This window comes from Lacerta agilis, chromosome 10, assembly GCF_009819535.1.
Source record: "Lacerta agilis isolate rLacAgi1 chromosome 10, rLacAgi1.pri, whole genome shotgun sequence".
In the NCBI taxonomy this organism is placed as follows: Eukaryota; Metazoa; Chordata; class Lepidosauria; order Squamata; family Lacertidae; genus Lacerta; species Lacerta agilis.
The window spans coordinates 42972179-43024226 of NC_046321.1; the positions used below are offsets into that span (position 1 = coordinate 42972179).

Genomic DNA, 52048 nt, shown 5'->3' on the forward strand with positions numbered 1-52048 from the left:
AGCAAACGCTTGTAAAGACAATTTCCCCTGTGCTGATGCTTTCTCCACTTATCTGCATTAGGCGTGGCAATTTTTTGCCTTTAGTATAAATAAAGCATTTTACTGAAAAACCGGAAGACTTAAAAAGGTGGTTGGCAATATTATTCTCTTAAATCACATTTTACTAGACTGCTATTCAACTTGGGCTCATCAACTGATCAATTCAGCAGAGTATCCTGTCCAGGTGATAGGTGGTTAAGGCTGAGTATGTGTTCAGTATCTCTGCATGATTGCTGCATGAGCACAAAAGGTACAATTGGACACAGAAATCTGGCACCCTGGGAATCAGTACCAGCTTTTTTTATTCTTTTCAAAGAATCTGGTAGCTGGAAAAAAGCTTGGAAATATGTGATTGAACTCTGGTGAAATCTATGTTATCTAAGGATAGTCGACTTCCTGTGCCCTAGGAACATCATTTTAGTGCCTGCCACAGCTTTTTGCTCCTATTTCTTGACACCTGTGTCTACAAACCTAAATAGCCTCCATGCAATTAGCCCTCCCATTCTATTCTGGTAAAGGTAAAGGGACCCCTGACCATTAGGTCCAGTCGCAGACGACTCTGGGGTTGCACGCTCATCTCGCTCTATAGGCCGAGGGAGCTGGCGTTTGTCCGCAGACAGCTTCCGGGTCGTGTGGCCAGCATGACTAAGCCGCTTCTAGTGAAACCAGAGCAGCGCACGGAAACACCGTTTACCTTCCCGCCGGAGCAGTACCTATTTATCTACTTGCACTTGACGTGCTTTCGAACTGCTAGGTGGGCAGGAGCTGGGACCGAACACTGGGAGCTCACCCCGTTGATACAGTTCTCTTAGGAAAGCATGCAAAATCAGCAAATCTGACTGGTGTAACAACAGAATTTGGATTTTACTGACACACACATAAAACCCTGGAGATGGAAAATTCAGAGAGTGAGATCTATGACTTTAAAGGTATTAACTGAGGAGTTTCCAGAATATGCACATGTTCATTAGCACCTTTGGTAAAACCTTGTTTCTGCAAGTATGTCAACCTATATTGTGTCTTGTACTTTTCACAACTAAAATTATTACACTGTAAAGACTTCAAAATGAAGCAGCAATTGCACCTACGCTGTGCCCTTCTGTGATATCGAAATGACGGGATAATTTACAGCTAATGTGATAACATAAAGACACCGGAGAAATGGTGTCTTGTGTACTTTTCAGGCAAAAAAAAAATGTGGATAGATAGTATTACTGAAAGGTTATTGCCACTTTTTGCAGGATATTGTGGAGGAAATGTCAACATCATGCTAGTTATTTCTCCAAAAAGTATGTGTTCAGTGCTCTCCTACGAAGCACACTGCAGATCCAATGCAAACATTAATACTGATGACAAACAGAGACTCAAATCTGCTAATGATGACTGCATCCCAACTCTGATGAGTCTCCAATAAAGTGCATATCTTGTCATTTGATAGCAGCTAATTAGACACACTGTCTCCCTGAAGAGACAGAGATAAAACCATGAAAGCTATTTCGGATGTCAAAAAAGGATAAAGAGCTACCCTGGTTTCTTTCAAACATACTGTACATGCAAGGAGATAGTGTTCAGGTACATAAGACACAAAATATGATTAAGGGGAAACAATGCAAAGACAATTGATCAAATCTAAGCTTTTCTCAAAAAATAAATTATGATCGTATCCTCTTTCCTTTTACATTCTACTGTATATTTCATAATACCTATTTTCCTCAAGCAAAATTATAGAGCTTAACACCATGCAGTACTGCCAATCAGGATCCAGTTAGCTGAAATGTATTTAACAGGATTTCAGATTATCCTGACACATTCAATGTACAGTTGCTTTCGGAGCGTATCAATAGTCCCCTAACTTCTCAAGTACCAGGCTATTTACTTCCAAGCACCATTCACTGATGGACAGATAAAAAGAAATAATTTGTTTCTAAAACAATTCACAACACCCCATTCCTTCTATTATTTCCATATGAAGGCTTCTACCTGTATATCTGACTACATTCTCATATAAATATGAGCAGGAAGGTATTTTTAGGCAGCTGAGTTCTTAAAATGTTATTGAAATGAAGGCAACATTATAACTGAACAGGAAAGCAGCTTTGCCAGAGTCTTTTTTATGTCCGAAGCCCAAACAAGAATGTAAGTGATTTTTTTGGAGGGTTTGTGTATGGAACTCAACTTTTTTGGAAGACACTTAGATATTTTTTTAAAAAATTGATCCGTTAACATAGTTTTGTTCAATACTGAAGGGCCTGTATATAGAGACGTGAAGGCCCAAAAGAAAAGAAAAAACCTGAATTATATGTGTTTTTCCTGTACTGAGATATGTTAGTTTCCCATCTACAAAAAACAAGTTTTGGGAAACATAGGAAAAAAATAATGCATTTTCTTTCAGAATGAAGAAAATACTTTTTAAAAACCAGTTTTAAAGTAAAATCACTATGCAGTCAGTTCACAGTGTTGAAAATCTCTCAGACCAAGGTAGTAAATGTTAGTGATAACAGCGTTGCTGCTATGATCAGAAAAGCAACACTCTAAGACTTAATTCAAAATTCACAGGAAATTGGTCCTTGTTTGAAGTCCATGAAGTTCCAATTGAAAGTTTATAGATTCAGAACCTATGGATCTTTCAGAGCAAAAACCACAAGTTATGCTACTATCTGCAATTATATTTACTGAGATCATGTGGGATATAAATAAAACAAGTAACTGTTCAGGAGAGATAATTTTCTCTGCAGTTCCAGTGAATGCTTCAGCTGTTCCTATGCATGTTTACTCAAAAGCAAATTCCACTGAATTCAGTGGCGCTCAAGCAAATTAACAGAGAAATCTTAACCCTGGCCAGGTAGGAACAGGGCAGAGCACAGAATTGACCAGAGTGGAAGACAGGATTTTAATTTTTAAGCTACTTTGATAGTTCCGCCTCCCCCTTCCCGCTAGCAGTGTCCTGGTTTGGGGGTGCTACCCTTGGTATCACCAGCAGAAACACCACTAGCATTAACTACTCAACCATCACCATTTCAGCAGCTAGGGCCATCCACTGGTGGAGCCTGGCAGATGGGATACCTCCACCATATCATAATCCCTCTTACAGCACAGATCAGGGGGTTAGAGCTGGTCTGTAACTTTGCATGGGTCTGGATTCCAAGTATGGTAACTGTTTAAGTATAATAAACCTATAATGTATTATTAACAGGCTATCCAAATGTAAAACCGCTATTTTATTATAGGAACGTGTACTTCCAGAGCTTCTCTCTTAAAATATAGCATATTCTGTTTCCGCATGAAAATATTTAGGTTTACAATACTATTTTAAGCCCATGCCTTCCTTTGTTTACTACAATATTGATAGCTTCAATACTGTATTTCATTTCATTTTTTCCTTATTTTTCCAAGTGAACATTGGCAAGGTACCTTCGACATGGAATTTTAAACTGCTGCACCCTAACCCTGGATAGATTTGCAATTATTGTTTAAATAAAATAAAGATGTTTATAACTTTAAATTTCATAAATAAACTAAACAGTACCAATATGTTCTAAAACATACTACATTTTGTGTTTTTAAAGAAGGAAAGTTTATGTTTGATATGATAGTATGCTTATAAATATATATATATTTCCATTTTTACATAATTTCTGGAATTCTTTTTCTGGTGAGGAAAACACACCAGGATTCCATCCCTGCTCCCAGGATCCTTTAAAATGTCTTGAAATTGTTAGATCTCTCCATGGTATCCCACCAGTTTTTAACAGCTATTTTTTCCTTTGCAATTGCAGACTCAGCTACTCTGTGCTGCTGTGATTTTGCTTTGCAAGCTTCTTTTACTGTGAGACTGAGGGACAACTGGATAAATTTACCAGGGAAGATCAGCAGATGCCAGATATACCGGGAATATTCAGTGATAGTTAAACTAGCAAATAAAAGGGGTTACATTTATATATCCAGAGATATTACTTCCAGATATTCTCTACATATTCAGTAGCTCCTCCATTCAAAGACTTGCTCTGCTGGCAAACAAAACTTATGATGGAACACACTGATGTCAATACAGAACCATATCACAAAAGCACATTATGGCAGCACTGAAAGGATTTCATGCATAGAATCCTAGACAGATATCCCATTGCAGATGTTTAGGACTGGGATCCCTGTTTCATAGAACCCAGATGCAGACAGGAACATAGGAAGCTGCCTTATTCCAAAAGTCACATTACTGGACCATCTAGCTCAGCACTGACAGCATGAACTGGAGCGGCTATGCAGGGTTTCAGACAAGACCTATCTGGAAATGTTAGGGATTGAACCTGGCACCTTCTGCAAGCAAAGCATGTGTTCTACCACTGAGCTGTGGCCCTTATCCAACTCAAGCAGACTATTACTTGTACAACCACTTTACCGGCTTGTATTGGTAAAGCATAGGATATATTCAAGCCCAGAATTCTGACTGCTACATTGACCTGCAAATGTTATCTGGAAGAAGCCAATACATGCTCACATCTCTATACACCCCTCTCTAAGGTGCCAGGGAACTGTTTGTACTCAAACATCTATAATGCACCATTCCATTTGTGCAAGTAAATAAGGCCTTTCTGATAAGGGACAATATTACACGTGGGCCTCCCAAAAGCTTTCCCATAACATGGAAACTGAACATAAGGCAACATATAAAATACAATGAACAAGAGCTATTTACAGAATTAACAGTATGCAACTTAAAGGCTGTACAGGAGAGATGGTGATGCAAAATGAAAAGCAAGAAAGAGCAAAGACATTTTACAGAATGGAATGATCTGACCATACATTAAATGTAATTGCGAATTACTTCACAACTATCTGTACAACTGTACAGGAAAAACCTGAAGCTGCCACTTGGAAGTCTGCAGTGGAACTAAGCCAAGGCCAATTTCAGATTGTGATGAAAAGGAACATTGACGTAAAGAGAACCCTGGTGTGACCTCTTGCATGTGACAGTGGCAAGTCAATCCTGAAGCTCTTTTCTCAGGATGGTCTGAAGAAACAAATCTAACATGTAAGTTGGAATCCAAAGAGCTCTGTGCAACCGCAGCAGATAGTGCTTCTACATCTGCATGGAACGGCTGCTGGTTTTTTTCTTTCAGCTGCATCCCTTTACACTGCATGGGATGTTGCTCCAATAGGTTTCTGGGAGCAGCCCTTTGTGGGGTGGGGGGCATAATGGGACAAAGAGGGCTCCAGCAGTAAGCAAAGTCAGGAATGCCATCCACTGCATCCTGGCCAAAAACAATTTATAGCTCTTTATCAATACAGTACCGTACCATATTCTTTATGCCACCTTTACACACACAAAAGTATAAGTTTATCTCACTTCCCCGCTAAATGGTACACTTTCTTCAGATTAGTCACTGCTACTTTTGATTGGACAAAGCAAAAAGCAAAAAAATAAAATCCTTGAACTGCAACACAGTGTCTTTCTGAAGTGCAAATGAATCTGTGACAAAACAGCATTTTTAAAAATTACTACCTGCTGGATTTATGGTCAGTGGTTTTAAAGTGCATCTGGTCATTATTTCAAGGACTGAAACCAAGTGCTATACTTTAATATATTTATGAAACTGCTGATTTCATCCCTCCCAAGTCAGCCACTCGTAAGTAATGGCACTCTACTCAGTATTAAAATTTCAAATTTAATAATTGGCTTTATTAAAAGACTTACACAGTGCAGGACAGTCACAAGCTGCTCCTACTGGAAGGGCTTTAGAGGATGACAGCTGCCTGTCATCCTCTCCCATCAACTAAGCACTGATTTATGTGCCAGACCATCATTAAGCCCACACATGCTAGATAAAAGGAATTTGCACCCTGTTATGGCTCAACCCAAACTGACCAGAATCTCTCTCGTCGATGCCACATGATGCCATAAATTCAACTGGAATATGTGAATCTATGGGCCTATGCTATGAGAGAAAATACTGACCTGCTTGTTAATACAAAGTTTCAGGAGGCATTTTAAAAAGTGTCATAATGCCTTCAGTGACTTTAGGCACATGGCCAAGTTTGCCAGAACTGGCATGTTATCCAACTTTCAGCCAATGCAATAGGCACTATAAGAAGATGGCAACACTGTCTGAAAGCTGTTAACTACCATTGTAAAATGAAACAGTGTTATTCAATACTCTTTCTATCTCAATTCCCTTAAATAAGCACATGACATGAAGCATTCAGAAAAAAATCTATCAATCTATAACATGTGGTGTAGCATTTAAAAATCAAAACAGAGCATTCATTTTTAAAAAAAACTTCAAAAAGGTGCAAATGATTTAACTAATGCTTTCCAGGCTCACATAGGCAGGTCAGTACTATTATGTCTAGTTTTCCTAGAAGTACCGTCATCACGTGGCAGTGCTTTCTGCAAGCTTGACATAGCAGCTGTTCTTTCAATGTCTATCACAGCATACAGCTCTGTGCGCCTGGTTGGAGTCTGTGGAAGTGGCGTGGTAGGAGTTTTTGGAGTCTGAGGGTTGTCAGAGTCACTGCCACCTTCCAAATCAACCTGTATATAATTGAGCTGCCTGTGTTCTGAACTTGGTCGCCTAATATCAAAGTTAAAGACCGTTGGGGTACAGTCCCGGCGTCTTGCATATTCCACTTTGTGAGCACTTGATGGCACCGTCACATTCTCTGTATTGACATAATTATGCATGGGGTCTAAATTATTGTGATAGCCATTCAGAGACGGCGTCTTTGGTCCTAAACTGTAATCCTCCTCTTTACTTAGCTTGTGGGCTTCCCAAACTGGAGGCAAAGATGGCAGGTTTTCGTAATTTAGCAACGCAGTTCTCCTCTGAGCTGAATTGTTGATATTCTGGGTGTCAGAGGTACTGGATGATATCAGACGACCTCTCCTGAGTCCTGGGGCACCAGGGATAGGCAACCTATTTACATTTTCATATGCTATTTTGTTACCAGAGGAAACTTCTTTGCGTTCGTCACTGTCATACCCAGTGTCCCATTCATTGTTACTACTCCCGCTAGCTTGAGTACTGTTGCCACTGGTTTCAGTACTGTTTCCACCACCTTGAGTACTGTTCCCAGTGGATTCAGTTTTTTCTTTTTCCATTAACTGCCTCTGGACAGGTGTTGGACCCAAAACAAATTTGACTCCTTCAGGTTCCAGTACAACCTGGGCATCTCTATCATCTGGACAAGTTTCATCTTCCCTTGCCTTGCTTGTTTCTGCATTAGAAACCCTTCGCTCCAGAGGTGTACGCACACTTGGCCTGTTTTTTCTTTCCTCCTGTACACCTGTTGTATTCACATATGTATGGACCTGCAAAGGACAGAATAGCGTGTCAGCTGTGGGGTCACATGGCTACTCCACACATTGTCTTACTCCATTTTTCCTTATGACCATATTTTTTGGTGATATCCCAAAGGGGTAGGTACAAGGCAACATGAACTCAGTCCAGAAACTTGCTTCAGAGCACGTCTACCATAGAGAACAAGACTGGCAATGATTTCAATAGAAATTTATACAATCACAGCAATCATGAGAAAGTGGAAGAGAATTAGACTGGAATATGACAACTGTGAAGTCAAACCCCAAATCACTTACTTGCTCCTCTGCTACAAGCAAGGGATGTGTTGACTCTTCGCCTACTGAAGGAAGACGGGCACTTCCTACGGAAGGGTGTCTGCTGGAGGGATGTGATGAAGCATCTCCATAGGAAGGATACCTTGGATACCCATTGGGTAGACTCTGCCCACTCAACCCAGGTGCTGATTAAAAAGAAAATTCAGTTACCCCATTGTATTGAATGGCATCCTTTTATTATTTGGTGTAACAACTAATTAGCATGCATGGATGCTTGGGAAATAACAGCATTTGTGGGTGAATTCACCTGCAATATTCATCATCTGAAATCGATGCGGTCTAAATCTTATGATGAATTTTAACACACTTCAAATGAGAACATGGCAAGTGAGCTCAAGTGTCATATTCAACACTCAGAAAAAATAAACTTACTGGTAGGTGTGCGAGGAGTTCTTGGAACTTCCATCTCTGTTTGATGTGGATTCCTTTCTACTACAGGCTCCTCTACCACATTTATACTATTATTCTGCATGATCTCTTGCAACATATTAAATAATTCTTCAGCACGAGCACACTTGAAGGCAAATATTCCTACAACAACATAGAATCTGTTAGATACCTTTAATGAATAAAATAAGCTTCCAATAACAGATGTTGTACAGTCCATTTAAGCACATACCTGTTAATAAAAAGACCTATCAAACTAAATTATGTTAAACCCCTTTTATATATGTATTGAAAAGTTTTAAATTCCTCATGATCACAGATTTAAACAAAAGGTAAAGTGGATAAAGCAACAATAACCAGAGAGAGAAAATTTAGGAAACAAAACTTTATTGGTAAGCCTGAAAGAACACGGTTTTGCTCCAGCAAAATTGTATTTCAGATTTTCTGCTCAGTATTTGTAACAAAATCAATATAAAATTCCTATACAAAGAGGTAAGAAGGATCTGACAAAGGGTAAAGTTCATGTGAAGGTTAAGGGATGAAGGAATATAAAACAGATTTGGGTGATACAGACAAAGCCAATTTGGTCTCAAGGATAGACACAGAAACAAAGTAGACAATACCATGGATTTTCCTCTAGTATTGTTCCACTTTGTCTTTTGACAGCAGAGGGAGCCCAACTTACCATCATCAGCAAAGAGAACCAGTGCAGTTGGCAGCTTTGGATTATTCTTCCATTGAAAGCATTAAGTTAAAGTTGACATTCTTGTTAACAAGTATGTGTTTTTGCTACTGCTGAGCTTTAGCTTATCTAACATATCAAAACTATTATCCACTACTCCGTTTCAGCCAACACAATTAGGTGTGGTAGCAGATTGTAAAACCTGAAAATTTTAGTAAATTGGTTATGTATTAAGAGCAGGACTACCCTGAGCAAATTTCAAATATAATAACGAAAAAGTTCTAAACAGTATCTAATTGTGTTATGCACACTCTCAAATATTCATGTTTTTAGTCGTCAACTAAATTTGTCACCATTTCCACAGTTGTCCACCACTTGCGCTCATTTATGCTATAAAACCTATTCAGATAATGCTTCAGACTAAATGGACTGTGATCCACAGTGCTACAAAAAAGTCCATATTTTTCCAAGGTAGCTGCTAAATAAAATAATGAATGCATCAAAATTTGTTCACAACAGAAATGGAATCCTATTCTTAATGGGCTTTGAGTACAATTAGTGGTTCGTGGTCAATGTTAGCCATACTTAGAATAGACCAGTGTTTCCCAAACTTGGGTCTCCATCCGTTTTTGGAATACAACTCCCATCATCCCTAGCTAGCAGGACCTAGGTCGGGGGTGTAGTCAGAAAACAGCTGGAGACCAAAGTTTGGGAAACACTGGAGTAGATCTACCAATATCAATAAAATTACTCCAGTCCAATTCAATGGTTCTACTCTGACTATGAAACACTGGAAGCTCTTGTATTTTATTGCAACATCTTTTGAACTTTCTGTCTTCAAACAACTGACAATTCTTTCCCAACTGAACATCTACTGATGAACCCTAAGCACTTGCCCTGAACATCTGCAGAGGCACGAACTAAACACAAGCCCTATAACTCATCCAACATTCTTCTGTGGTATAACTGGTACATAGTACACTCATCTAATTATATCCTTTAACATCTGAAACTGTGGGTTATATCCAACCCAGCTGTCCCACTGACATAAGGACTTCCACCTGGCAATGCAACTTTCTTTCCTTTTCCTCTCCCCATGCACCCTCTCTCCCAAATCTGCTCCTGGGGGTTGGTGCAACCCCCAAACAGATTTGGGGCACACATGGGAAAAGGAGCTCCACTGCAAAATGCAGAAGTCCTGGCACTAAAAGGTAAACTTCACTGGATTCAAAGCATTATTTTGAATATTGACTTTTGCACTTAGAAACAATTTTTTTAATCCAATTCCTCTTTGTCTCTGCATTTTAGGAAATGACTGGCAAGTTATTTTATAGGAAAGCCTACCCACCATTACTGATGCTCTCACTGAAGGACACCCAAAACACAGGTTTTACAGCAATGCTTTTGGTTAACTTACATGTTATATAGAAACAAGTTCCATTAATGCAACTTACATCACAATCCTAAATAAGCTTTATGGAACACAAAACTACTTTGTATATTTGGTGGGGGGGGGAGAGAATGTGACTTTTCCCAGTAGCAACCAGTAGTGTCATCTGAACCTCATTAGGAATCAGGGAGCACATAAGAAAACAGCCATAACTGAACTGATTGAGAAGATGCTCATTCCCCACAGCAATTCTTTATGCCTGCTTCAAGAGAAACTGATCTAAAATGGCAAAATGCAATGAATCTATGTACTTGTGACTATTTTCAGAACAGAATATAATTGTAAGATTTGTGGCATTCCACTGTTATTTGGTAGATATCCTCTTTTTTATGGAGGTGTGCTTTGCATTTTAAGAATTATGGTTCAACTGATATGACCTTTGAAAATGCTTTCATGGTCCACCAACTGGAGATGACATTGTGAAGCTGTAGCTCATAATGTTTGGGTTACCTTAAATATACTGGTACACTGTTGGGGAATTAAATTGTTCTCCTTATGATTGTTATTAAATTGAGCAACACTTAACACCACAAATAAACACAGTCCCCCACACAAGTTGGAACACTGATGCTTACACAACAGGCTGGGGAGAAAAAGGATAATTTTTGGTAGTTACAGAAGGCAAACCATATAAACATACTTCATTCTGCCACATTTAGTAATATTTAATGAGGATTAAGTGGGGATCTAAAGCACTGTTAAACAGCTGTCTCCAAATACATGTACTTGCTTTCAAACATTAACTGAGATATACCGTATATACGCGAGTATAAGCCGACGCAAATATAAGCCGAGGCACCTAATTTGACCATAAAAAACTGGGAAAACTTATTGACTTAAGTATAAGCCGAGGGTGGGAAATGCAGCAGCTACTGGTAAATTTCAAAAATAAAAATAAATACCAATAAAAGGCTTGGAAAGAAAGGGTCTCTTACAGGGAGGGCTCAGGGGTAAGGGGGCATATTGTGGGTACATTTCAGGGGGCAAGGGGAATATTCTGGAATGGATTAAGGGGGAAGGGGGCAGATTCTGGGAAGGTTTCAGGGTGGGTGGGGCATATTTAGGGAGGGCATGAGAGGCAAGGGGGCATATTCTGGGAAAGTTTCAGGGTGGGCAGTTTCTAGGGTGGGCAGAGCTGGGATGGGGGCAGTTTCTAGGGTGGGCAGAGCTGGGATGGGCAGGGGTTAAGAGGGAAGGCTTGGAAAGAAAGGGTCTCTTTACAGGGAGGGCTCAGGGGGAGGGGGCATATTCAGGGAGGAATTAAGGGGGGAGATTCTGGAATGGATTAAGGGGGAAGGGGGTTGATTCTGGGAAGGTTTCAGGGGTGGTTGGGGCATATTTAGGGAGGGCATCAAGGGCAAGGGGGCATATTCTGGGAAAGTTTCAGGGTGGGTAGTTTCTAGGGTGGGCAGAGCTGGGATGGGGGAAGGGGTTAAGAGGGAAGGCTTGGAAAGAAAGGGTCTCTTTACAGGGAGGGCTCAGGGGGAGGGGGAATATTCAGGGAGGAATTAAGGGAGCAGATTCTGGGAAGGTTTCAGGGGTTGATAGTTTCAGGGTGGGCAGTTTCTATGGCGGACTGAGCTGGGATGGGATGGGGGCAAAAGCAACAGGCTCTCTGGGGCCAGAGGAAAAGCATCGAGGAGCACTTTCTCCCCACTTTTCCCTCCCCGATGCGTTGCGCAGAGCAGGCACAGGATCATAGAGTCTCAGCGCAGTTTCTACAGTGGGCAGAGCTGGGATGGGCAGGGGTAGAGCAGGCACAGGATCATAGAGTCTCAGCGCAGTTTCTACAGTGGGCAGAGCTGGGATGGGCAGGGGTAGAGCAGGCACAGGATCATAGAGTCTCAGCGCAGTTTCTACAGTGGGCAGAGCTGGGATGGGCAGGGGTAGAGCAGGCACAGGATCATAGAGTCTCAGCGCAGTTTCTACAGTGGGCAGAGCTGGGATGGCAGGGTAGAGCAGGCACAGGATCATAGAGTCTCAGCGCAGTTTCTACAGTGGGCAGAGCTGGGATGGGCAGGGTAGAGCAGGCACAGGATCATAGAGTCTCAGCGCAGTTTCTACAGTGGGCAGAGCTGGGATGGGCAGGGGTAGAGCAGGCACAGGATCATAGAGTCTCAGCGCAGTTTCTACAGTGGGCAGAGCTGGGATGGGCAGGGGTAGAGCAGGCACAGGATCATAGAGTCTCAGCGCAGTTTCTACAGTGGGCAGAGCTGGGATGGGCAGGGGTTAAGAGGGAAGGCTTGGAAAGAAAGGTCTCTTTACAGGGAGGGCTCAGGGGGAGGGGGCATATTCAGGGAGGAATTAAGGGAGCAGATTCTGGGAAGGTTTCAGGGGTGGGTAGTTTCAGGGTGGGCAGTTTCTATGGCGGACTGAGCTGGGATGGGATGGGGGCAAAAGCAACAGGCTCTCTGGGGCTGAGCCGGCTCGCGCGCCTGCTCGATACTTGTGAACTTGTCCTGCTCCCACTGCCCCAGTCGCTACCTCTGTTCCCCTTCGGGGAGAAGGGACGGGAGGAGGAGGAGGCGGCGATCCTCGCACAGAGCAGGCACAGGACGAGGGATCAGAGAGCAGGCACAGATGGGGGATCGGCAGGGCAGGGGAGACAAGCAGCAAGAAAGGATCCCTTTCTTGCCGCTTGTCCCTTTGCAGCCGCCCGCTTCACCTGAGTATAAGCCGAGGGCGGCTTTTTCAGCCCAAAAAATGGGCTGAAAAAGTCGGCTTATACTCACGTATATACGGTAACTGGGAGCTAATAGAATGGTTGAAGATTCTTCTGCTATGATAAATTTTAGTAAAAACAAACAACCCCATCATGATCAATAAAAATGGCACTGCACTTTTGAGGATTTACAAATGTTTCCAATTTATATCACTTATCCATACCCAAGTTTTAGGGGATAGGTTAGAGCAGAAATACGATTTACAAAAGGCAATTTATGTGAGTTCCAAAAATCAATCAAACCCACAAACAAGGCATGAAAGCAGCAACCCTTTCCTATTTCTCCCCAACAACTGAGCGTCTTTCAGTATAGAGAAGAATAGCCAATGACACAATTAGCATCCATGAAGTGGTTCTTAAAAGCAATGTAAAACAATAGCCATCACCAAATATTATAGTACATGATTGTTGCTAGGATAAATGGGGAGGAAGAGAATCATGAGCATCTTGAAGGAAAGGTGCGGTATAGATGTAAGATATAAAAAGTTAAGCACCTTCGAAGAGGGATATTGTAAAGAGCCTTTTGGAATTCCCAAGTATACCACGTCAATTGGATTATCAACATATTTGCCAAAGCACATCAAAGCTTTGAGAGTACTTCCTTTTTCAGAAGCCATACTGATTCTTCCTCAAATATGTTATTCTATGGATTGTATCCAATGGTGCCCATGCATGGAATTCTGCTCACAAAACGAGCTTCCACCTTCCACTCCTCCCACCAGCATACTCCCATTTGCTTCAGAGACTTCCCCAACCCTCTGGAGCAGATTTGGGGGGCATGCAGGAGAGAGGAAATAAAAGTGAGGTCCTTTTCTGCAAAAATAAGTCTGCTTGTGCAATGCTGGCTTCCACCCAGCATGTTTAATAAGTCTAGGTTTAACTATGCCTTCAACCAATTTACTTGAGATAGAGGTTTGGCTAATAAGCCTGTAATTTCCTGGCTGTCCATTGGTTCCCTTTTAAAAATGTGTGGCATTGGCTTCCTTCCACTTTTTTAGCAAGGAGGCCCATTTTTAGCGACATGTTCTCTTCCTATTATTTTTAGATCATCAGTAATATCACATCTGACCTCTTTAAGAGGGTTGTTAAATTTTTTGTCAAGTTTCCATACCTTGTCACCTCTATTTCCCTTCTAATCCCCCTTCCAAAAAACCCTGATTCAAGTGTGGATATGTACTAAATAGCCAAGAATGATATCAAACATCCATTAGCTTCTCTGCAATCTTGTTATACTCGTTCAGTTAACCTTCTGTCCAACTGCTTTCCTGTATGTTGATATTCTATTATTGTAAGTAGTTTTGGAGGCCCTGAGGCACAAAGGTAGGCTATTAATATTTTAAAGTAAACAAGCAATCTATCCAAGTTTTTGGCATAAATGCTGCAATATATTCAGTATGCAATTGACTGATCTCTGACACACTATAAATACATGATTGTAATCCAGTATCTTCCACCACCAGCACCACCCCCCAAAAACCCCCCAACAAAAACCACCCAGTTTCTCTGCTTCCATGCTACAGGGGAAGTTGATTTAGAAAGTGAGGGATATTTCAGAAAGTATAGCAAGATGGTCAGCAGGTCAAAGTAAATTACAAGGCTAGTGCAATTTCCCTGTGTGAACCAAGTAGCTCCATTTTATATGAGTCAGCATATTCTCATAGACAGGTAAGATATGGGTCACTGCAGAGGTCTTATTAGCATACTGAAGTATTAAATGATGACTGATCATTCTAAGGTTCCTAGTTGGTGATGTGAATAAATCCTTACCTGATTTCAGAAAGGTAGGAAGTACTAACCTGGATTTCATTAAAATGCAGGGGAGGATTTTTGTCTGTTTTAATTCAGACCAACTGTTGTTCAAAATACAGGTGTTTAGTGACTACTCTCCCTTTCTCTTTTCTAGGTCTTCTATAGGAACAAGCAAAAAGCTATTATACATACCAGGTCCAGTTTGGCATCTTCGACCACTTTCAAATGAGAAGAGATTGGAATCGTAGCCATAACGGCGCAGACAGAGGTAATGCCATTTGACAGAATCCCGTTTACGGGTATACAAGATCAGTTCTGTGTCTGTAAGTTCCATTATACCAGAACCCAACTCATTACCGTCATCATCCACATTAATAACCTATAAAATAAAATGGATACTATATATTTAAAGCAAACCTCAATTTATTAAGCCACAGTCATGTACCTTACCTAACTCTACTAAGCAAATATTTGATACAAATATTTAAAACTATAAAACTAACAAATAAATCTATAAAACTAACAAATAAATTTGGCTTCCTGATCTAATACAGTTCAAATGTATTTTATTTCCTCTTAACATGGGGCCATGACTATCCAGGCCACATATATTTCCACCCTCCCTCTAGGCATTTCAAGACTGGCTATTAGTGGTGGTTAACTATCTTTAGCTAATAATGCTAAGAGATGCGAAGACAGAAATCTAGGCTGTCTCTGTGGTAATTAGAGAAGAGTAGGATACTATATGTAATACAAATACTATGGCTTAATTTATTTTTTAACAACCTATCTTCTTAAAAAGCAAGTCCACCAAGAGAGAAAGACAAATCCAAACATTTCCAAATTGCCCTACTGATTTCACATTTTCTGTCCCTAACCCGCCACCACATACCGGTAATCTGAATTCTGTGCCCATTAAAGGTGACAAAACCCTACCTTGAATTTGTTTCGATGGTTATCAGGGACTGCTTCTTTATCTGGACAGCTACAACAGCTACCCATGACTTCTTTAGAAGACCATGTGATTGCTAAAACCAAATTAAAAGAAAATGCATTTTAAAAATAGAAATGAAAACAAACATGCAAATGGCATATAAATTGACTATATTCCCAAACCATTAAAGAAAACTGGCAGAAGAAAAACAATTGTACATCAATGGAGACAGACAGAATGTAAGCATGTATTGTAAAAAAAACTACATTATAGGGTGAGCTCCAACATGGCATGAGTGAGTGCCCACTAGGGCAGTGGGGTTCCCCTGTCCTCCTTCCCCCCTCCAGGCCCCACATCTCCCCAAATCTGCTCCAGGAGTAAATTGGAAGTCGTGTTGTATTAGTTCATTTTATGCAAGTGAGTGGACATAACTGGATCTTACTCACAGTAAGATCCTGGAAGTCCTGCTCCTTGCCTTGCTGGTCTATTCCCACCTGACTTGGGACCTCCAGCTACAAAAGTTGAGGCTGCTGAACAGACTTTTGGCCTGAAGATTTGTTTAGTGTTTGTTGCTGTTATTGATATTATTTTTTGTATTTCTTTTTAGATCTTATTATGATTTATGTGAATTGTTCGATTTGGTTGTGAACTTTTTGATGTGTTTTGTTTACTACATTTGTAATTATGTATTTATTTTCATGCTGCCTTGAGCATGGTTTTTAACTATTCAGGCAAGTTCAGAAGGTGGTGAAGAGAAACATCTGGCGAAAGGTACATACACTCACCTAGATTTGGCCATTAATATTTCTAGCCTCTGGTACAGCATCAGTACTTCTGTCATACTTCAAAACATCATGTCGCCCTTCCACAGAAATGAGTTACGACCTAAAAATCAAAGTTTTGAAAACAACTATTATAGAGGGTCAAGAAAGCTGTTTGGAATAAAAATTGGTTCCGAAAGCAAAACAAATTAGGTAAGTAATATTTGCAGAGAATAAGTGTGCATACATGTGCTGGCCATAACTTATTCTAAAAGGGGTAATCCATAAAGACACTATATTTTTTGCTGTTATTTTTACCACCATTCTGTTCTTTAACTGAAGATTGCTACTTAATTGAGAAACGCAACTAACACAAAATACAGCACAAGATATTGCAAAGATGTCTTCTGCTGGCGGGGGTGGGGTGGGGTGGATCAATTATTACATTTACTTTTCAACAATTCCACCAGGTTTCTGGCTGACCACTTGCAATGTCTACTAGAAAAGCATCCAAGGGGCTAACTGAAGCAGCCAAATTATATAGGTAGCTAGCACTGCATTGAAGGGAAAGGGGAGGTCTTTTGACATCGCATAAAGCTTCAGAGCTGCTCCAAACCTCTTATCAACTCCTCTCTTCCAGTTTTGAGCTTAGAGAGGTTGGTGGGGCTCAAACCTGCAGGCCCAGCATGGTGAACACCATTGTCTTGCTCTAATGTCCAGGATGAGGCCATATTTCAATGGTAGAGCACATGCTTTGCATACAGATTCTCTGAGTGTAATTGGGGACGGTTGCCTAGTCTTTTCCTGAAGCAAAGATCTTTCAGCTTCTTGCTTTCTCCTAGTATTTGTTCCCACTATCTTCTGAAAGTCAGCCTCTTACTATGCTTGTTCTGTATGTTGCTTTCTTAGAAGAACTACGTCTTCAAAGAATATACTATTATGTAGTATTATGTAGGAGTTATTGTTCAAATGTGCAACTAGAGAACATCTCGGATGAGTCTCACATATAGCATTTTCAGTCACCACGTTGCAAAGCAAATCAGGTCTGGTCAGTGACAGGAAACCATTGGTATGCTATCTTGGGCTCCATGATGGAAGAAATGTGAGGCATAAATGTAAGAAAATAAATATTTAACCCCCCCCCCCAGTAAAAGGTCCTAATATGTATATCCTTTCCCATTAACACAACACAACACAAGGTGGTAATGATGTAACAGGTCTACTTCTCTCAGAAGCTGAATGCACACACTTTAAAAAGAACAAATGCACCGACTACACATGTTAACTTACGTTGCAATGTTACAAATATTCATTCTGTCAATATTACATATTTGGGGTGGGGCAAAAATATGATTCCATTAAATGAAAGCCTTTTGATAACTAAAAAAAAATGGGTTAACATTGTGCAACTTCAGTGTAGGCTCCAAAGCAATGGATTCAAATTTCAAGAAAGGAGGTTCCAACTGAACATTTGGAAGAACTTTCTGACGGTAAGAGCTAATTGAGCATAGAACGGGCTATCTCAGAAAGTTGTGGACTCTCGCTCTTTCAATATTTTTAAACAGAGGTTGGATGACCATCTGTCAGATTCTTTAGCTGTGATTTCTCCATTGCAACGACTGGACTAGATAGATGACCCTTGGGGTCCCTTCCAACTCTACAATTCTGTGATTCTCAGGCTCCTTTGATGCTATCCTCCAAGAGAGCTGAAAATATGTGTTGTGGTCACCAACAGTGGTTTACCAAAGTTCCATTCAACATTTTTGTCAAGTACTAAGCCCCACCCTTCATTTGTGCAATCTAGTCTGTTTCTATTTAAACAGATACTTGGGTCAGTTCTTTTCATGTTACGTAAATTAAAATCAAGTACTTCTGCTAAGGCTGTAGTAAACATAAATTAATTCAACACAGATGGACCAAATTATCAAGATCAGAAACTGGCTCTTATTATACAGCCACTGTTATAAGATTTTTTTTCCACTCAAAAAGCTGTTTAATTATGTGTATTAAATAAAGCATTACTGTTTTCTAAAGTAAACATTCCCACTGGGCATTCCTTTCATCTTGCATAATTATATTGCATTGGGAAGACTCCATTTGTGTTCTCTAAGTTTACACACAGCTATTATTGCTTTTTTTATATACAGCTCACACATCTGATCCACAACTCTAGAGCAGTGTTTCCCAACCAGGGACCATATGGCCCCCGGGGGGGGGCAGGATATTCCAAGGGGGCCACAGGTGAAAATAATGTAAATGGGGGGCACAGCAGGAGGCTAGGAGGTCACAGAGGGAAGTGAGAAGAAAAGAAAAAATATTTTTTTAAAAAGAAAACCTGATTGGCTGGCTATCTGCTTGGCCAATCACAAGCAGGTAAGGGGGCATCCCACCAGGAGGCAGCCTAGCATTTCTTTTTGCCACCTGCATTTTCTTGGAGCAGTTCTGGTTTGTTTCCAGCAGGAGAGGGTGATTGCTGAGGCTCCCATTTTGCCCACTGCTTGTAGCTGCTGCCAGCGCTGGGCCAGGTGACAGCCTGCACCAGGCTCTGCAAGGTGCAGGGTGAAATTCGCCCCCAGCGCGTAGCCGAGCAGGGTTGTCTGGTACTGCTGACCTACATCTAGTAAATAACTAAGTGTCTACTCAGAATAAACAAAACATTTAAATAGCTACCTTTCTACCAGTAGGATGGGGTGGGGGGCCACAGGAAGGAAACAAGGTCGGAAGGGAGCCATGGTCAGAAAAAAATGGGAAACACTGCTCTAGAGCACAGTCGTTCAAAACATCACAAACAGAAAAATATCTATGTCTCCTTTCTTTGTGACCAGTCTTCTTAAGGGACTCATAGGAGGGTCCCATTTTCATTGCCAAACCTTACTTAAAGGTTTGGTGAAACAAACTGTTCAGCTTTATCTGTTGCAGAGCACACATAAATTATAGAGTAACAATATGGGCAATAGTTACCATGGATTTAAAAAGCAAATCTTGCAAAGTAAATGTTGCTTAATGTGAGTCATCCATTCAAAGAATATGCCTATGAAGTTTATCCTATGATAGGGTGCAATATATTAGTCTGATCCTCGGATAATCAAGTTCTTAACTTTGAGTAATTCCTAGATTCATTGTTGCCTACTACAAATGAGGGGCAACAAAATTTAGCTGTACAGTGGTACCTCTGGTTAAGAACTTAATTCGTTTTGGAGATCCATTCTTAACCTGAAACTGTTCTTAACCTGAGGTACCACTTTAGCTAATGGGGCCTTCTGCTGTCACTGTGCCGCCGCCACACAATTTCTGTTCTCATCCTGAAGCAAAATTCTTAACCCCGGTACTATTTCTGGATTAGCGGAGCCTGTAACCTGAAGCGTCTGCAACCTGAAGCATCTGTAACCCGAGGTACCACTGTAATCGAAGAAAAGCTTGTGATTATTTCTTTTGATAAACCTAAGCACAAATGATGGTAGAGAGCTGGCAACTGAATGATTGGTTCCATTATACTGATATAGAAAGGTATCCATTTTAAAATGCTTGACCCTGCAAACAAAATGCCTATTTTTTCTTTTAGAAATATATATGGAGTGCCGTCCTATTCAATCAGAACAAAAATAATTTGCATTGTTATTGGAGGAAACAAATATCCAGTGGCTAAAAAGGGAGAAACAAATCATGGGCATACTTCCTGGTTCTAGTCACTGAAACTAGGGATACCTAAACTAACAGAAGTGTCTGATTTAAATAAACTTGCTGTCTTAAGCCAACTACATCTCACTAGATCAAAATCTAGCAAACAAGCAGTTAACCACCAATGCACTGAATACTGATTTTAAAGATTGTTTTGTTTCTCCAAGTGGGCCTGGCTCTTCAACCAAGACTTCCTCTTGTGGTTTATTTTGAGAGAAACAAGCCAGAATTCTGGCTAGTTTCATTCTGCCTTGGGAAAAGGAAGAGCAGGGCAAGCACAATTTGTCCACCAGCACCCTTGGTCATTCATGGCAAGCCATAGTTTGGCTTCCTGCAACATGTAAACCAAACCACTTTTTCATTCAAAGGCTAAGAAGGAATACATGAATTGAAGAAACTTACAAAGATAGTATGAGATTTGCCAGTTTTTAAAGACCTTTTTTAACTAGGAAGAACTAGCAAAAAACAACAAGCACACACCACTTTAGCCAGTCTAAAGTTTTAATATACAATAAGTGAGTGTTATAAGTTTCTTGTACCAGAATACAAAGGAGATGCTTAACGTATAATGAATAAACTGAGAGAAGTCAACAAAATAAGGTATTTACTAAGATTCAGACCAAAGTGCCAAAGCTGCCTGTTTTCAGAACATGAAAGAGAGACTACATTCAGTTTCAAACTTTATGAACACATTCCTCAAATGCCAGTAATATTAAAGGTCTCAGAAAAGGCAAGACCTTTTCCCCCAACCTTAACATCACAGTTTAATCCTTGGAACAGCTGATTAAAAATGCCTGTAGTTTAGCTGAACTTGTCAGTTTGAGGAGAAAATCCAACATTCTGGAGGAGAAAAGCTGCAATAGTGAAACAGTTTTTACACTATTGATAAGTCTGAAACTTTTAGAAATCACACTTCATGTTTTCTTCTTCAAATTCTAACATCACTGCTGCAACAACGTACAGTAATTCTTAAAATGGTTATTTAACTCATTTTCACAAGACCTGCACCATTTCATCATTTGAAATTTTCCTTTGGTTAAAATAGGTTACAAACTTCCGATTAGAATCATAGAATTGTAGAGTTGGAAGGGACCATAAGGATCATCTAGTCCAACCCCCTGCAGTGCAGAAATCTAATTGATCAGATGCACTTATTACCGGTATTTATTGTTTATAAGACTTACATCTCAATGCATGTCAGTGTACTAATCCATTTTATCTTAAAATGAACCTTAAGTATTGCAACACAGTATCGCTTCAGTTATGGATGCTGCATACACATGGGTTTGCAAAGACTGATTGTCATCCTTTTCTTTAAATATTTTCACAAACTGACCTCATTGTTCAAAATACTTACCGGTAACTATGTACACTGCTGTTTCTTCAGCCTTTAAGAATTTAAGGCATCAGTCAGTAATTATCTACCCTTATGGATCCATTAGCTTAGCTTCAAAGAGGTCTTTCCTGCATAAACTGGCTACACAGATCCTTTACCAGATGCCTCTCCCTACAACTGAGAAGCTGCACTTAAGCAGAGATAAACTTCTTTTCAAAGCTGTTAATTTTGTTCTAACTGTCATCCATCATTTTCACCTACCCTCTTGCACAAGGGCAGTTCTTAATTTGTTACATTCATCTCCGTTTATCACTTTCCAAGCTTAAATGGAGAGAAAACATCATTGGTTTGCCTAGATTTCATGCTTAGAGGCAGTAGTGGCCTGGAAAAGGGCAATAAATTAAAGCTGAATCCAGACAGGATTACTGTTTTGTAGTGAGGTAGTTCTCAGAACTGTGAATTGAACGGCTGACCTGTTCTAGGTGGGGTTATGCTCTTCTTGATGGAACAGGTATGTAGTTTAGTGGTGCTCCTTGAGTCACCTTTGCCACCTGAGGCTCAGCTGGTTTCACTGGCTTGAAGTGCCTACTATGCCAAGGTTCAGCTAGCGATCCAGAGATAACTTGGCCTCAGTTATTCATGTCTTGGTAACTTCCAGCTTGGGTTATTGCCATTTGTCTTTGAATATGGTCCAGAACTTGCAACTAGTGCAAATGCAGCAACCAGGGTGGCCAGAGATGCTCACATATAACACTAATGTTGGAACAATTACACTGGTTGCCTACTGTATTTCAGGCCTCGATTTAAAGCCCTAAATGACTATGTCCCATGGGGGGGAGGGGTGTCCTTTCATATTGTCCAGCTTGAGTCCTAATATTTACAGGAGAACCCCTGTTAGGGTCCCCTACCCAATAAGATCGCTATGGTGGGGACTCGTGGGTGGGCTTTATGGGTGTGATCCCATGTCTCTGGAATGACATTCCCTCTAAACCATGTCGTATCATGACATTGTTCTCATTTTATCATCGGGTGAATACACACATCGGCCGGGGTGGGGGCTTTGAGAGAAGGTTCAGCTATTGCCATTTGGTTTGTACATAATTTATGTTGGCTGGTTTTAATATAGTTGATTGATTTTGGTTTTAATTTTGTGTATTTCCACCCTTGGATGGATAGATAGATAGATATAGATAACTGCCTGGTTTATTTTTTTATCTCTATCTTTTGAATATATCATTTAGAAATAAAATAATTTAGGTAACAAAAAAGCCAGTAATATATATTATGACTAAATCTACAGTTCCTTTAGAGATAAGTGTTATCCGAAGATGGGTCTGAATGTTCCTTGTCCCTGGGAAAGCCAAGTCATCAAAATCCAGAGGTTGAAGGTATCAATTATCTCTGCAGTTACAAATTGTGTGTCACATACAGCAGTGAGTTGCTCATCACTATTCCTCAAAATCACAAATGTACTGTTTTTCATAGTACACTCCAAGTGCTTTGGCTCCTACGAAAATGAAGTAATTGGAAGCCTCATACAAGCTTCAACAGAATTGTAAATTGCTACACACCGCCCACATAGCTTTGAGTGCTTGAGTGTGTGTGATTAGGAGGGCTGATGCATGATCACACCAAATTCCTTCCCTTAACTCACAGATCAAAAACTTGCCCTCTCAGCTACATTCTTCTTTAAACAGTCACTGTTACCCTGGTAACCCTATGCTGCTGACACAGGCAGCTGGTCCATTTAAAGTCAGCCCTAGCTGGCAACCAAAATGTTTGTTCAACCAGTTGGGAATAGTTTCTCTCAATTCCAGAGAAGTTGCTGCTTTGTACTTTTCAATGCCACCCCCTTTTAAATGGTTTAATTTTGACACATTTTTTTAAAAATACTAAACTATTCCGATTATTTATACACTTTTTAGTCTTAGAAATACAAACTTACTGCAAAGCTTTAAAAACTTATGTTCAAATATAAGAGGGAAGGACAAGGGAACCTATTTTAATTTTTTTAGTACTGTACACATAGCGGAAGCAATCTGATTCTTTTGTCTTCTGCATAAATCTATAGTACAGATTGTTGTAAGTATGAATGGAAGCCTTCTGCAAAAAATTCTGAGTTCAAGTCCAGTTTTCATGAATTTCTGATAGCCAAAAAATGTATTTTTCCTGAATCAAGATTATAGAAACACATTTCAGTTACTTTGTAAGTTATCTCCTAGAATACAATTTGTCTGCTTTGCTTTTTACAGGTAAAAAGAAGGGCAAAATGCAGTCCAGATACTGAGGTCCTTTCTTAATAAAGATAGGAATGAAATTACAAATCCTCCAACTGTCCCTGCCAGACAAATACGGATAGTGAGCCAACTTTATTTCAAGTGCTCAAAGATGTCCAGTTCTGCCCATTCACCCTCCCAGTTTTTACTGCACTCTAGACTTTACTTGATTTGGTAAAAATAATTTATTTTGCTAACCACTTAATTTTATTGCTGAGATAATCAAAAGGTACAAGGCCATAGCATGGCTCTGAAAAGAAGGATCGCCAACTTCTTAAGTCTGTGAAGATCTCTCCATTAACAGTGGTAGAAACACTGGAGAAGATTTTAACAGGATTTTATGAGGTTAATATCAACTAAGCACTTGTGTGCCACCTGGAAAGCACACAATACAAATGCTAAGAACTTTACAACCTACAAGTAGGCCTTGCCAAAGCATTCTGCTTTCTATTTACATGCTTTTTTTGAATATGAAATGTCTTAAGAGTATTTGAGGGGGGAAAACTTTCCCACACCTATCAAGAGGTAATCTTCATGCTGAGAGTTCTTATACTTTACAGTGCTAGCATACTAATCTTGACTGTCAAAGCAACCAATAATGAAAGCAAACAAGCAATAATCTCTACTGGGTGTGACTGAAACATGTAAACATCGGTACTGAGTCAAACAGGGTTTATTACTATTGCAGTACACAGAAAGAACTAATGGCAGAATTAAAATTGGGCCTTATGCCATTTACAATAATGCACACACAAAAGCCAGTCACCTGTTTTTTCTTGTCTCCAGTTCCCAAATCTGGCTGCACATCAGGGAGATCCTCTCCTTCCCTTCTGGCAACCATGCCATATCCAATTCAAATCATTTTTACTTGCTTTTCTTATTAGTTTACTGGCAGTAAATACATTTTTCTGTATCAAAAAATTAAATACACAAACTGTTCAAGAAAAAGTAACTGCAAGGACAGAATATGTGTCATTATGTTCCACTGTCCATTGCATTTCTCTTGCAGTTGAAATTGCTTTCATGCTGCATACAGAATTGTCTTAGGACATTGACACATCAAAATAAAAGTAGTTGCCTGGTGGGGAGGGGAATATTTCTTGTTTGGATACTGCTAGAATCCAAAGAGATATTTAAGCTTAGGCTCTGTTGAACTTGATAGGAGGACTAGTGTGTCATCTAACAACAGTGTAAGATTCACAGAATTGGAAGCAGGCCGTCACTGCTGGTGCCAGAATCCTCTCCTTGATGGAAATAGCATGCCAAAAGTACTTATTAAGGAGTAAGATAATCCAAGTCAGTTCCCATATGAATATTTTCTTGTAACCCCAAATTTTCTGGAAAGTATTCTTGGCCAAAAGCAGTCTCTACACAAACTAGTGAGTTAAGCTGGTTGCACTGTGATGACGCAAGAGTAGCTCCAACATGCTATCCTACCACTTGTCCAGCACCTAGTGGTTTCCAAGATTGCCACCCGGTGAATCTTTGGAAGCTGATTTTCGAATTATTAGTGCTTGTGCAACCAAGTGGAGAATATACCAACAATTCATCTGAAAGGCATCGCTTTTAACATTAAGATAAACTTGCTATACTTTTTTTAAAATTGATCATTTAGGGCAGGGGTCCCCAGACTAAGGCCCGCGAGCCGGATGCGGCCCAAGGGGCTCATTTATCCGGGCACCGGCAACCCCCACCGCCCGCTCTTACCAGCGCGGCTACCCAGTTTTGGGTCAGCGGAGCGACGGAAATAGCTTGTGCGCATGCACAAGCTTCATTTCCGGCACACTTCCAGGTCTGTGGAGGCCCATGCGCACGCACACAAACTATTTCCGGTGCTCCATTGACCCGAAAGTGCACCGGAAATAGCATGTGGGCGCGCGCTCCCCCGCCCTCCACGCAAACGGCGCTGGGGGAAGTGGCCCAAGGTCCGGTAAGTCTGGGGACACCTGATTTAGGGAATAGTAGCAATGCCATGAAATCAACATCAAATCAGCATTCAGCTATATATGGAAATGCTGATAAGTCTGCCTCTTAAAGGTATGAAGGAAGCTGTTGTTCTGAATGTTTCATGAAACAATCATTTTATTCTTTCTTACTACTGATTTTTGTACACTGCTATGGGAGTCTTCTCAGCTAATGAGCAGGGTATAAATGCTTCAGATAAATACAATCTATTTTTATACAATACAAAAGTTTGAAAGGAAGGAAGGAAGAAGGGAAGGAAGGAAGGAAAACATGTTCATGTCTGAAAAATAACCAGAGTGGAGTGCACAAGGTTTTAAACAGAACTTAAAATTGATCCCTTGCGATTTACTTTAGGTGAAAACTTTGCATCATTATTCCTAAACACATGACACAAAGTCAATCTGTTCAAACTAGTGGAACAAACTTCCTCATACTGGGGGAGGTGGATTACAGTATTAGTAATTCCACACTGCACAAGCCTTTAGATCAGAGCTGGAAGAATGTTTCTCAGATTCTTAGACATGAGCCTCAGATTAAGGACTATTCCTCCACGTAAACACATTTGAAGCTAACATTTATAAGGTATAATGTACCTTAAGAGTCTTACTAGGCTGTTCCTGGCCCAGAGCTAGCTATGCTTTTGAATAGCCTTACTCTTTTTTTTCTTCCAGCCATTAGTAATGTTCCACATATTGCAGAATGATACTTTGAAATTTCAATTCTTTCAAGGCAAGCAGGCAAAGGTGGAAAGAGGCAATTAAGCTGCTGATCCAGAAATGCTTCTAAACCCTCAGTCTAGTGTAGGGGTTTCCAAACTGTGGTCTGCAGGCTACCAGTGGTCCGTGGGCTTCACTCAGGTGGCCCACAACATCTCTGTTAATAATTTGATACAATAGAAGAAATTAAAGAAGCAAGAAAATACAATAAAAAGCATACAGCATCTAGCAAAATGCACCGTAATTGCTACAGCAGGCAGAAATGTCATTAAATGTTCCACAAAAACCCTTAGCAATTTTCAAGTGGTCCATGGAGGGGAAGTTTGAGAACTACTGGTCTAGGCTCGCATGTATAGCCTGCTAAGGAATCAGGCAACAGAACTAAAACAGTCCTGGTGTTATTGTGTGACGCAAGAACATTAGAAAAAGTCTGCTGTTGGACTTGGCTTAAAGCATTGCAATATCTAAACAGCAATTCTCTACACATGGCAGGGCAGTGGGCTTTTGCATCTCCAATATCCTATGCAACTGAGAAGTAACCTGTAGTCACTGTGTCCCACTGGGTGCCTTCAATCACATTATGTCAAGTTAGAAAACTTATTCTCTTGTAGTTTGTTTGTCTGTTTTTAAACTTCCACCACTTTATTTTGAGGGAACTACGGTCCAACTAAGGCACAGTTGTTTTCCATATCAACAGTCTAAATTTCTTCTCACTCTGATCTTCTACATTTCATGAACACACACTTCATATATTGATTTCCTGCTTCCACCTATCCTTAAAGAGAAATACAGGGGGGGGGATCCACCTTTGTCATTCATAGCTGACTCAGACTGATACGAGGCTGTTTGCAAACAATAATTAGGAGCAAAATCCCAAAACCTCCAACTCTGGCCCCAGCACATACTATCTTCCATGGAAATTCCACTTGCATCATTTCTAATTACTTATTCACTTGCTTTCTCAGTCACATTAACTATACAACTAGCGCATACGGTACACCCACACCTCTACGGAGTACAGGGGTCTTTCTTTAGCTTATCTCTTTAAGCCACTGGTCATGCCAGGTGTGCAAAAGGTTAACTCTGTAACAGACATGCAAGAAACAATTTGTTTTGTACAAACAGTACTCTTTAGGGTACATAAAGTGAAGACAATTACGCACTATGCACTTAAAAAAATATAGAATCTCCACACCAAGAAAAAAATGAACTAGGCATTCACTCTTAATGTTACACTTCTCCTGCATGTGTGTGTTTAATTTGCTAAACTCCTATTCTGCAATACTTCTACAAATTTATGGTTTGGGATTGTTTTTGTCTGTGCTGCACATCTTTCATGATAAGGAGATTGTGTTAAGAGCAAGGGTGCTAACAATTGTGCAAAACAGTAATAAGTAACTTTGCATGGCACACAAGCTCACCCACCTAGCCCATTTAGGAGCAATGTAGCTTGTCACAAGCAGCATCTCCAAGTGTTCAGATATCTCAAAAATCAGGAGGAGGAGGAGGAGGAGGAGGAGGAGGAGGAGGAGGAGTCTTTTTAAATATGAGATTCTCAGGACTGTGAATACACTGACATGCAGAAGACAAGAGCTGTGCAGTTACTGTGAAGGGTGATAAGCTTGTCTCTCACTGAGATTTTTCATATTAATGTAATGTACAGTATCTGTTTTGTAGGAAACCATGGCAAAGTCAAAATCATCATCCTCTGCAAACCCCTTTGAGAACATGCTATTCAAACTAGCTCAGACATTTACATATTGGGCTTGCCCGGCGGTTCGAATCCCTGCAACGGGGTGAGCTCCCATTGCTTGGTCCCAGCTCCTGCCAACCTAGCAGTTCAAAAGCACACCAAAAAGCACAAGTAGATAAATAGGTACTGCTCTGGTGGGAAGGTAAACAGCGTTTCCAGGCGCTGCTCTGGTTTTGGTGTTCCGTTGCACCAGAAGCGGCTTAGTCATGCTGGCCACATGACCCGCAAAAACTGTCTGCAGACAAATGCTGGCTCCCTTGGCCTGTAAAGTGAGATGAGCGGTGCAACTCCAGACTCGTCTGTGACTGGACTTAACTGTCAGGGGTCCTTTACCTTTTTACAGATTATTCATTTTGAATTAAAAAAACACAGTCCTTCTCCTCCCCAAGCTAAATTTGAATTGGTGGGGCTGGGGAGCTTAAAAGACAGAGGGCAGTATCCAAGTAGTTCTGTTAGCAAAAAAAGAACTTCCTTCTCCCTTCTTCTCCCCATGTGCCTGCCACACTCTCCCCAAATCTGCCCCACAGGGTTGGGAGAACCCCAATAACATATTTAGGAGATGTACAGGGAGAGGAAGTTCCACTGCATAGCCAGAAGACCCTACACTAATGGAAGCATTTCATTAGATACTTCGCATATCTTCCACTTGCTGAAATAAAAAGGTCTTGTTGTGCTGCCTGAAATATATTCAGAATTATCAGGGCCAATGATTAAGAGTAGCAGAATGGGCTGGAAAAAGAGATAATGGAACAGATTTGACCAAATGAAACTTAAGTAGAGAAGCTTAGAGGGCAAAGTCATAGTTATAGCCATCATCACTCAGTGCCAGCCAAACTATTTGTTGTGGTACTGCTGTCAAAATTGGAAATGGTTACATTATTACTAGTTATTACTATTATTCTTTATATGATTTCTTACCCACCCTTCACCATGATGTGCCAGGGCAAGTTACAACAATTTAATTTAAGCAAACCTCACCCTTATTGAAACACAACACAATAAAGCCAATAAAGTTAGCTAAGCATCACTGGACTGTCAATATTTCAGTCCCGAGCTGGAAAAATATTGTTCTCTTGCAACATTGTTCTCTTTTCCCATTTCCCCCCACCAGAAATTTATTCAATGGGTTGGTATTTTTTTCTTCAAAATATTCTTTGAGAATGGCAAAATTCATTATCAAAAATTAACTACCCATCAGCTGACATATCATACCAGAAAAACAAAACAGCTCTGCAAGAGGTATTCCAAGTTGCTCTGGGTTTCTGTTTGGAAAATAATAACCAGAGTATAAATAAAAACTTAAAAACACTTTAAACAAAAACTTTAAAAACAAAGGTTTTATTTTGTTACATAAAACTTCTGAAATCTTTAGCAGTGTAACCTCTGATGGACTTTGTCAAAATAAGTAACTACATAAACAAACAGTATGGTCCCTTGAACAGCCCACTCTCAGCTAAGATTCCTCAAAACATGTTTGGAACTGACTCAAATAAGGACATTTAAACTGGCAATTAATGAAGTCCATGCATAGTATTCCAATAATATTCACACTGAGAGCAGGCTATTGTTCCCTACTCAGACCTTATTGTTTAGGTTTTTCCATGGTTTAGTTTTTTCTCCTCCTAGGAACAAGTCAAACAAACCTAAAACCACATGCAGCTACATCTTTTTAACTGGTATAGTATACAACTTACTTTGGAAAAACATTTGGCACAGATGAACCTAACTGCTTAGTTGCTCAAATACAGTCTCTTATTTATCCCTCCCCACTAGGAAAGCTTGATATTTTTCAGTGCATAAAAGCTAACACTATTTTCAAGTCTTGGATTAAATCCAAGTTTTGTCATTTTCAGTGACTAGCATTTGTACATATTTGTGATGGAAAAGCAAAACACAACCCTGATGAATCATACACATGTATTTAAGTAGTTGGTTAAAAGTGAAAGATTTGTTTTTTTAAAAAAAGATTATACAATCCAAGGACTTCCATCCTAAAACATGCTTACTCAGAAGAGAACCCCATGTCTATATAGTGGGATCTACTAGAACATCTATTTTGTGAGACTGTAACTTACACATAGCAGCCACAAAATAATCTGATAACTAAAATAAACACCCCCCCCCCAGAAGTAGCATAAGCTCTCAATTAAAAAGAGCTTTATTTGTTTTAATTTGGCTTTTAAATTGGAAATGTTAGCTGTTTTATTGACTGGCCTGGTTTGTACATAACATTAAACCATAGTTAAAAATAAGGAAATGTTTAATGCAGACTTGCCAAGGTATGCTGCTCTTTAGTGTCTCCTTCTCTGCTTCTGCCTCTGCCACACTGGGAAGAAACAAACCAGAGCACTGGCTTAGCATTATGTGCGAACCAACACTTGTGGTTTGCTTCTCTCCAACAAACCAAGAACAGAAGCCAAGAAAAAGCCAGCTCATTATAGCCTGACACAAGCATTTTGGACAAAGTACAGTAGAACTAAAAGGGAAGTAAATACGTGCTTACAGTAGCTACATACAGCATTCTATAAAAATATCAAGCTATAAGAGCAGCCTTTTAGTTTCACACTGTGGTACAGCCATGCTGTGGTACATGCCTTACAAACAGATGGAACGACCATTAACAGAGTTTAAAAGGAAAGAGATGAGAATAGAATTGTTAAAGAGTGCTGTTTTCATTCTTTCTTCTAGTAGGAAGATGTCAAGTATCTCTAGACCTATAAGAGGACCACCACAGTGGGACAAAGAAGAGAGAAAAACTTGCAAGATGTATGCAAGACAGACAGCAGGATGGGATTTCACCCACTCAGCAACAGGAGATGCAGGATACAGAAGAGGGTGCTACTGTGAGTCACTTTATGGTCTATAGTACATTGATGTCACACACAACTCACACACTTATTTTATTGCACTGGTATCATGCCCTTCCTCTGTTAAGCATTCCTAGGAACTCGGGCCTTACACTCTGTCTCTTACTGACTTTACAAGCAGCATAACTGCTGACTTTGCCAGGACTACAGAGCATGCATTGTATATACAAGTGGCTAATTCCTCACAATGAAATAACTCAACACTAGGCTACTAAGGCAAGTACAACTCAACAGATAGGTTACTGTCATATAATTGAGAGATGGTCTACATGCAATCCACAGGTGAAACACAATAACCCCCCTTGCCAACCCTGATATAGCTATTATATGTCTTCAGAATCCCAACTTTTAATCTAAAAAATGAAAAGCATCTTGCTAGCACTGTCTGAATAAGTCATTTACACGTGGAAAATTTTTCATTATTCATGCATACTATTAAAATATTACTATTATTCATGTCGAATAAAAAATATTCATCACTAAAACTGGTAAATTGCCATCAGGTTTTTTGTATGTTCTCTATTGTTTGTGAGTACTGTACTAGTATGATTATTTTTATCTTGACTTTCCATAGTTGTCCTCTCACCACCATTTTATTCCCAATACTATCCTAACATTTAACATAAACCAAGAGAAAGTAAGGCAGGTCAGTCACTCATTAAGTGTCTTGGTTAAGCAGGAATTTGAACTTGTGTCTTAATCATCTGAATTCCAGCAGTCCAAATATGCCACCACCCAGGCTGTGACTAGGTGAGTAATTCTCAGGTTAATCACAACAATGTCAACAAAGGCTTATTGTAACAAAGCTGTTACAGATGTTATTAAAAATAAACAATTAAGCTGAAATCACAGAAGGAAAAAGGGTAGAAAGTAAATATTATAATTCCATAAGAAAAGTAAGCAATAATCATGACTATGGGCTTTGACTTTTGCAAGATAAATGCCACTACCTGCCGCTAAACTAAGGTTGTTGTTTTTATTTTTTTAAAATCACTGTAGCATGTTTTTAACTTGTTGCAGATTAGCATGATTTAGTAACTAACAGATCAGTTACTGTAATCTGAAGCATATTATACATGTCAATAATTAATTAAGAAAACTGCACTTTTCTGTAAATATCCCGTTTAAAAATGGGAAAGAGAAGAGTGGGTACAGTCCAAATTTCTACTCTAGCTTGGAGAAGTCCCTCAAAACAAGTATCTGAAAATACTAGATAGTATGTATCGGCAGATAGTCAACATATACCTTGAAACATCCACTATGACTTCAAAAAACTTTCACCTCACAAAAAACCAGAGCTAAGATCATTCTATGCAACAGGTTTCTGGATGTTACTTTGCAACTACATAACAGACATATAAGCAATACATTACAGTGGAAACTTATTTGCAACCACACATACTCTTATGCTTCCAGCTTCCATCAAGAACGTTAACACAAAATCTATTGTCTACAACCAAGCTGTATGTATGATACAACTCCCATCTGCTCAGATTCATGAGACAGACTCTGATAGCTTACAGTTTAGATCTATCAAATGAAGTGAGAAAGCAGATCTACAAGGCCAGATGGGACCCAGTAATAATCTACTACTGCACAGCCTGAGAAGATGAAAAAATACAGAACCTCAGTTGTTCTAACCTACTGCTCCCAGCTAAACCACTAAAATGTGCCACTGATCTACCACCTATCCTGCAAAATGACACCCCTCTCAAAGGTTTGGATGGTAGGCCTGTACTTGATTACAGTGGTACCTCGAGTTACTAACGCCTCAGGTTACAAACTCCGCTAACCTGGAAGAGTTACCTTGAGTTGAGAACTTTGCCCCAGGATGAGAACGGAAATCGTGTCTTGGCAGCGCAACAGCAGCGGGAGGCCCCATTAGCGAAAGCACGCCTCTAGTTAATAACAGTTTCAGGTTAAGAACAGACCTCCGGAATGAATTATGTTCGTAACTAGAGGTATACCACTGTACAGCCAGCCCACCAAGCCAGCCTAAAAAAAACTACTTACCAGCAACAACAGGCCACATAACAGACACACAAATAAAGGGACCAAATTTAGCAACAAACTGAGATGCCAACTTTGTCCCCACATGTACTCAGGCAATGATAACATCCATCACAACATTATGTTAATCACTTGTTATCATCCAATGCCCTGCTGCATTCCTTCTTTATGCAGAAAAATAAACGGACACAATCAACAGAAAGGGAAATGGAAATATAAAAAACCAGTAAGTGAACATTTCAACCCACCAAGACACTCTGAAACTGACCTTAAGGTGGCCATACTGAGATAAAAGAAAAGGAAAACTGCAACGTGAAACCACCAAATTGCAACTCACCGGGCAATTCAATTTCATGAGTTCCAGCTTGAATTGAGATTATGATTTGTTATCACACTATATTTGTAATAAACTTACCAACTCACCAGTAATGCCTGGTTAACTAGACAGGGTAACTATTTTTCCTTTGAGTAAGTCACCATTTTCTATTCTCCCTGATCCCATTATCCTCTGAATTCACTCCTCTATATCCTCCTTCCCCCATTTATATATGTGCTTGCCAATTTAGGGTTACACTTGGCTACCATTCTGGAAAGACTAAGAAAAGCTCCAATGCAGACCCACACATTTCTACTTTCTATGCTCACCATTGATTATGCTATTTGGCACACAAGCTGAGCCACCTTTCTCCCAACCTTGGAGTGGCAGTGGTGGGCAATGATCTCAGCCTGCTCAGAAAGGACAGGAGCCAGAGCAACTCAGTCACACAGTGGCCAGAACATTAAGCGCTAGACCTTACAGAAAGGGAGGTGGAAAGGTTATTTGGCTGCTGTTGGCCAAACAACAGCAACTGAAGGATTTTACATTTTTTTTTGACTTTGCATCCGAAGCCAGCCAAAAACGGTGGAGACCCAATAATATGAAATACAATTATATTACTAACATTTTCACAAGTAATAAAAACTGATGTTCCTTGAGTAGCTTTGGCAGGCTCACACACCACCTTCTCAAGGAATGACCCATCCAGCTGCCTAAGCATGCTTTTCCCCTCATTTGGCATTACTACTACTGATGTAGGAGCTCTTTCTCTCCCACCCACCAGCACATTTTTAAAATAAATAAATGAAAGCATTCAATGGATGGTAAAAAAATGTTCGCTAGTTGCAAACACACAGTTCAGAGTGTTTGCAATTAGACAGGTATGAAAAATAAATTCTCTGCAATCCAATCTCTTTCACTTTCCTGTACTGCTAAACAAACAGCTTGCCACAGCTGCAAATGGCAGATATGGCTATTAAAGTAATGCAGCAAACACTAGATAATTTTTCTTTAAACATTTTATACATAAAACTCAATTTGACGTTTCTTAGAAAGAAGAGCCAATTTTTCTCTTGCCCTAATATTTCTACCCTCTGATATTTCTTCTTCCATCTCTGAAGTTGGCAAGAGATCACTGAATGACATCTCTGTCTTTACTGACTCAAAGTCAATAAATATTCCACGGCATTAGGTACCCCATAGAAACAGAAAAAAATCCATTCCATTTGACGTCTTTAAAGAGAAGTAACAAGAATAATTCATGCACTTAATGTCACATGTGCAGAGTACCAGTAATACTATTCTCACATTACAACCTCTATGCTGGCAGAGTAGCTGACTTGTTCAATGCATGCTCGTCCCAGGAACAGAGGGGGAAATAGACTGGGATGATAGCACAAAGGACTGAAGCAGGGAGGATGAATGAAGACAATATGGTGGAGATACCCTACCCCACATCCTAGGTCTTACCTGAATATCGACTGACCGTCAGAAGCTTCTGATGGGTGAAGGGGTTGAAGGAGGGACAAGAGATGGGGAATTCCCCTTATGCCAGCATCCTTTACCAAATGCTGCACTGGATACAACCCAATTGGTTGTGTCAAGTTCGGGGCAAAGATTTTCCCAGCAACAGAGCTAGGCAAAACACACATTTTTGAGTAATTAAAATTATGTACATAAAATATTATATTGACTATGAAGTAAAAATGCTTTAGATGAGAAAAATTTAAAACACAAATATATATCCATCATGTTATTTCTCCCCATGCTATCATTCATTCAGTAATTTTATTAATTTAAACATGTAATTCCAAATGCACATGAGTATATTTATACCTTTAGGTAAGGTAAAGTTAAAGGAGCCTCTGACCATTAGGTCCAGTCGCGGACGACTCTAGAGTTGTGGTGCTCATCTCGCTTTATTGGCCGAGGGAGCACGGTGTACAACTTCCGGGTTATGTGGCCAGCATGGCTAAGCCGCTTCTGGCGAACCAGAGCAGCGCATGGAAACGCCGTTTACCTTCCTGCCGGAGCAGTACCTATTTATCTACTGGCACTTTGACATGCTTTCGAACTGCTAGGTTGGCAGGAGCAGGGACCGAGAGCAGCGGGAGCTCACCCCGTTGCAGGGATTTGAACCGCTGACCTTCTGATCAGCAAGCCCTAGGCTCTGTGGTTTAGACCACAGCGCCACCCGCGTCCCAGATTTATACCTTTACAACAACTAAAAACAAATAATAATAATAATACATATTTTAAAAAGCTAATTGAGTCCAACTTAGGAAACTGAAGACTATGTTAACATTGGATTAGCCTTCAACACAAACAATTTACAAGCTCTTACCTCTTTGATTAGTTAATCATATTACATATGAAAATAACCTTTCTACAGGTGTGTAATGTGTATCAGCATAAACTTGCATTGACCTGGTTGTACAAGTTGTACACTGCCAGATGTTCATTCAGCATTCCAAGATTTTAGTGATTATCACTTAGATTATGCCACACCCCTGGACTTGCCTTTTTTTAAAAAAAAAAATAACACAGTCATTCTTGAAACAGAAGTCATCTGAAAAATTTACTTTAAAAAATTGTAACCAGCCTGAATTTTTTTTATCAACTTTAGAAAAAGTGCATATTTAGGTAATGCAGGCAGCTGATTAAAAATACTGTAAGATCAAGTTACTTTAGAAATAAGAGTTCAACAGTTAAGGAACATGGGTGCTTTCTGTACCCTCTGTACATAAGAACACAAGAGTCCTAGAGGATCAGACCAAAGGCCCTAGCCCAGCATCCTGTCCTCAGACTGGCCAACCAATTGCCCATGGGACACCTGCAAGCAGAACCTGAGCTCAACAGCACTTTTTTCACTAGCAATTCCCAGGGACTGGCATTCTGAGGCAGAACATAGTCATCATGGCTAATAGCCACTGATAGCCTTATCCTCCATGTATTAATCTAATCCTCTTTCAAAGCCATCCAAGTTGGTGGCCATCAGTATCCTTTTGTAGAAGCAAATTCCATAGTTTGACTAAGCACTGTGTGAAGAAGTATTTTCTTCTGTCTGTCCTGAATCTTCCAACCTTCATTGGATCTCCATGAGTTCTAATATTTTCTCTGTCTACTTTTCTACACACAATGCATGATTTTCATAGAATCAGAGAGTTGTAGAGTTGGAAGGGACCTCGAGGGTATTTTGTCTAACCCCCTGCAATTAAATTTCTATCATGTCCCCTCTTGCTCACCTTTTTTCTAAACTAAAATTCCCCAAATATTGTAACCTATCCTCATATGGGAGTTGCTCCATTCCCCCAGAACACTTTGGCTGCCCTCTTCTGAACCTTTTCCACCTCTGTTATAGCTTTTTGAGGTGAGGCAATCAGATCTGTACACAGTATGCAAAGTGTGACCACACCAAAAATATGTATAATGGCATTATGTTATCAATTTTCAATGCCCTTCCTAATGAACCCTAGCATGGAATTTTCACTTTCCACAGCTACTGCACATCAAGTCCACATACATCTGCATCCAGTCATCCACTACAATCCCAGGGTTGAGATTTGAGTTCTTTAAGAACTTACAGGTAGATGCCATCCAGACCCAGTGATTTGTAAGTTTTTATTTTTGTCAATAAGAACTTTGTCTCATTGCACTGCTATTTGCCTCTGTTTCTCAGACTCCCTTTCTGTTAGTGACCTGCCAAACTATCTTATGCTATGAAGACAAGATGCAAATAATTCATTCAGCTTATCTTCCTTTAGCACACCTTTGAATCCTTTCTCATTAAAAAATTGAACCACCACCATAGATGGTATCCTGCTACTAATGTATTTAGCGTTTCAGAGCATGCTATTTGACCGCATTTGAACTTGTGCCTGCTGCATTAAGAAATGCCTTTATGGTGCTCTGATGGTCACTACAAGTAGCTTCCTCAGAGAGACACTTGTCTTCCCCAAGATCCTCCCTGCCTATGAGAGAAGGCAAGCTGTCATCCTAGGCTGGGGACACACCTATCACATGCCCAAAGGGGACTCAACTAACACTGATGTAATTAAATATTAAATTTATATTTCAAATATAAGACAGTTTAACTTGTACCCGACATTCCAATGTTCAGTATTGCATGGCTCTAATGGTCAGGGGTCCCTTTACCTTTACCGAATTGTTATTGCATTCTTCCAAGCAAAAATAAATAAATTCTACCCCAAGCCAAATTCAAATGTATCTGTGTGTCCCCAAACATGTTCGTGTGTGTGGTGACAAAAGAAGGGCACTTAAGTATCAGTTGTTATAAAAAAATTCTATGGGACACATTTTTTATCATAATACTTTCTATTTGCTGGTGCAGAACAAAATACAGTACTGCCAACACCAGGGATCATTTTTTGTCCTCATTTCCTTTTGGTTTTCAGAACAAAATCTTTGTATGGGCACTTAAATCTGCTTCCCTAAATCCATGTTCTTCCCGTAACACTATACATTAGCTGAGACGGAAAAAGGCCTATATTCTCAAAACAAAATTCAGATTCAATTGGTATTCATTTTGTCCCATAAGTTTTTCATGCACAGTGGGGGGCGGGACACACACACACACTCACACCCCAAAATCTCTAGATGGTAACTAGCTAAACTGTGAAGGCATTGCTGTATTTTATGCAAGTGACAACTTTACGGCCAGTTTCCCTACACTGGAAGAATGTAGTTCTACTTCTGCGTAAGTTTTGCAATGAAAAGGCAGGTTAAGATTTTCTTCCAGGTGAAAACAGTATACATGCACTCACTGCCTTTCTACAGCCGAAAAACACTTAAGCAACTTTAACCACGGACAAACGGGAAGGAGTGAATGGTCTATGGAGGTTATTCTCCACCCCTAGCTAGATAGTATCCAGGGGCAAACTGCCTTCTAACCAAAAAACCAGAAGGAGAAAGACGCTAGACGCTAGCTGACCCCCGAGACCTACACCTGGGAAATAAACGCTTGGCGTCAACACACCTCGACGGTCGCAGCCTCCAAGGCAAATCACCCCATGTGATTACAGAACCATCCGAGCCCCGGGAGCTGCCCAGCCTAAACCGCAGTCAGGGCGGCAGACTGTTTACACCAGTCCGCCGCCGCCACTTACTCACTCCACCAGAAGCGCTTCACGTTCTGCACACCAAGCACTTTCTCTCTCACACTCTCTCACACACACCCTCCCTCAGGCACCCGCCGCCCTTCCCACCCCTCTGCCCCCTCTCCGGAGCCTTGTCCCGGTGTCTGCGAGAACCGCCGCCGCCGCCTTCCCGCTTCTCTCCCTCGGGTTCTTCTCCTACCCACTGAGGGGGAATGGCCGGGGGGTTTTTTTGGGGGGGGGAGGAAATACACACACACAAACACACAGCCCGCCTTCCCATTCTGCCGCCCACCCCACCCCACCGCCGAAAAAAGAAAGCGGCCCCCTCAGCCCGCCAAGCCAGGCCGAAGAAGCTAGCGGAGGGAGCACCCCGCAATGGAGGCGCCCGGCCCGGGGCAATGGGAAGGGAGGGGAAGCCGTTGCCGTCGCCGCCGCCGCTGCCAAGGCAGATTTCGGCGCTTACCTTCTTCATGAGGCCAAGTCACCTCCGGGTGGCCGAAGGGAGCAGCCCGGAGGAGTCCTTCGCTGCCTGGTCTCCAACCCCGAGCTGCCGTTTCCCGAGAGCGGCAGCCACAGGCCTCGCTCTGGGCCGGACTCTGCCCAGGACAACTTCCTAGGCCAAGCGGGCAACTCCTTCCGGAGCAAAGAAACAGAAGGGCTGAAGGGAGAAAAAGCGCGAGCGGGAGCGCGGGGGGGGGGAGGAGGAGGAGGGGGCGGGGGGAGAGCGCCGGTCTCCCTCGGTTTGGGGCTCCTCGCCCTGCCCAGCGGGAGAGGGAAGCGGGAAGAAGAGAGGAGGTTGGCGGCGGCGGCAGCAGCAGCAGCAACCGCCACCCACAGACCGCCTAGGCCTCGCCTTTGAGGGCGCCACCTTTCGCCGTTGCTATGCAACGCCTGCTTTGGGGATGGGGGGGGGGGTTGTGGAAGGCGTTTTGCAAGCTCCTGGAAATCACAGCACCAGGAAAAGGGGCCGCATGTTTTTTTAAGGGCGGGAGGGTGGGTCACTGTGAACGCTACGGTTATCCCCTGATTTGCATGTCAACGGAATCGCCTCCTGAATAAATACGCTTGGGCTGCATTCCTATGCAATTCTCCCTTTGCTGAGGAAATTCAGTCAAGAGTCTTGTGCGGCTCCTTAAAAAAAGCCTAGCTAGCGAGTTTTATTGTATCGTGGTTTTGAGTCTACGGAAGCTTATGGCATAATAAACGCGTTGGTCTTAGGTTCCGCACGGGTCTCAGTTGGTTTTGCTGTAAGACTTACTACCACCCTTGATTTCTTTTTCTTTTTTTCTTTTGAGCTGCCATGCATAGGGTTTCACTGTTAGGGTCACAATTGATAAAACTGTTTACATGCAAGTGTACGGGTTTCTGTGGTTGATCTTCCTATAATCCCTTCTCTCCAAGGGCATGGGGATCAATGCTTAGGAAGAAATGAGAGGCTGCATTTTTACCTTAGATTTTACTACAACAACAACAAGAATAATAAACAAAAACCACTGGAAACTCGAGAGATAATTTCAGCCACAGCAATAGACGTTATTTTGCATCTGATGAAATTGGTTCTAGGCCAAAAAATAAAATTAAAAAATCCACCGATAAGACTGCAATTCTTAAACTTCCATGGGGCAAAATTCCCTCGAACTCAGTGGGGCTTGCTTCCAATATAAGATTGTACAGGAACATCTGTTAACCTTTGAGATGCTACAATATACTCTTAACGCCAGATAAATGCTGGTGTGAGGTATTCTGATCGTATTTCCTCCCTGCTGATTTAACACAGATTATCAATATGTTTACCCCAGTCTTACCTTTAACACCCTAAATGGTATGGGGCTAATATATCTTAATGGCTTCCTGCTGCCATACCTAAAGATAAATTTTGACATGTAGGAGCTCATCATCATAGTTCCCATAGCTACACATTCCAAGGATAATCTAAAGGCAACTACGTTGGTCCATAAACAAATGCATACATATGGTGTGTATGATATTGTATGTGTGTATGTTCATCATACCACAGAGCATGGATAATACCCATTGGATAATACCCATTTTATTAGAATCAACTGGCAGTCATATAGTAGTGAACTGCCAATGACTGGTGGAGCAGTAAGCAGGCTGGACTTTGGCTAGTAAGTCCTCAATTCGCATCTCTGATGAGCCATCAAGTTTGCTAGGTGACCTTGGGTCAGTCACTGCCTGAGCCTAGCCTAAGGGATCATGTGCCAAGCCGGAGCAATCCCCCAGCCCCCCAAAGTTTACAACATTGGTAAATACCATGTCAGCAGATGGTTATCGCTGCTGCTGTGACATTGCTCTATGTTCCTGCTTCACTACTTCCATATGAACTTGTTCAGGCACTATGTGAAGCAACGGAGGCCCTGCTGATTCCACCTGCTCCTCTGAAGAAATGTAGTGTCTAGGTAGCAACATGCTCACCCCAAAGAGGCTCCCTGCTCACTTTCCATGACTTTCAAATAATAGTTTGGGCCTTAATTTTTATCCGTTGTGGTTGATCTGTTACTCTGTGTTTTATATTTGATGCTTATTGATGGACTGATTTAAAGTCACTTACAGTAAATCACCTGGAGGTTCATTGATAGAAAGGCAGGATATAAATATTTTAAATCAAACAGAATGACATAATTTTGAAAATAGTCATACTGGCACAATGTGCACAGTGAGCAAAACTAATCACAGTTAATACTGAATTTTACCGAAATGGATTATTAACTTATTATTCAAATTAATACTGAATTTCATCTGAATTACTATCCAAATTTATTTCCAGTTTTACCACTATTAACTGCCCCAGTTATATCTATAAGATGTGTAAGTTGGTCCTTTGTGTGTTGATTCAGAAGTATACCCTACTGAATTTAATGGGGCCTAGTCCCAAGCAAGTGCACATAGGATTCCTACAGCTGTTACTTTGTGCACACATTCATGGAAGAAAATCTCCTGAATTCAGTGGGACTTGCCGTTTTGTAAACATGCATTGGATATGGCTGCAGAAATGCTTACCTAGCTGGTTTGTGCCTGTAATTATTATTTTGTATTATGTTATCTGTACTATGCCTTCAAAGATTCCAGCAAAGCAATATTGGAGATGAAGAAATATCCCACAGTCTGGCTCTGGAAGCTTAGCTGGTCTCTAAGGTGCTACTGGACAATTATATATTATTTCTACTGCATCAGACCAACATGGCTACCTACCTGGGGAACCAACATGGGGAAATCCAGCCAGATGGGCGGGGTACAAATAATAAATATTATTATTATTATTATTACCTGAATATGGAATTCTCTGACAGTCTCTTAATTTTGTCATATTGCTAGATCTCTGGTGCTTATATAATCTGAATCTTCTGAGAAAAGTCAAACCAATTAAGAGTGTGAAAGCTAATTTGTGCTATTAGACGGGTTTGTTCATTAAAAGTTGTCTTGGTAGCTATATGCTTTCGTCAACTGCCACATTGTTTTTCCCTAGTCTATTTCATAAAGTATGAATAAAAACTACTGGGAAATAGCATTAGTAATATGATCGAATTTGAGTTACAAGCTCTGAATGAATCTGAATTTAGAATACAGTTTATCTTTGTAGATCATGGCATAGGCATAAGATTGACATAACTCTAATATGACACTATATCCTGCATGATACCATGAAACATGCGGGAAACCTGCGGGAAAGAAATACAGAAAGGGGGGGTGGCTGGGCGGCTCCGCCACTTTTACCTGGCCCTTGACCCCACCCCCGGCCTCTGTCCTTTGTCCTCCTTGGCCAGGGGCAGGCCCAAGGACCCACCTGAGTTGGGGGAGTGAACCTGCCCAGCCGATTGTGCCCGGTGCCGCAAACCCCGCCCACCTGATGAAGGGAGGGCGGAAACTCTAGTCTAGCCACCTGCTGAAAGGCATTCAGGAATATCCTGAGTTCACCCACATCTGATTTAAGGATCAACACATGCAAATTTAGTTGTCAAGTACAGGATACTCAGACTCCTCAATGAGATCCATCCCCACAATGATGGTGATTTGAAGGCAGGTCACAGACAGAGATGCCTAGGTTCAAATAATTGCTCCCTATCAAAGTCTTTCACCCTTTTGTTAAGCAAAAAGGATGGCCAGTTTTAACCATTTGTCACTATTCTGAAAGGAATTATGGAAATTGTTGTTGTGTTCAACTCTTCTCCTGACCCCATGGACCAGAGCATGCCAGGCACTCCTGTCTTCCACTGTCGTCAAATTCATGTCGGTCGCTTCTATAACACTGTCCAACCACTTTTTTCACAACCCCTTCCCTTCTCCACTGGCATGCCTTGGCAAAAAGGTATTTAAAAACCTAGATTCAAAGGCTAGTTGGCTGTCATAGCTCCAACAGGACAACACTTTTTCAGTGCTCCCCAGGACTCAGGATACTTAGGCTTCGCTCTAAGGCAGGGGTTGGCAAACTTTTTGTGGCTTGGGCCGGTTCACAGTCCTGCAGATGCCACAGTGGGCCACATTGTGTGTGCGCACACGCATGCGCAAACGCTATTTCTGGCACTCCTTCCAGCGCGGAGGTGTGCGCAGCTTCCCATTGGCTGCAGGAGCTTCCTGCAGCCAATGGGAAGCCAGCCAGCATCATGGAAGACGGTCCCCGCTCTGCTCCGCGCCAGTTTAGCGCGGGGCACGGGAGCCGACCAAGTGGGTGGCGGGGTCCCCGAATGTGCGGGGGGGGGGTCCATGGGCCACTTGTGCCCCATGGGCCTTAGGTTGCCGACCCCTGCTCTAAGGGTGTGATGGCCTGGGAGTCAGACTCAGATGCTGAACCTGAGGGATCCCAGCCTGCACAGGATTCCCCGCCTCCAGAACCAGCTGAGCCGGGGCCAGGGCTTGAGCCTGAAGGATCTCCACCTGTGCTGGATCCCCAGGTGCAGACATCAGCAGAGTCTGCTCTGGCTCCTGATGGGAGGGAGGACGCATTGCCTGCAGGTGCTCCACTCCCAGCCTCTTCAGAGGAAGCTGAGGCGGCCCCTGGGTCCAGTAACCCACCAGCCTCTCCTGAGCTGCAGAGGCTCAGGACAGAGAGGCGGAGAGAGCTAAGTGCTTTCAGGAGGAGTGCTCGCCTCCAGGCCCGGAGGAGAGGCGAGTCTCCTGAGGATCAGGGCCGCCCTAAGCCCAAGTTGCATGAGCAACATAGTTGCAAACGTATGCTTGACCTGCAACCTTGTGCCTGGACCTGCCTTGGACCTTGCCCTGCTCCCTGCCTTGCTCCCCGCCGGACTGACCTCCTTTGGACCCCTAGACCCAGGACTGGACTTGGACCTCGCTTCACGGACAAACCCCTGGGGCCAGCACAAAGGGCAGGTATACTCCCCCCCTTTCTCTATCTAGTGTGGGTTTATGGCAAAGGTGTCATGCCCAAGCTCCTGAAGGCCTTTAGAATAGTCGGGGAATCTTTTACTCTTTAATTAAGGTGCGTATGTACAGTATTGTAATTTGTTACCTGCTTAGACTGTAACTTTGCTGTCTAAAGCAGCACTTTTACATATTCTGTCACTCCTGTTTTCTATAATAAACCAAGCTTTCTTTATTTCTTTGTGGGTGAGCTTCTTGTGGGCATAAGGGTAAGGGTTAGCACACATCCATAACAAGCACACGTCCCAACGCCAGCAAAAGATCCTAAAACCTCTCAGCAGTGTGTGTACAAACATACATGAGCTGTGCACATGCGAGTCCAGGGACGCACGTGTAACAAAGCAACATATCAGATAAACGTTGCTGAGAGTTTTTATATTAGCACAATTTTTGTTATGCCAAAATTATTAAAATTAAACAGACATGTGAATTTATTATTTACCAAAATTATATATTTGGGAAACAATTAACTTAAGAATTTATTGATAGGAATGTATCTAGTCTACCCGCAAGATTCTTAACAATTTTTAGTACAACTGGAACCATTATTCTATTTCATTGCACAGTGTTGGATAACCAGGAATTAGCTGTAGTTAACAAATAAAAATCTGTATATCATTTCTTTCCATCTTGCTTTAAAGTTAATTCTCTAGTAGTTTTGTTAAAAATAAATGAAGCCACAACCAAATATCCTGCAAGAGGGTAGTCTTCTTAGGTCTTTTGTTCTGCATCCTGATTGTAACCATGTTCTGGTCCGTACTTTTAAGTATGCTTTGCATTGCAGCCTTAAATTGCTCACATATCATTGTCTGTGTGGTTGGGGCCTGCATCTGCTTCTCTTTCTCCCAAGGCATCTCAATCTTGACCTGTCATGCCCCTATTATTCCAGTCCTTGCACTCTTAAAAGAAAGAACAGCTATTGTGTGGTGCTTTTGTGATGGAGATTAGACTGCATAGACTACATATTTTCACCTGTGACCTATATTGTTTTAGAAAGTAGCCAGCCCTGTAGTCTAAAGAGCAGTCAAGCAGCATAACTTGTTTTTACACTGTGGAATATATCTGCTAAATAAATTGTTACTCATTCTTTCCCATGTTCTCCTTTAGTTGCAGGAGTGTCTCATTCCTCACCAGATGATTTCCCACAATCCCTTGTGTCGTGTATCTGAGAGATGCACTCCTGCGCATGAAAAGTAGGGCTGCATTTAAAGTAGTATAAGCACCCTCTGCATCTTTTCCGGACCCCACACATTATACTTTTCTCTGACGGCAAAAAATACACTCAAAGAACTGTTTGTTAAAGCAGGCAACCTTCCATATCCGGCATGTAATTTACCATTTTCCCCCCTATTACAAGCATTGTGGCTGGGGAAACCCAGCTAGATGGGCGGGGTATAAATAATAAAATTATTGTTATTGTTATTGTTATTGTTATTATTCTGCTCTTTAGAATACTTCCAGGCAGGTGGGAAGAGAGTTATTCCTTTTATGCCATATGATAAAAAGGTACCATATTCAGAGCTCTGATAAATGTTAAAGAATCTCAATTCAAGCAGCAGGGAAAGCCAAATCTGCAATTAAATACTCATAGATGATTATTACTCTGCTGATGTCCCGTCCCCGTTCCCCCCCCCCCCGGCAGAGTACTACACTATCGCTAACTGAGCATAATGGTTAATCGGTTCCTTGGGAAAGAATTAGAATATGTATCTTTTCCACATATTTTTAAAAATTGTCCCTCTCATCTGAAAGTTGCTAACTAGCCAGCAATGTGATCTTAAGTATGGTTACTTCTAAATTCCACTGGATTAAATGTGGTTACTCTGTGGTAACTTTGTTTAGGATTGCCATCTAGGAATCCTGTGGAACCAAACCAACAGATACTATTCTATATAATAATATATGCTGAAGCAGCAATACTCCCTATCATGAGAGAAAATGCTATATTTTCATCCCAGCATGTACCCATTCAGGTGACATGGTGCATGATGTCTCCTTGGCCAATATATATTGCTCCGCAACTATTTTTACACTTACAAAGGATGATAAGAGCTTTTATTACAATGTATTACCTGAACAGAAAATACCAACTGGGAGATGCCTATCAATGAATCTATAATAATCTCCTTACAGAGTTAATATCTACAAACGTTTTCTCCTGTGAAATCTGATAGTGAAGTTCTGTCAGCAGATCAAACAAGACTCTCACCACCTTGTGTGCAGCCCCCAGATTTTTCTTCACAGTGCTTTATCATCTTCATTTAAAAGTAAAGGTAAAGAGACCCCTGACCATTAGGTCAAGTCGCGGACGACTCTGGGGTTGCGGTGCTCATCTTGCTTTATTGGCCAAGGGAGCTTCCAGGTCATGTGGCCAACATGACTAAGTCGCTTCTGGCGAACCAGAGCAGCACACGGAAACACCGTTTACCTTCCCGCCAGAGCGGTACCTATTTATCTACTTGCACTTTGACGTGCTTTCGAACTGCTAGGTTGGCAGGAGCAGGGACTGAGCAATGGAAGCTCACCACGTCGCAAGGATTCGAACCACCGACCTTCTGATCAGCAAGCCCTAGGCTCTGTGGTTTAACCCACAGCACCACCCGTGTCCCCTTCTTCTTTTAGGTTTGCTTTTAAGGTCCTTATTAAACTGCTGCTTGGAAGCATGAAGCATCCATTTTCTGCTGAACCTGTCTTACTACTGAGATACTTGGTTTTCAAAATCACATTATTAGCTTCATCTTGGCTCGCTCACCAGCTTACAGTTTCTCTCCAAGGAAACAAAAATCCTACACTTTTCACCAGTGTTGAGCATTTCCTACTTCCCTGTGAAAAGTCTGGTAGCAATGCTATGTTTCTGTTTCCTTTAGAGAATAGTGCACTTGACTAGAGACTTATAAATTGTTTTTAGTTGTATTTAGCTATAAACATACAAATATTGGAAGGAACCAGAGTCCTAAATACAAGCAGCAAAACCTTAGGTCCTGAATTGCTGGGAAATAACAATAAAGATTTTTTAAAACACCACCACCACCCTGATAATTCTGCATAAAATTCCTGGACACCAAACCCTGCAGTTCTCCCTCCACCCAAGGCTATTCCCAATCAAGCCATGAATTCACAACTCAGAACTCTCAGCTATCTCTGCCTCTGTGTTAAAATTGAAATTAAGATCCTATGAAAATAATCTATCCACGTAAGTATTAACATTTTGTCTTTTTGTTTTGGTAATGCTAAATTAGCCAGTTTCCTGGCAAACCTCCATGTGATTTAAATGAAGAGCTTTTTTTCTTTTTTTAAGTTTGACCATTACCGGTACTTCTCCATCTTTAAAGAATGAATGGCGACATTTGCATCTCATATTTTCCATTTTAGGGAAATGAAATGAACAGTGCATTAAATCCTCTACTTCTCTTTTTTTATATATAAATTTTATTGTTGCAACACAAACACACACGACACTAAAAGAATAAAATTAAAAAGAAAATACAAATAGAAGTATGAATATAGATACAAATAATAAACAAATAATAAACATATAACCATATTTCACTTCTTGATTTCTTCTAATTGACTTCATCCTCAACACGGGTCTACTTTCATATTTAATAAACTGTTTCCTTCTCATTTTGTTTTTTCCTACTTTTCTTTCTATTTTAGACTTTTACACCTTACAGTACCAGTAATTTGTTTTGCAAAAGTTAATCAAAACAAGCCCAGGTATTAATTTGAAGGCACTGCTTTTTAATATAATCTCTATATTTTCCCCATTCCTTTTGAATTTTTTGCTTAGACTGATCCCTAATTGCATCTGTCATTCTAGCCAACTCAAGGTAATCAAATAATTTTTCTTGCCATTCTTTTCTTTGTGGGTGCTGACTCCTTTTTCCAATTTTTGGTAATTAGGATTCTTGCCGGCAATGTTGCATACAGGAATATTTTTGTGTTTTCCCTAGCGATACCTGAATCTAATATTCCCAGTAGAAAAGCTTCTGTTTTTTGTTTTGTTTTTTACAAAAGTTTGTTTAAATATCTTCTTCAACTCTTCATATACCAAATCCCAGAAGCTCTTAATTTTATCACAGGTCCAACACCTACGTAGTAATGTCCCTTCTGCTTGATTGCACTTCCAGCACAATTTAGATGTTGTTTTACACATTTTAAATATTTTGCTTGGTGTTAAATACCATCTATAAAGCATCTTTAACAAATTTTCCTTTATCCTCTATTTCTCTATCTCTTCAGCTGTCGTGACACAGATTGCATGGAGAATTGTGACATATTCCAACAAACTGGATGGCATTAGCTAAAATCTGAGATGGGCACGATTTTTGAGTCGAGTTAGTCAAAGCTGGTAAATCATTTGAAAGGCACATTGATATTTAAGCATACTCGGGGGAAGTTTTTGAGATGGCTTTTCCACATAGAGATGGAGAAGAGTGTTTTTTCCTCTGACCTCCAACAGCCTCTTTAATCCACCATAGTCCAAAGGAGAAACTAGACTGCTGCTTGCTGGCCACACCAATACAAGCCTAAGTCAAGACAACCACATTCTCCCTTTTAGCCATTTTGCACACATGCTCATATATGGAAATTGGTTTGCAAGATACAACAATAGCAGATATTTTTGGATAAAACAGATTGACTCATTTCAATCTGGGTTCAGGAATGGTTACGGCCCCTGGTCACCCCGATGGATTACCTATATTTGGAGGAATGCAATCCTGTTATTCTTACTTGATAACCCATTGCCCATGCTTTCTTTCTGAGCCAACTTAGTGAGATGGGTATTGCAGGCACTGTTTTACCATGGTTTTGATTCTCCAGGGTCAGGTTTCAGAGAATAGCATTCATTGCTTTTTGGTCCCCTGGCAGTTTTGCCACATGGTACCATCTTGTCCCCAGTGCTGTTTAACATCTATATAAAGCCGTTGGGAGCAGTCATTAGGAGATTTGGGGGCAGGTCCCATTGGTACACTGATGAAACCCAGTTCTGTTTCTCTATAACATCTAAATGAGAAAGATGCCTTGTAAGCCCTGGACTGGTGCCTAGACTCAGTGGTGAGTTGGATGAAGGCCAACAATCTGAGTTTGAATACTGGCAAGAGACACTGTGGGTGGGTGGTTCCTGTGTCCAGATAATTGGTCAATTATCTGCTTTGGATGGGTGTGGCCAAAAGTGGATGTGACTATCCCACAATCTCAGGCATGAAGGCAGGACACAGTGGCACACAGCATCTCCTCAGCTGACTTATGCTGATCAGTTGAGAGGTGATTATTGCTCCCTTTCCACTCATCCAATGCTCAGTCTGATGAATGGGGAGAAGGCAACCCCCCATTAGGGTAATGGGCTTCACCCACCCCAACACAATGCCTATTTTAAATATAATTTTTGGCACTTTTGCCAACTTTGGAGGCAAGGATCATGCCCCAGAACTGATAGTTAACCCTGTGTTATAAGCATCAGGATTAAATCGTATTGTGCATTCAATAATATTTAAACTCTGCCAACTTTTTTTTTAACAACCGTACTCTGAAATGCCCATATTTTGTTGCTGGAGCTCTTTATTTTCTTTCGTCAGCATTAAATAGAGGCCAAAATTCACAGTATATCATCATTTAAATAAATTTTTAATGTACTAAAGTATCTGAATTGTAGAAGCCATTTTATTATGCGCCTTGATAGAACTCCCCCCTCCTTTACCAAAGGTTCCCATTAATAAGAAACATAACAGCAGTGTGATTTTGTACACAGCTGCCACCTACTGCACAATGTTGGAACAGTTGATCAAAACTAAGGAAGGTGTTTGATGAATAAACACACGTTATTAGAGTAGAACAGGGGTAGGCAGCCTAAGGCCTGGGAGCCAGATGCGGCCCAATCACTTTCTCAATCCGGCCCGCAGACTATCTGGGAATCGGCGTGTTTTTACATGAGTAGAATGTGCCCTTTTATTTAAAACTAGTGGTTTAAACCCATTAAATTAACGGGCGCTAGAACAGGGCTCCCCCCACCCCGCTCCTCACCCCCACTTTCCCTGCCCTCGAAGCCCCCTCACAGGCCCTCAAGATGGGGAAAGAAAGTGGGTGGGGATCCCCGGAGAGGTGTGGCCTCTCCACAGCCACGGCCACCACCACCTCCCTCTCGCTCCAGGCCAGCGGACGATGTTACTCCCTCTCGCGCGGGGGAAGGGGCTAAGCATTGCATCCCCCGGACTGTTTCCTTGGCAACGGGGGATGGAAGCTGCATCTCCCTCGGGACTGGGAGAAAGGGCGGCAAGGCAAGAGCTGCCTGCAAGCCCCGGCGCCGCGAGCTACTCAGTGGCTGCGAGTCCCTGGCAGCGCGATGCAGCAGTGGCTGCTCAGTCTCCTGCTCTCTCCCGTGCCCAGCACCGGCGCAGCCTCCGCAGCCGGCATGTCCCGAAGTGTCTCTGTGTTCCAAGTCCCAACGGCTGTCCGTGGGGCACATGCGCAGTAGCGCAAACCCACGGACACAGGGACTGGACACAGAGACACTTGGACTTTATTATGTAGGATGGATCTCTGGGTTATTTGTGGGGCCTGCCTGGTGTTTTTACCTGAGTAGAATGTGTGCTTTTATTTAAAATGCATCTCTGGGTTATTTGTGGGGCACAGGAATTTGTTCATTTCACCCCCCCCCCCCAAAAAATATAGTCCTGCCCACCACATGGTCTGCGGGACGGTGGACCGGCCCACGGCTGAAAAAGGTTGCTGACCCCTGGAGTAGAACAATGTGGTTAAAAACTGATTCAATGGTGGTGGGTGGGGCATAGCCATCAGCTTTGAGCCCAGCTGATGGCAAATATCACAAATCTGCACTTTGCATGTCTGAATTTCTTCTCATTTCTCAACTGTTCTAATTTGGCATCATCCAAATTGGCTCAAAACTCCTACTTCTCTAAATAAATATGTTCTCATACAACTGATTTTCTAAAGTATTGTCCTTCCACTTGAAAAGTTTGCCTTTTGGCAAAAAGCCATTTATCTTTTCCAATTAGAAGATAGTAGGTATGAAAAGCACCCCCCAAATAACCCCTACCTTCCTTAAGAAAACCCAGTGAATATACAATATACAGTGACACCAAATTAAATATTATTAAAGAGAGAAGGTATGAACAGGTATTAATTGCTAGAAACCTGAGATATGTACCAATATATTTAAGGATATATTGTACCACACTTACACCCCCCCTTTTATGTTAAGGAACCCAGGGAGATATACATGTGGTTCCCGGTAGTAGTCTTCCATCCAGGTACTAACCAGACTCAGAACCTGCATAGCTTCAGCATGGGGGTGGCCAGCCTTGATTATGGTACAGCGTGTAAAAAAAAGGTTTTGCCTTGGGTAAAATGGACTAAACAACTGGGGGCAATGGCTGACTCCATACCATTTGGCTTAAGTTAGGTGGAGCTTTAGTCATCATAAACTTTTTCTGGCCCACCTACTCTCCAATACTCTTTATTATTATGAATCTCTTAGGTGGCCACAGTTTGTAGGCATAGGTTTTACAGGAAAGAGCTTAAAGTACTTGCCAATTTTCATTCATAGTGGACGACAGCATCAGGGAAGTTAACATGCTATGGACACTACAACCCAACTCAATTCTCTTATTCCCCATTTTAGGTACTTTATTTATGTTATGCTGTGGTCTGAATTGGGGGAAAATGCAAAGCAGAAAGGGAAGTTTGACTTCAAATACTGCAAACCTAAGCACAAACTCTTAATTGTTTTGATGGATCAATACAAGGTCCACCTAGTCCAGCAATCTCAAGAATTCCAGCCGTCAGCAGACACTATAGCCATGTCCAGGCAGACACTTGAACACTTTAAAATGTGGGGATGGAGCAGGTGCATGCAGTCAAGTCTTACCTGCAGTGCCCCGGTGCACATCAGCCCCTGAGGATCCCATGTGGGAGCACAGGTCTGCAGCAGGCTTTTTTTGTTGCCTCTCTCAACACAGAGGGGTCTACTTGCATTCATACAAATGTGAATAAAAGACCCCCCACATTGAAACATTTCATGTTCAGGCAACCCTTAGAACACAGCTCAAGTGTTCTATTCAAAATATGCCTTTTGTCCACCTATGCCTGGAGACACCAAACTTTTTGGGCCTGTGGACATATTTGAAAACGAGAGAATTCATACTGGGCACCCCAGATATACCACAACCTATTATACTGGATAAAATATGCTTCTTTCAATCTTCATTTCAGCAGGGGGAGGGGACCTTGTTGGTGCCAGGGA

At 41.3% G+C, this 52048-nt stretch overlaps 1 protein-coding gene across 2 annotated transcripts; it reads right to left on the reverse strand.

Annotated features, from left to right (window-relative positions):
- Positions 1-5688: 5688 nt before the first annotated feature.
- Positions 5689-39065, reverse strand: FRS2 (fibroblast growth factor receptor substrate 2). 2 transcript variants are annotated; one of them, XM_033161479.1, is made up of 7 exons: positions 38852-39065; positions 16379-16478; positions 15596-15687; positions 14852-15038; positions 8042-8200; positions 7631-7794; positions 5689-7345 (listed from the first exon to the last, which is right to left on the reverse strand). In XM_033161479.1, exons 3-7 carry the CDS (start codon positions 15659-15661, stop codon positions 6356-6358), a joined length of 1566 nt encoding a protein of 521 aa, XP_033017370.1. In that variant the 5' UTR covers positions 15662-15687; positions 16379-16478; positions 38852-39065; the 3' UTR covers positions 5689-6355. The 2 variants fall into 2 exon arrangements, with proteins under 2 accessions (XP_033017370.1, XP_033017371.1); XM_033161480.1 differs by lacking the exons at positions 15596-15687; positions 16379-16478; positions 38852-39065 and adding an exon at positions 8742-8787 and having other exon boundaries at positions 14852-15034.
- Between the last annotated feature and the right edge of the window lie 12983 nt (positions 39066-52048).

Coding starts and splice junctions, on each gene's coding strand:
- FRS2 (XM_033161479.1), bottom strand. CDS start 15,661: ATGGGTAGCTGTTGTAGCTGTCCAGATAAAGAAGCAGTCCCTGATAAC. Junction 7,795..8,041: donor AACTCCTCGCACACCTACCA/GTAAGTTTATTT, acceptor CTTTTTAATCAG/CACCTGGGTTGAGTGGGCAG. Junction 7,346..7,630: donor TGCTTGTAGCAGAGGAGCAA/GTAAGTGATTTG, acceptor TGTCCTTTGCAG/GTCCATACATATGTGAATAC.